At 40.3% G+C, this 72,089-nt stretch overlaps 1 protein-coding gene across 1 annotated transcript; it reads right to left on the bottom strand.

Moving 5' to 3' along the window:
- Window positions 1–44,980: 44,980 nt before the first annotated feature.
- DIRAS3 (DIRAS family GTPase 3) lies at window positions 44,981–71,078 on the bottom strand. Its single transcript, XM_061186462.1, is given in 3 exon segments — window positions 44,981–45,844; window positions 70,905–71,039; window positions 71,042–71,078. Coding segments are annotated over 3 exon segments (936 nt in total). The 3' UTR covers window positions 44,981–45,080.
- Window positions 71,079–72,089: the final 1,011 nt, after the last annotated feature.

Genomic DNA, 72,089 nt, shown 5'->3' with positions numbered 1-72,089 from the left:
GCTCATAAGGACAATACTGAGCTCATAAGGCTCATTAAGTCGTGAGTCCACCCTTGAATCTGTGACTGTGGCTAGATGGGTGGAAAGCATTGAACGGCTTAGCCCTGGAGCTAGAGAGATACCAGCTCAACCCAAGTTGTATGAAATGATAATGGAAAAAGAGTGGCTTCATAAAGGAATTTAACATACTAAAGACAACAACAACAAACACAGAAAGGGGAAAGGATGCTGGGCGGCCAAAAAATTAAAAGATGCCTTTTTCTGTTTAATTTCTTAGATGAGTATTTCCCTGTGAAAGAGATAGGATATTTTAAAGACTTTTGATACATTTTGCCTATCTCTTCAAAAAGTTTACACTAATCTGCTCCTTTGCTAACAGTATAAAAGATGAACCATTTTCTGGCACTATAGCTAACACTGGTGTTATCATAAGAAAATTATATTTCTCAATCTGACAGGCCAAAATTAAGTATATAATTTCAATTTGCATTTCTCTGCAAACTGAATTGCATATTATTAGTGTGTTATATTTTTATGTTTATTGACAATGTACATTTATTCTGCTGTAAAGTATGGCATTTCATTAACCCTGAGACACTACTGATTGTAAAACATAACATTATTTTATGTACCACCAAGAACATTTTCAAATATACCCCCTCTGCTGCTAAACTATATCACAAATACTTCTTGTTACCATTTGAAATAGCTACTCTGACTTCAGAGGTGTTAAAATATAGAAAACGTGCATCCTAGAATCAGTGAAATATGGTACCTACTAACGTTCTCCTCTTTTTCTATTACATAGTCTTCTTCTACTTATTGAATTCGTTGGTGATTTATTGTAGATATTTTTTCCTGTTTATCATTCCAATTATAATTTTAATTATAGTGTTTTAAAAAATATATTTAAGTTACTATTATTATGAATAGAATCTATCAACCTGGGCCTGGCTCAGGTCTCAGGTGAGGGCCTGCAAGAGACATCATCTTTTTAGAGTCACATTTTCTCACCTGTAAAATGATGACTTTAGACCAAATTATTCTAAAATTTCTTACTGTGTCAACATTCTGGGGGACTACTGATGAGTAATAAAATTAACTGATAGAGTTTATCCCCTTTTTGGTCTTGCCTATCCTTAGTCAGTAGAAAGAAACATTAAAAGGCAAGGACTAAGTGAAGGAGCCAGAGAAACATGTTGCCCATATAATCTTTAAACTCAGTAGTTAACCCTTGAGGGCATGAACGTCATGAAATAATACTGGACACAGTAACAGAGCCAGCAGCTGTTCTCAGGCAACAGGAAAAATCTAATTTAATGTTGGCCTCTCATTAGCAGCTCTTTTTACCCCAGATATTCAATTTGGTCCTGAGTAGGCACCTAAATGTAACTACTGCCTTGTAAGAAAAGAACCTGAAAGAAGGAACAGGGAACACCGTAGCAGCACAATAACTGTTGTTTATTCACCAAATAAATATTTATCAATCACATATTTTTTCAGCACTCAGTGTTCCAGACATTAGAATTGGACCTGTGTATAGCTCGGGCATCGACTTCCTTTCCAGGAGGGTGATATAGAAACAAACATTCATGCAATGAATTATTTAGGTACTGTGATAGTAATCTTAATTAGATATTGTGGGGATATGGGAGAACGCATTTAATTCTGCAAGGATACCCAAGAGAGGCATAGAATCGCTAAGCCTGGTTCCATATTGAAAGCAGAAGGTGGAAGAATATGCCCACAGAGGGAAGAGCAAGAACAGAGGTGCAGAGGCTTGACACAGCCTGGAGGGGCTGCAGGCCTAAAATGTTGGTGTGAGGGGGCAAGATGCAGGTCACAGAGGTGGTAGGCACACGAAAAATATTAAAGGTACTTTAAACCATGTTAAAAAATAGGTTGGCATTTACCCTGTGGTGAGGGCTGTGGGAAGGTTTAAAGCAGTGGGGTGGTGTGGGCAGATTTACATTTTAGTACGTTCATTCTATCAACTGTGTGCAACCTGGATGATGCGAGAGGCTTTGAGAGTGGATGCAAGGAGACTAGTCAGGAGACAGCTGCGGTGGTTCAGGGGAGAACTAAGTCAAAGTAGCCATAGGAAGGTGGAAAAAGTGACGCGTCTGTGAGATGGTGACTTTGTTTTCTATCGCTGTGGAACAAAATAGCACAACCTTAGCAGCCGGAAACAAAAGCACCGTTTTACTAGCTCACAATTCTGCCGGTCAGAAGTCTGGGCCTGATGTGGGTCTGTTCACTGGACAGGGTCACACGAAGCTGAAATCACGTGTCGGCCACAGCTGCAGTTCTCATCTGGGCCTCAGGGTCCGCCTCCATCCTCATTCAGGTTGTGGGCAGAATTTATTTCCTTGCATTTGTACGACTGAGGTTCTAGTTTTCCCGCTAGCTGTCCGATGGTAGCTACTGTTAGCTCCCCGAGAACATCCTTCTCCATCTGCAGCTCACAACACAGATGTTTGTTTTCTTTAAGTCATCTAGATTGCGTCTCTGACTTCCCTTTCTATGACCATCCTGAATAAATTCTGTTTTCAAATGACTTATGTGTTTGGATTGGGTACACCCAAACAACCTGATCTTCTTAATTAATTTTATTTATTTATTTATTTTTGGCTGTGTTGGGTCTTCGTTTCTGTGCGAGGGCTTTCTCCAGTTGCGGCAAGCGGGGGCCACTCTTCATCGCGGTGCGCGGGCCTCTCACTGTCGCAGCCTCTCTTGTTGCGGAGCGCAGGCTCCAGACGCGCAGGCTCAGTAATCGTGGCTCACAGGCCTAGTTGCTCCGCGGCATGTGGGATCCTCCCAGACCAGGGCTCGAACCCATGTCCCCTGCATTAGCAGGCAGACTCTCAACCACTGTGCCACCAGGGAAGCCCCAACCTGATCTTCTTAGTCAACTGTGCCATATTACTAACCATTGCCATTACTAATGGCAAGAGTAAAATTTATCATATTCACAGTCCCAGGGATTATGCATGATGCGTACATGGCAGGAAATCTTGGGACCGTCTTAGAATTCTGCCTACCACAGATTATACAAAACAACAACAGCAAAACCTAGACTAGATACAAATTGCTTCCCAATTGCATGGGGGAACTGGGAAGAGGAAAAGACTATGTGGTTTGTGTGACTGGGTGGTGTAGTTCACGAAGGTGGGGAGCACAAAAGGACAAAAAGGCCTAGGGTTCCACTTTGGACTTGCTGAGGTTGACGTGTCTGTAGGCTTTGCAGGTGGTGCAGGAGATTGTAGCGTATGAATTATGGGAGAGTAGTTGGAAGGAAATACAAGATTTTTAGTCATTAATAGAAGATGCCACGAAAGACATGAAACTGGATGAACTTTGTTTTATTTTAATTGTATCAACTTCTGTGAACTCCTAGATTATAAATTCTTTGAGGGCCAAGTCCATGTGTTTTCATTTCTGTATATTGGGTTCCTTCCATACAGTGTGTACTCAAAAATGTAATGGATGGATGAGACTACGCAGCATGCCAAGCACTATAGAGTTTATTGAATCCTCAAAACAATCCCACGGAATAAGTATTTTTCTTATATAGAAGAGGAAATTGGGGAGCAGAGAAATTTTTTAAAATCCTTGATCACACAAATGGTCAACAGGAGAGATGAACTATAAATCCTGGATATCTGACTTCAGAGTCTAAGGTCTTAAACACTAAAGGATACAGCTGTCTCCTTAACCTCCCCCCCACCCCATCTTGCTGAAGAGAAAGATCTCCTAACTGGCAGAAATAAAAAACCCAGTGGAAAAAAATGGCATTTGACCCTTCACACGTGAGCTGGACTTTGGCAGCAGAAATGGGGGAGCCTGGGTAGGGTTGCCAGATTTATCAAATGACAGTATAGGATGCACAATTAAATTTCAATTTCAGATAAAGAGCAACAATATTTTTTTAGTCTTCACTGTATAGTTTGCTCCAATTAGGCCAGGATTTTCATTCTCCCATGTAACTTTTTACCTACATACTTTCATAGCTCATGCTATTCATCTCTATGGGACACAGTACCCTTTCTTTCTGCCAACCTTAAAGGAAAAACCCATCCTTCAACGTTTATCCATATTAACCATCACTTGTTCAGCATTCTCCCACCTACAAAATGCATTTACATAGAGGACCTTGTTTAATTTACGAATTAGCCTTGCAAATAAGCAGGGTATGTGTTAGTATTAACCCCTTTGTGCAAATGAGAAAAATGAGGCTTAGATCCAAGTTACACACATCATTCAACCACATAACTGGGACTTCAGGGTCTTGTGACAGAGATTTTTATTCTTTTTTCACTAATGCCTACCGAGTCCAATCTCAGGCCTTCCATTTTGATTCTCTTTCTTCTTGGCCTCTCAATTTGGCTCCTGACTTAAAGTTTACTCTTATTGTTCAAAATGTGTAAGGCTCATTTTTCCAACAATGCTTAAATTCTCTTAAGACAGGAGTCTGCCTTGTATAACTTTGGCCTCTTCCCCTCTTCATAGATACCCCAGTCACACTGATGAACTTTCCCAAAATCCTGTGGCATGGTCTTAAAAAATGAGCAATCTGCAAACTTCTGTGAATTCTTGGCAGGGTGAGTTGCCAGTACTCGTGACTAAAATTATTTTCTGTTTTTCGTAGAAAGTCAGAAATTGCCTGCTTCCAAGATTTAGTCGAATATTCTTCCTTGATATCTCCAGGTTAATGGTTTCTTCCGGGTAGACATTCCCATTCACTAAAGTATGTCCAGGGCAAATAGCCAAGGACTAGACTGATTTCTCTAATAGTAATTCATCCTTCCATCGTTATTCAACAACACAGCACTTAATGACACCAGCAACGTGCTAGGCATTGTGTCAGGCAGTGGGGATGAAAGATGAGAGAGATATGGTCCTTCTGATCAAGGAATTCAGTCTATTAGAGGTGATTCAACTTCACACAAATGCCAGAATACAAAGCATAACAGATAAATGTTGTGGGAGTTCAGAGATGGGAGATATTTACCTCCAGCTTGAAAGAATAAGAAAGTATAACTTCAATTTTTAACCTTGATTCTGCTTTAAAATTCATAGAGCCAGTCGTGATATATTAATTATGCGGATTGTAGCCTCAGAATAATTACTGTGATTATCTCAAGAATTTTAAAAAGGACTAAATGTTAATGTGAAAAAAATGACAAACTCAACAAGAGGCATTAGAGGAAGCTGTTAAGTACAACGGGAAAGGTTAAGAGCACCCACTCCCTCCCATCTTTAGCTCCTTCTCTGCTCCTGTAAGAAGCAGCATGACTCACTTGCTCCCTTTTGTAATCATTATTCTTTTGCTCGTGGCAATCTTATGGAATTAATCTCTCTCCTTTTTCCTCTTCTCCCCCCACCTCCTCTCCTCCTAACCTTACAGGCATGTCTGTCTTCCGTGTCTTATTTATCCTAGTATCCTTTAGCAACCACCTTTCCTATTTCCTGGAACTTTTCCTTTGTATCATTCATTCACCATTCACAGCAGCTAGGATAAACTGGTATTTGTAATTATAATTTGGTAATTGGTGTTCAATGAATGAGTTTTGGATTGAATATGTAAGCTATACAATAATACGACTACCTTGCTTTGGAATATCACTTTCTTTTTTAATGGTTTCTTGTGTCTCATTTTTTCTAGTTTTGAGAAGTAATTGACATACAGCAAGTACTGTATAAGTTTAAGGTGTACAGCAAAATGATTTGAATTACATATACTGTGAAATGATTAGCACAACAATTTAGTTAATATCCATCATCTCATACAGATACAAAAAAGAAAGAAAAAATATTTTCCCTTATGATGAGAACTTTTAAGATTTACTCTTTTAACAACTTTCCTGTATACCATACAGCAGTGTTAACTGTAGTCATTATGTTGTACATTACATTCCTAGTACTTATTTATCTTACAACTGCCAGTCTATTGATTATCTCTTTTTAATACAGACTTAGAACTCAACCACCTCAAAATTAAAGAGATGTCCAGTGTTTCTCAAGATCCTTAAGTTAAATCTATTGAGATCCCTGACCTAGCTCCTCAAGTAGCCAGCTCAAACCTTCCCATGCCTGGCAGACAGACATAACCCTGACCTCCCCCCTCCTCCAATGGGTGTTGATGACATGGAGGATAGCCCATCCAACTGCCACTGTTCTTAATACACGTATCGTCAGTAATCAGACTGTTTCAGAGGAGAGTTGCCAATTATATTGGAAAATAGGCATTGTCCTACTTGGTCTTATTACAGATCTATTACTATTCCAAATACCCTGAAGGAAGAGATGCTCTAGCCATTCCTGAACAGGTTCCTTTACACTTAGACATCCTCCAACTGTTCTTACAAGGACCTTCTTGCATTTATTTTGCCTCATTATTGCATTAAATAGGCCAGGCCACCAGGCTCTAGACATATTAGAACTATTAACTGAACATAAATCTCTCCCGGATAACAAAGTGTACCCAACACAAGCAAAGAGTAGCCTCAGTAAAATTTATAATTATTACAATGATAATAAAAATAAAATAGGGGTCTCTCAAACAAGTCCCCATTAAGACCCCATTCCAAATGTTTGGTACAGGAGACTGAGGGATTTAGGATTCTCTAATCATCTGATTTGGGGAAAGTCCACCAGGGGCAAGCCTTACTCCAACAAGTCATTAAATCATTACTTGTTCCTAATGCCAATTCCAATATTGCTACTGCTCTTCCAGATACCATGCCAACCATTGCTTCACTCAAGGCCTTCTCTCCCCTCCATCAATGGAAGCCCTTTACCCCATTAGGGACCTCACAGTCCTTGGATACCATGACCATCCGCTGTGGACACATCCCATATGCTTCACTAGAGTTATATTGGTCTCCACATAATTTTCAATTTTTATAGCCCTCTTTGATACTGGACCCCAGGTCACCATACTGCTCGTTAACCCTTCAAATTTTAAAAAGGGGAAATCCTTAAGTATCAGCAGTGTCACTGGACATTGAGTCCATGGAGTTCAAATATCTCTCACCTTTACCACAGGCACCATTAAACTTGAAAACTCTGCAAAGTGGTTACCCCAATGAAATCACCCAATCCTACCATAGGTATAGATTCTCTAACTAAAAGAGATTCACATTGGTTTAGGCCCAAATCCATTGCCCTTACAATTGACCATACTAAGTGGACCCCAGTGGATCTACCACACTCTATTAAAATTGTAAACACCTTACAATATTACATTAAATAACATATGAAGGAATTAAGACCCATTGTTCATAATTTGGTTGCAGAAGAAGTCCTTATTCTCACCATTTCTCCCTTTACTAGCTCTATTTGGCCTGTCTGTAAGCCAAATAAAAATGAATGGTTGGCATGATATATCCAACATCCTTAAAGGAAAAAACCTACAACTTAAAGTAACCTACTAGATCATTTAGAATAGGAGAAATAAAGAATTTCTCAGACAAGCAAAAACTAAAAGAGTTCAGCAACATTAAACCTACCCTAAAAGAAATACTGAAAGATCTTCTCTAAATAGAAAAGAAGCAAGAATCTATAGGAAAGAGAAAATCACAATAGGAAAGGCAAATATATAAGAGGATTCAAGATCACTTAAATAAGCCAGTACATAGATTAAAAGACAAAAAAATTTTGTAAAAGCAGTTAAAACTACAATTAATAGCAAAATGATATGCATGAAGATGTAACTAGAGCATCGAAAATCACAAGATGTAGGGGAGGGAAGTATGAAAATGTAGATCTTTTAGAATGTGTTTGAACTTGTATGACTATCCACTTAAAGCAAGTAGGTATAGTTATGGGTCAACATACTTGAAATCCTGGTAGCCACAAAAGGAAAACCACAAAAGAAAAAGCAAAAAGTAGAAGAAATGAACAAAGAAGAACTATGAAAACAACTAGAAAACAAGGTTTAATATGGCAGTAAGTATTGATACAAACATATCAATAATTACTTTAAATGTCAATGGACTAAATGCTCCAATCAAAAGATACAGAGTGGCAGATAGGATAAAAAAAACAAGAACCTACAACATGCCACCTAAAAGAGACTCGCTTCAGGGCAAAAGACACACACAGACTAAAAGTAAGGGAATGAAAAAATGTATTTCATGCAGATGGGACTGACAAGAAAGTGAGGATAGCAATACTCATATCAGACAAAATAGACTTTAAAACCAAGCTCATAAAGACAGACAAAGATGGACATTATATAATGATAAAGGGATAAGTACAAGAAAAGGATATCACACTTGTTAACATATATGCACCCAACACAGGAACACCTAAATATATAAAACAAATACTAACAGACATAAAGGGAGAAATTGACAGGAATACAATAATAGCAGGAGACTTTAGCACCCCACTGAGATCATCCCAATAGAAAAATCAGTGAGGCAACAGAGGTCCTAAATGACACAATAAACCAGTTGGACTTAATTGATATCTACAGAACACTACATCCGAAAAACAAAAAACAAAACTGAGAATACATATTCTTTTCAAGTGTGCATGGAACACTCTGTAGGATAGACCACATACTAGGTCATAAAACAAGCCTCAATAAGTTTAAGAGGATAGAAATTATTTCAAGCATCTTTTCTGGCCACAATGGTATGAAACTAGAAATCAACCACAGAAAGAAAAACAGGAAAAGAATGAATACATGGAGACTCAACAACGTGCTACTAAAAAAACAATGGGTCAACAATGAAATCAAAGAAGAAATCAGAAAATACCTTGAGACAAATGAAAATAAAAAACACAACCTTACAAAATCTATGGGATGCAGCAAAAGCAGTTCTAAGAGCGAAGTTCACAGTGTACAGGCCTTCCACAAGAAACAGAAACAATCTCAAATGAACAACCTAACCTATCACCTAAAAGAATTAGAAAAAGAAGAACAAACAAAACCCAAAGTCAGCAGAAGGAAGGAAATAATAAATATCGGAGAGGAAATAAAATAGAGATTAAAAAAAAGACTAGAAAAGATCAATAAAACCAAGAGCTGGTATTTTGAAAAGGTAAACAAAATCTACAAACCTCTAGCTGGGCTCACCAAGAGGAAAAGAAAAAGGACCCAAATAAACAAAGTAAGAAATGAAAGAGGAGAAATAACAACTGACACCACAGAAACACAAAAAATCATAAGAGAATACTATAAACAGTTTTATGCTAATAAATTGGACAATGTAGAAGAAATGGACAAGTTTCTAGAAACACAGCCTGCCAAAACTGAGTCAAGAAGAAACAGATAATTTGGACAGCCCAATCACTAGAAGTGAAATAGAATCTGTAATTTTAAAAACTCCCTAATATTTGCAAATGAGGTGACTGACAAGGGATTAATTTCCAAAATATATGAACAGCTCATACAACTCAATAACAAAAAAAACCCAAACAAACAACCCAATCAAAAAATGGGCAGAAGACCTAAACATACACTTTTCAAAGAAGACATACAAATGGCCAAGAGGCACATGAAAAGATGTTCAACATCGCTAATTATTAGAGAAATGCAAATCAAAACCACAAGGAGGTATCACCTCACATCAGTCAGAATGGCCATCATCAAAAAGTCTACAAATAATAAATGCTAAAGATGGTGTGGAGAAAAGGGAACCCTCCTACACTGTTGGTGGGAATGTATACTGGTGCAGCCACTAGGAGAACAGTATGGAGGTTCCTTAAAAAACTAAAAATACAGCTACCACATGATCCGGCAATCCCACTCCCAAGCATGTATCTGGAAGACGAAAACTGTAATTCAAAAAGATACATGCACCTACTGTTCACAGCAGCACTATTTACAATAGTCAAGATATGGAAGCAACCTAAATGTCCATTGACAGATGATTGGCTTAAGAAGATGTGATTTTTGGGGAGGGGGAAGGGTAAACTGAGATGAAGTGAGAGAGTGGCATGGACTTATATATACTACCAAATGTAAAATAGATAGCTAGTGGGAAGCAGCTGCATAGCATAGGGAGATCAGCTCGGTGCTTTGTGACCACCTAGAGGGGTGGGATAGGGAGGGTGGGAGGGAGACGCAAGAGGGAGGAGATATGGGGATATATGTATATGTATAGCTGATTCACTTTGTTATAAAGCAGGAACTAACATACCATTGTAAAGCAATTATACTCCAATAAAGATGTTAAAAAAAATGTGATATATATATATATATATAATGCAATATTACTCAGCCATAAAAAAGAATGAAATAATGCTGTTTGCAGCAACATGGATGGACTTAGAGATTATCATACGAAGTGAAGTTAAGTCAGAGAAAGACAAATATCATATGATATCACTTATATGTGGAATCTAAAAAATGATACAAATTAACTTATTTACAAACAAGAAATAGACTCACAGACATAGAAAACAAACTTATGGTTACCAAGGGGGAAGGGGTGGGGAGGGATAAATTAGAAGTTTGGGATTAATAGATACACACTACTATTTATGAAATAGATAAGCAGCAAGGACCTACTATATAGCACAGGGAACTATATTCAATATCTTGTAATAACCTATAATGGAAAAGAATCTGAAAATATATACATATATATATATATAACTGAATCACTTTGCTGTACACCTGAAACTAACACAACATTGTAAATCAACTATACAGCAATAAAAAAAAAAAACTCCTTCCAGAAAAAGGAAGTCAAAATGGCTTAACAACTTAAATATAATACATGACACTATAAATCTCCTAGAAGAGAACATAGGCAAAACATTCTCTGACATAAATCGTAGTAATATTTTCTTAGGTCAGTCTCCCAAGGCAAAAGAAATAAAAGCAAAAATAGACAAATGAGATCTAATGAAACTTATAAGCTTTGCACAGCAAAGGAAACCATCAACAAAATGAAAAGACAACCTACAGAATGGGAGAAAATATTTGCAAACAATGCAACCGACAGGGGGTTAATATCCAAAATACCTAAACAGCTCACACAACTCAATATCGAAAAAAACGACCCAATCAAAAAATGGCAGAAGACCTTAACAGACATTTCTCCAAAGAAGACATACAAATGGCCAACAGGCACATGAAAGATGCTCAACATCGCTAATTATTAGAGAAATGCAAATCAAAACCACAATGAGGTATCACCTCACACCAGTCAGAATGGCCACCATCAAAATGTCTACAAATAATAAATGCTGGAGTGAGTGTGGAGAAAAGGGAACCCTCCTACACTGTTGGTGGGAATGTAAATTGGTGCAGCCACTGTGGAAAACAGCGTGGAGGTTCCTTAAAAAACTAAAAATAGAGCTACCATATGATCCAGTAATCCCCTCCTGGGTATGTCTGGAAAAGACGAAAACTCTAATTTGAAAATATACACGCACCTCAATGTTAACAGCAGCACTATTTACAGTAGCCAGGACATGGAAACAATCCAAGTGCCCATTAACAGATGATTGGCTTAAGAAGATATGTATGTATGTATATGTATGTATATACATGTATATATACACACACACACACATCACTGGAATATTACTCAGCCATAAAAAAAGAATGAAATAGTGCCATTTGCAGCAACATGGATGGACTTAGAGAATATTATACCTACTGAAGTAAGTCAGACAGAAAGATAAATATTATGTGCTATCACTTATATGTGGAATATTAAAAATAATACAAATGAATCTATATACAAAACTGAAAGAGACTCACAGACATAGAAAACAAACTTATGTTTACCAAAGGGAAAAGGGAAGAGGGGAGGAATAAATCAGGAGTATGAGATTAACAGATATGAGCTATGATGCATAAAATAGATAAGCAACAAGGATTTACTATATAGCACAGGGAGCTATTTTCAATATCTTGTAAAAACTTGTATTGGAAAATAATCTGGAAAAATATGTATACATATAACTGAATCACTATGCTGTATACCTGAAACGAATACAATATTGTAAATCAACTATACTTGAAAAAAACGAATGGTGCTCGCAGTCAACTATTGTCATCTACGTGATGGTGCCCCCTAATTAAGGACACTTTGCTAAATATTATTAAAATTACTGATTCCATTCACTCTGCCACAGGAACGTTCTTCATAGCTGTTGATCTAGATAATGTTTTATTTTGCCCCCATTTCTCCAACACCACAGCCACAATTTATAGTTACTTTTGAGGAGTCCCAATATACATTCACTAGTTTACCTATGGGATATGTTAATAGACCACCATTGCTCATAATTTATGCAGACAGAATCTTTAAGGTTTACTTTGTCCTCAGGCACTCTGCTATGGAATTACACTGACAAGTTCTACAGAGGGAAGAAATTCATGAAGTTATTACAAAAGACATTAGAACTGTTGTCTAGACTTTAACTACAACTGGATCATTGCACCTAAAAATGTCCGGGGGGGACTTCCCTGGTGGTCCAGTGGTAAAGAATCTGCCTTACAATGGAGGGGACACGGGTTCAATCCCTGGTCAGGGAACTAAGATCCCACATGCCGCGGGGCAACAAAGCCTGCGTGCTGCAAACTACAGAGCCCACGCGCTCTGGAGCCTATGTGCCACAACTAGAGAAGAGAAAACCCGCACGTCACAGCTATATAGAAGCCCACGCACCACAATGAAGAGCCCGTGCGCCGCAACGAAAGATCCCCCAACTAAGACCCGGCGCAGCCAAAAATAAATAAAATAAATAAGTAAATAATAAATAAATCTTTAAAAAAAAGATCCAGGGGTCCACCACCTCAAATTTCGGGGTATAACTTGGTCTGCGGAAGGTCAATTCATATTGCGAAATTGCATATTTGCAAACGATTTTTGGTTCTCTCCACTCCACTACTCTGAGGCCTAACACCTATTTGACATAATTGGCCTCTGGTAACAACATATTTCCCATTTACAAATTTTATTAAAACCTATTTATGCTCACTAGAAAATTAGTTCAATTCAAATGGGGCCACTCCAACAATAGGACCTTGAGGCTACCCAAAATGTCATCTGTGATATGTGGAATAATGGTCCCCCAAGGATGTCCATGTCCTAATCCCAAGAACCTGTGAATGTATTAGGTTATATGATAAAAGGGAATTATTGTTTGCAGATGTAATCAAGGTAGCAATTCAGCTGTCTTTAAAATAGAGAGATTAACTTTAATTACTCCAGTGGGCCCAATATAATCACAGAGGTCCTTAAAAGTGGAAGAGGGAGTCAGAAGATAGGGTCAGAAAAAGATGACAAAAACAGTACTATGTTGCTGGATTTGAAGATGTAGGATAGGAAGGAGGAAATAAACCAAACCACAAATTCCATTCTATTTCTACAGTCTCTGGACCACACATGATGTCACACGACTCCCTATGGACTTCTGGAGCAAATAGGTCCCCTCAACAGCCAAAAGATATTCCTCTTGAAATACAACTCTTAGTGGCCTACCGGGTCCTTCTTGGTCCAGAGCTACCATGGTCCTTGACTCTGTGATCCTTTGGAATCAACTGCTCATTCTACCTTGGGCCATGGAAATGACATCCCACAAGCTTAGTACAGCCCATCATAGCCTCCTTTTCACAATAGAAATGGCACTTGTAGGACAGGCCCTCAGACATACCCAAACTACAAGAGGATGTGGCTTCCCTTGCCACAGTCCATAGATCTAGGAGAGGGCACCCCTCTTCCAGCCCTGTTGACAACTTGGGGGCCCTCTAGAATAGACTGAGTTCAGCAAAAAGGGAGTCCATTAATTCATGAATGGCAGCACCACCATCACACGTAATAGAGCCAACATGATAGCTGCCATTTCCCATCCCCTTACTGGGGCATTCCTGTTATAGGATGGGGTCCAACTGTTGGCCCAACTCACAGATCTGATTATAATTACCTTGGATACTGGAGGATGCCCTCAATAAATATAAGCCCATTGTTCACATTTTTAAGGAATCCTGTGTAGTAATTAATGGTCTTGTTTTTTGGTTTAGTCAATAGGCTCAAACAGACTTGATATTCAGGATCCTGGGACTGGGATTCTATTACTCCAGCTCAGTGCCAAATGCCTTAGGCTTCCTTCTGCCCTTGCTGTCACCCCTACTTGTTTGGGGCAGTCAATCAGTCCACAGCTTCCCAATAACAAGTTACTCCATAACTCCTAGAGGGAAAGGAATACTGATCCTCAGTCATATTTGTAATAATTTCTCAAACGCAAAACTTTGCCTCAAGACTTTGGGGCTAGTCCAGGACCCACACCAGGAGCCTCCACACCAGCTACACTAGGGTTCTTACAGCTACTATCCACAATCAATCCCAGTCAACAGCACAATCACCTCGGGAACGACCACCTCAGCCCAGCAGACAATGCATCCTAGATGGTGACCTCAGCACAACCAATAATCCCAGGCTCAACACTGGTACTGCAAGGTATCCTGCTAACACAATTTCATGCTGAAACCTGCCAAATAAAGATTCTGCTCCCTGATCCTCTCTCTTGTCCCAAATCTAACCGTGGCTCTTCCACACACCTGTATCCCCTATAACTCCCCAACTTCCTTTTCTTTCTTGCTTTCTGACTGGCTCCTCAAATTTCAATCTATGCAATGCAGTCCTACCTAGATTAATCCTGTTCCCAACCTGACGGCCACCTCACCAGGCCTATTATGGACTGCTTAATAAAGATCACATCCATCCAAATTATGTAAGTCTCTACAACTCCATATCCTCTCCTGTACAATGTAAGGACACCGTGCAAGAAGCTAATGATTACTGCCAGGCCCTGCCCTGCCTAGACATACCCAAGCCCTGATGAATGGCACTATACAGGGACCTACCTTTGCCCTAACCCACTGCAACAAGGAACTCCCATTAGATTATTTAGATTTTGCTTGACGCACTCTTTTCCCTCTTTACGGAGTTGCTTCTTGGTGGAAGCTAGCACCCTGCAAATTAGCTGACCTACTGCACTGGTGCCCTACAATGTATCTCTCCCCTGAGATACTTAACACCTGAATTGGGATCCCAATCTCCACTATCCCTACACAAAAGCCTACAACTCTACTCCCTACCATGCTTAACAGTTGAGACCTGGCTACAATAACTACTCCTATGACCGGCCACACATCATTTCCCACCATGACCCCTACAACCACATAACAGCTCTGATTTCCTCTCATCCAACCACCCTCATTTCACTCTTCACTATTCCCTTGTCATCAGCTCCACTCCCTACTTTCCTGGACCTGATGGACAATATCTAGGTAACAGTATCAGAGCATGTCACCTGGAGCTAAACCTCCATCAATGTGAGGCCTGCTTTCAGGCACCCGAGCCTAGACAACCACTATACAACTAATTCCTGTCCTTTTATAGACCTGCAATATTCATCTTAGCTGCTTGTCATCCTCTCCAGTCACCCTCCAGCTCAGAACTCCCTCAGCCTCATCAGGTGCTTCTGTATTAACCTTCCCTCCATGGGCTCCTTACCTTTCTGCCTCCTTGACCAATCAGGATTACATACGGCTGTGTCTCCCCAACCCCCTGTTGGGATTATTTGGTCCTCACATGTCTGCTTTGATACAAATTTGCCCACCAGAATCTCCACCCTGTAAGACCCCTGGGCTACTAGTTCTCCTGTGGCACTATTCCTCCTCCACGGGGTCCTATACTCTACTCCTCCACCCCACCCCTTCCCAGCTAGGTGACTTGGCCTGTGTCCTACACACATACAGTACCCAGGTCACTCTATTTCCAACTAGAGAATTCACTTCTCTCATGGAGCCTTCCCTCAAAGGGGCCACCTTTTAGCTATTATATCGGACCTCATCCCAATCTTTGGTGTAACAGGCATAAATTTAGGTATTCTCAATTTTGTAACAGTCACAACTCAGAGAGGACACACAAATGCCACAACTCCTGGAAGACCACATATATCAAACAGCCCCAGCCCTAGATGCCATTAATGAGGGACAAAGCTCTCTGGTTGCTATGGTAGTTGGTAATAGATTCGCATTAGACTACCTACTGGCATCTCAAGGAGAGTGTGCCTTGAAGGGACGCTCCTATTTCATGTGGGTCAATAACACAGGAAAGAGCTACAGAAGAGTTCAACAAATAAAACAGCAAACCAAAATAGTCAATATTATTACTAAAATACTCGAAGAGATTCCCTGGACTCCACTGATTTCTTCTCCTGGCTATCTCCTTTTGCTGACTCCCCACTATCTTTCAAGGAGCTATCATAACAATTGCTGGCCTTATTATTTTGTGTTGGCTTTGTAAATTTAGTCTCTGCTGAGTACACGTTTATTTACAGGAAAACTAGGAGGTTGCTGTATTAATCCAAATATCTCAGATGAATTACAAAGAACATAGGAAAGAAACTTGGTCCCCCAATTGACATTTGATTTAGTGCCAGTAAACTCTAAGTCTCATCTCCTGTCTGTGTCTGTCAACTCCTGTCCAGTAAGGTTCACACTGTTCCACTCCCGCCCCTAAAGCTTGTGTGCTCTTACTGCCTCTTTCAAACTTCATGGCACTGAGTGGGCTCTCCTCCCACTGGCAGGACTTTCCTCTCTATAAAATGCTCATGCGCTCTACTTAATGCACTGTGGTGTCCTAAATGGGAAGGAAATCCAAAAGGGAGGGGATATATGTATAAGTATGGCTGATTCATTTTGCTGTGCAGTAGAAGCTAACTCAACATTGTAAAGCAACTATACTCCAATAAAAATTAATTTTAAAAAATGCTCATGTGCCCTCTACACTCTCACTTCTGGATCTTTTCCACCAGACCCATCCCCCTTGCTCCTCATCTTGGGGCTTTCCTATCTGTGTGAGTCATAACTCTTTCTTTCTCCGAACATACTCTTAAGGGATTTGACATCTGAAGCTGACCTTGGGAGGGGGGCTTCCCCATTCTATGATAGAGTTGCTATGACATATATTATTACAATTATTTTGCTGATGAGCAAACTGAGGAACTTTGAAGTCATTCTACATGATTAGACTCTACCCAAGAGTTAACACTAATATGATCATGTCGTTGAAGCCAAATTGTTTACCATAAACTTGAACCTACAAATCTTTTTAAAAAATGTATTTTATTGAAGTGTAGTTGATTTACAATGTTGTGTTAGTTTCTGCTGTACAGCAAAGTGATTCACTTATACATACATATATTTTCACATTTTTTTCCATTATGGTTTATTATAGGATATTGAATATAGTTCCCTGTGCTATACACTAGGACCTTGTTGTTTATCCATTCTATATATAATAGTTTGCATCTGCTAATCCAAAGCTCCCAATCCGTCCCTCCCCCCACTCCCCCTCAAGCCTACAAATCTTTTGGTGTGTGGTAGGATGGCAGCCAGAAGATTTCTCTACCTGGAAATGATATCTTATATTTGTGACAAAAATTAAGAGAGAAGCTTCTAAGCCACCTAGAAGTGGGGTGGGTAGGGCTGGGGCTCCTATGCTAGGAAGGAGAGGGCCTCCCAGGAAGTCATTCCTGTTCCTGCTCACTGTGTGGCCAGATTCCTGTGATCAATTTGTGTGACCATGTACCTCATGGGAGAAAATGCTTCGGCTTTCTTAATCCCCACCAATGATTTCTTGGGTGATCACAGTAAAACCACAGGCTCAGAAAACTCAGGCCATAATGATATCCTGGAATATATGGGTTACCAGACTTAGCAGAAGAACCATAGTGCTTAATATCTGCTGATGCAATATTCCCTAAAACGCATTAATCTGCTTTTCTTCCAAGAGAAGGTCAGTATGCTGAACATGATTGATAGTCTCTCTGTACAAAGAAACCATGGTACAGTTTTCTGCTTCAACTGTGATCTTAGAGGAGCCTAAGATGATAAATGGGGTGTATATGGGCCAGTATATACCATGAAATAGTAAAATAATAATGGATCTCCTGTCTTGAGTATGTGCCAGGTAATTTATACACATTATCTCATAATCCTTACAACATGTGTGTGAGGTAGTCACTATCGCCATCCCCATTTTACAGAAAAGGAAAGGGGCACATTTCAAGGTCACTGAGCTAGCAAAAGACAGAGCTACTTTTCAAGTCCATGTCACTCTCTATCTAAAATCATAACCACTGTCTCTCCTTCTTAAGATAGGCAAAATGATGCTCTCCCAGCCCCCCACCCCTGGCAAAAGGTGTCCACATCCTAACCTTTAGAACCTGTGAATATGTTACCTTACAAGGCAAAAGGGGTTTTGCAGATGTGGTCAAGGAAAGAATCTTGGGATGGGGAGATTAGTTTTAGGATTATCTGAATGTACCTAATGTAATCACAGGGGTCTTTGTAGGAGGGAGGCAGAGGATCAGAGTCAGAGAAGATGCAACTATGGAAGCAGAAGTTGGAGAGATAAGGCCATGAGTCAAGGAATTAGGGCAGCCTCTAGAGGCTGGAAGAGTCAAGGAATTGATTCTCCCCTAGAGCCTCCAGAAGAAACACAGCCCTGCTGACACCTTGATCTTAGCCCTGTAGACCCATTTCAAACTTCTGACCTCCAGAACTGTAAATAATAAATTGGTGTTGTTTTAAGCTCTTAGATTTCTGGTAATTTGTTACAGCAGCAATAGGAAACTAATACAAAGTCCCATTGTACTTTAACTATACTCTCTGATACCACTATTTACCATGCATTATATAAATACATATATATTCCCTACCAAAATAGTTCCTCTATACCTAACAAATCTTAAGTTTTTTCAGTGCCTATATTATACTAGGCACTTTAAAAATAAAGACATTTAATTTTCCTAACAACCTGTGGTAGCGATAGCTTTCTATACAAAATGTGTTTTCCTGCCATAGTGCCGAGTTGTTTCTAGAAATTGGTTGTCCAACCAGAGACTACATTTCCTATAATATTTCATATATCTAGGTATGGCCACATGACTAGTTTTTGCCAGTGAAATCTGAGCAGAGGTGATGTGGTTAGGAAGCATGTGTACCTTCCTCACTCTTCCTTTCCGTGCTACAGAGACCTGGAAAACTGTGTGTTAATAGGGGGACCATAAAGTAGAAGCAGCCTTGGTCCCTTTTCACCATTGCAATCTTTTAAGAGGAGGAAATAAACATCTAGTGTGTAATCCACTGAGAATTGGGGATTTATCTTTTACATCAGTTAGTGTTCCTTAAACCATACTGCACCCCTATTAAGTATACATAATTAACCTCATGCTTAATGGCAGTGAAATTAGGGCTCAGAATGATGAAATAATTTGACCAAGGTAACAAATTTGAAAGTGGCAGAGGAAGAGTTCTGACTCCAAAGACCATTGTATTTCCACAACACTACAAAGTGTCATATATAAAACTGTTGTTCAATTGTCCGTTGAACAAATGCGTTTTTAAAAAAAGTCTCTGAATCACAGATTTTAGGTCTAGAGGCACTTTAGAGATTATCTTCCTTAAATCTCTTACAGTACTTCAAAGATGAGAAAAAGGGGGCCTAAAGATGCAAGTGACTGGCCCATGTGAGGGACCAGAACCCAAGCCTCCTTTTCTTCACACAAATGGTCCTGTATGTCAACTTGCTTTTTAGTTAGAAATGGTTTTCAAACATTTTTATATAATATCACCCATGATCATTGAAGGTAGAGTTCCCTCTTGAGGATTAAAAAATATATATATACATTTTTAAAAACCTCTAAAGCTGTTGCACAGCATGATATATATTTTTAGAACGTATATATAATACTTTACATATGTGTATATATACATACACACACGCACACATTGTTGTAATTTTAGTCTCTTATTCTATTGAGACTAAGTTATCTTCATGCTATAAAAATAAAAGTGGCAGAGCACTGAACAGATGGAGAGTTAAAAGAATGAGTTGAGGATTCCACATCTTGGCAGTCTGAAAATATGTTCTACTATAGTAAACATATTTTTAGCAAACAAATAATGGCAACCCACATGTTGATCTCTCACTAGAACTCTCTAGTTTGGCTTATTTGTTCTCTAAGTATAGCTGAACTTCTTTGCAATAAATGACGACTTCCCCCACTTTTCAAGCCTGGGAATGAATTTAAGATTGCCAGAGAACAGGGTAAAATTGTAAAACTACAATTATGATTTTGCACTGGGTGAAATTTTTCTTGTGAGATCAAAACATGGGTACAAGATGGACCACTTTGATTTCTGCTACTGAAATGATTTTTAAATTTAACATGGAAATTCTAATATGGAGTGATTTCTCCAAAAAGCCATAATTTCTTTAATAATGACAGCTCTAGGAAAGGGAGGTCTCAAAGCCTAAATATACAATATGTCATGAGATAACAGCAGACCCACTGTATTTGTGGTTCTCCATGATAAATTTTGATTTCAACTCAGCATCTTAGCATCAAGGAATCTCAGTGCTGGAATAGAACTGAGCATAGAACTATTCCATAGTTCTAGGGCATAGAACAAAGGGTCTCTCCAACTTCTATTACCTGAAAATTACCTTAAAGCTGTATCTGCACACTAAATATGCTATTCGTTTCTTAGTAGCTTTTCTGTAATTAAACTTTCAAACTAAAAGTCAATTTAAAAAAATTATTAGCTTTCTTGAGGTGTAACCCACATAAAATTCACTCATGTAAATTCAGTAATTTTTAGTGAATTTACTGAGTTGTACAACCATAACCATGATGAAATTTTAGAACACTTCCATAACCTCAAAGGGATCCCTCCTGCCCACTCTCACTCCTGGCTCCCATTCTCAGCCCTAAACAAACAGTAGTCTACTTTCTGTCTCTTACAGATTTGCCTTTTCAGAACATGATATATAAATGGAATTCCACAATATGTGGTCTTCTGTATCTGGTTTCTTATGTTCCCTTGGAAGTCAGTCAGTCTGTCCAACTAAAACTTTGGCGCAGGTCACTCCTGGGACTCCCCGAGGGAGCTGGAAGGGCAAGCCACAGGTGACACCTCAGAACTTGATTCTTGATTGTGATCAGCTCGCCACACTGCATCAGATCCTTCTGCATAGTGCAGAGAAAGAAACAACAGATCTTGATCCTTCCCCATGTTCATTTATAGAAGCCTTGTTATGACTTCTTTTACAAAGTCAAATTCGACCATGTTCTCAGCGCTCCACCAGGGCCATGGCCATTGCAGAGGGGCTGATCCCCAGTGCTTTAACACCATACGGTCAGTAAGAGGGACTGACTGAATGTATGAGGGGCAGGGACTCAATGAAAGTTTATGACCTGCACTTACTGGGGACTCCTCCTTCAGGAGGAATAATTGCAGTTATGGATTGGGAACTGAGTTCAATGCATTACCCACACCTCTGACATATGTTAGGCGCACCCAGAGCTGGTCAGTATAGTTGGGGCATCCCTGGCCATCCAAAGGCATCACAGAGTTGATGATGGTCAATGTGAGGTGGCTGACCACTACTTGTCCCTGTAAGAAGCTGGGACACACTGGCTGCTCAGGGTCACATAACTAGTTAACGTGCCAGAATCCCCTTCCTTATCAGAATTAACCAGATGAATCGCTCCATCAACTTAGAATGTTCAGTGGGGAGCCATCAATCTTGTCTGTCTGGGCTGGCCAAGGATCCCCCTATTGAATCAAATTAAGTCACAGGTGCCACTGCTGGGGGTGCCCTTCTTCAATTCCCTTAAGTTTAAGCTTTGCAACCATACTGCCCCTACAACTCAGAGACTGGTTTCCCAGAAGATGCCCTAAGTGTCGTGGGAATTACATTGTCACATAGCCTAATTTGCATTGCTTTATCTCTACCTTGATCAAGGATGAAAGTTAAACATTCTTGATAAATAATTGTTTCTTCTGTCTGTACATGAATTTCACCTCTAGTAGTGCAATACAAATATCCCCCAGCTGTTCCTTGAACCATGGCTTCAGTTCTGAAGACCAACAAAACAGAACTCTGGAAACTGTGCCGCAATGAACATTGGGGTGCATAGAAGCAACCTAAATGTCCATTGACAGATGAATGGATAAAGATGATGTAGTACATATATACAATAGAATGTTACTCAGCCATTAAAAAGTGAAATAATGCCATTTGCAGCCACATGGATGGACATGGAGATTATCATACTAAGTGAGACAGAAAGACAAATATCATACGATATCGCTTATATGTGGAATCTAAAAAATAAAAATGATACAAATGAACTTATTTACAAAACAGAAACAGACTCAGTCTTAGAACAAACTTATGGTTACCAGGGGGGAAGGGCGGGGGGATAGATTGGGAGTTTGGGATTGACATGTACACACTGCTATATTTATAACAGATAACCAACAAGGACCTACTGTAAAAAAAAAAAAAAAAAAGAAAAAGAAATCACACACACACACACAGAGGGACGTCCCTGGTGGTCCAATGGTTAAGACTCTGTGCTTCAAATGCAGGGGGCACAGGATTCGATCCCTGATCGGGGAACTAGAATCCCACATGCTGTGTGCTGTGGCCAAAAAAACCCAAAACAAACAAACAAACAAAACCCCACATAGAACTGTGGTCCTATTTCCTTATTCATGGCTGCGGTCTCCAAGGGGCTTGGAATGGCTTTGAATACTTTGCTTTTTTTTTTAAACAATAAACACTCTGGGCCCGTGGGACACTCAGCTGAGCACATCAAGGGTGTTCCAAGAGGCAAGCGGCAGGGACAAGCAGCATGATGTTTGTGAGGTTCATCCATGGTGCAGCATGTATCAGTACTTCATTTTCATTGTATGTATGTACACAGTTTGATTATCCATTCACCAACAGGCATCTTGCTTATTCCTTCACTATTTGATGGGCATCAGGATTGTTTCCTCATTTTGGCTATTATGAATAAAGCTGCTATGAACATTCACGCGCAAGTCTGTGTGTATGTTTCATTTTTCTTGGATATATACCTGGAAGTGGAATTGCTGGGTCATATGGTAAATTTATGTTTAACATTTTAAAAAACTGCCAAACTTTTTTCCAGAGTGGTTGTGCCATTTAAAATTCCCACCATCAACGTATGCCAGTTTCTCCACATCTTCCCCCAGCATTTGGTGTTATCACCTTTTTAAATTTAGCAATTTTGGTAGGAGTGTGTGATATCTCATTATGGCTTCAATTTGTATTTCCCCAATGGCTAATGACGCAGAACATCTTTTCATGTGATTATTTGCCATCTGTAGATCTTCTTTGATAAGTGTCTGTTCGTGTCTTTTGCCCATTTTCTAATTGGAATTTTTTACATGTTGAGTTTTCAGAGTTTCTTATATATTCTTCATAGGAATACTTTGTCCAATAGGTGATTTACAATTATTTTCTTCCAGCCTGTATATCTGTCTCTTCATCTTTTTAATCGAGTTGTTCACAAAGCAAAAATTTTTAATTTTCATTTTCATGGTGATGAAAATATTTTAATTGTTCCTGTTATAGATCATGCATTTACTGTCAAGCCTAAGAACTCTTCACCTGGTCCTAGGTTCCAAAGATTTTCTCCTATGTTTCTCTCTGAAAGTTTCGTAGTTTTGTATTTTCCATTCAAGTCCATGATTCATTTTGCATTAATTTTTGCATGAGGTGTGGGGTTTAGGTTGTTTTTTTGCCTGTAGATGTATGTTAATCAGCTCAGGTTGCCATAACAAAATATCATAGAATGGGAGGCTTCAACAACAGAAATTTCTTTTCTCACGGTTCTGGAGGCTGGAAGCATGAGATCAGGATTGGGTTCTTGGTGAAGGCCCTCTCTCCCTGGCTTGCGGAGAGCTCCTTTCTTGCTGTGTTCTCACATAGAGGAGGGAGCGGGGAGAGAGGAAGAGACCCTGGATCTCTCCCTCTTCCTCTTCTAATATGGATTAGGACCCAACCCTTGTGATCTTATTTAACCTTAAATACCTCCTAAAAGCCCTATCTTCCAAATATAGTCACCTTGGGGTTAGAGCTTCAACATATGAATTTGTGGGAGAGTGGGACAGACACTATTCATTCACAACATCCTATCACTCCAGCACCATTTGTTGAAAAGGCTATTCTTGAATTGCTTGTGCACCTTCGTCAAAAATCAGTTGGGCGTTATGTTACAGGTCAGTTTCTGTGCTCTCTGTTCTGCCCCCTTGATCTGTGTGCCTCTCTCTGCCAATACCATACTGCCTTGATTACTGTAACTATGTATTAAGCCTTAACATTGAAAAGTCTTTATTCTTTATTCCTACTTTATTCCTCTTTTAAAAAATTATTTTGGCCATTCTAGCACATCTCCTTTTCCATATAAATTCTGGAATAAGCTTGTCTATGTCTACCAAACCATGCTAGTGTTTTTTATAGAAATTGCACTAAGTCTATAGATCAATTGACTCTTATGGACTGGCTAAATACATACACAGGCCTAGAGAGAACATAGAAGGGTGTGCAGAAGCAGTGCCAAAGGGGCAGGTGGCCTAGGATGGGTTAGTGTGCATTTATCAGTGGCAATTCTGCTTTTGGCTGAAGGCAACTGGAGCTCTGTCCCCACCCTTGTTTCTAGATCCTACTGTGGGTTCCTGCCAGAGTCCCCGACAAACCAATCACAAGGCTAGACAACTACCATTGACCTTAGGCTGCCAAGTTTCATGAAAGCAACACACAGAGAACAAGCCTGGGGAAACGGACCCTCTCTATTATTAGCAATGATTTAGACCTAGTCCCTCTGTGGAACCCTTGGTCCCAATGAACAGAGCTGGGAAAATGTTCAGGACTCTTCACCCCTTTAGCTTTAAGTCTACGCTAGGAACTGCCTCAGAGACAGAGGAAGCCTCCCTTTCCCTGAGCCGCTCTATTGGTGTCCTTGTGGCATCTACTTGACCTTCCCAGGGCACCGATACCCCTTCCTTAGCCCCACAGGAGAAGAGAGTTCCAAAGCCAAATCTAGAAGGCAAAAAGGGAAAAGTCAGAGACACCATGCATTTGGATTCCAGCATTGTTTCTTGTTTTGTTTTTTAATCGTTTTCCTTATCACCCTGGAAGCTCTGCCCCAGCCCTGTGGCTTTATGTTCCAGGGCCTTGACCCCAATCAGTGCTCCAGTGTTCCATGGAGGTGGAGCTGGGGCCATGGGGGGAGGGTAGCCTCGGTCTCTCCCTAGAGGCTGCCTTTCCCCAGGCTCTTCCTAACTGCACAGCTAAATCTGTTTGCCTGTATTGGTGGAGAAATTGAGTTTCATAAATCATCATGCAGTTCACGTGGGCGCTAACATCAGATAAACTGCCTGACAGCCTAGCTGTAACAGATCATTGCTTGTTGCTATGCTGCTCCTTAGAGCTCAGAGAGAAAGATTCCATGGTGCAATAACAACCGGTTATGTGTCCCAGGGGCAGCCAGAGCCGTGGCTTTCGCCTTTCAGTGCCTGTGCTCATGTTGCTGCCTTCGTTTCAGAGAGACTCCTCTATCCATCACCAAACCCAGCTCAGCCGCCTTCTGTGGAGTCTCCCTGCCCCCCCCCCCACTGCTCCCGCAGCAAAAGCGTCTGAATCATCCCCCTCCCGTTGCCCTAACAGTCCTCTTCTATTATTGTTCTTCTAGCATGATTGGTTTTGTTCCTTATTAGATAGTAAGCTGTGGGCAGTGGGGAGCCAGGGAATGTTTCTGAGCCGGGCAGAAACCTAACCAGATTTGTGCTTCAATCAGATGACTGCTGGTAATGGAGCATGAGATAGTTGGGAGAAAAATCCGAGGCTGAGTCACCGGGGAGGTAGTTCTGACAATGTGAGGGATGATGGGGGTGGATCCAGCGTGGGGGACAGTCAGAATAGAGAACATTGACTTTAATTCCAATGTGTTGGTACGTTTTACCTGAAACATGTGATTTAGATCTCTCAATCAGCAAAACACGGCAGGGACTGCTGCAGATAGATTATGGGAGATCAGGCATGTACCACACCTCGTCCGAAGCCTGGCACTTGATCAGTAGCTGTTGCCCCCCTCCTCCCACTGCAGCGGTCACTTCTGGGCTCTCATCTTTGGGGGGTGGGGGGGGGTGAAGCGTGATGTGGAAGCAAACCAGGGCAGAGGACTCATCAGTTACAGGTGAAAAAGACTGACCTACATGGAGGCAGATGGATGGATGGCCTACCCACTCTTGCAGCTCAGTGGTGTAATACATCTACTCATCCAAGATTTGAGTTTCAAACATGAACAAGAGTCCGAGTGTCTACACTAAAGAAGGTTGTTGAAATTCACAGAGCAGAGAAGCTCTTTAAGAGACAAGATTCATGACGGTCTTTTCACAAGGAAGCAGAAGATTTATTACAAGCACAGGTTCTAATGTACGTTGTGCCCGATGCCCTCCCTCCTTAGCACAGGGAAGAGGAGAGATGCCAAGGGCGTTCATCTGGGTGCTCCCCATAAGCACCTCCCGTGTCCCTTGTTCATGGCTGCTTGAAGACAGGAAAGGCTGGAATTAAGTCACACTGACCACCAGCCACTGGTTTATGCTCTCAGAATCTTTGCTTTTTTACATCTATAGTTTGGAAGTCACCATACTTTTTCGTGTCTACCCTACAGGGTTTTGTTAAGATTGAGGCAAGGGAAAGGGAGCTACGACCTGGTGTGATGTATCTACCCTAAGCCCATGCGTCGGCTACAGAGTTCTTTTAGAAACATTAACCTGAGTCTGTGGCTTAAGCCTTAAAACCGCCTCCTACTGCCCGAACAAAAGTCCACAGGCTTTAGCAGGTCCCAGGATGCTCTGGCCCTACTCACTTGCCACCTTCAGCTTGTACCATGCCCTCCTCTGTTCTTGGTACTCAGCTGCATTGGCCTTCTTTTCAGTTCCCTTAAAGATACCACACTCTTCCCAAAGTTCTAGGCCTTTGAACATACTGTCCCCCTGCCTGGAAAATTCTTGCTCCACATCTTCACTTGGTTAACTCTCATCCTTCTTTTAGGATTCATATTAAATGAACTTCAGTCATTCAAATCACAAATACACCCCTACATACGAACCTTCAATATGCAAACTTTCAAAGATACGAACTCGCGTTCCATCAGCGTCAGGCGTGAGTGAAATTGCAGCTTGCCCTCCGTCTCCTATCGCTGACGATCCTTCAGCTCTACCATCTCCCACCTCCTCTCCCTCCTCCAGTCAGTAACTCTTCTTGCCTGTTCACTTGATGCCAGCCCCTGTATGCCGGCTGTTGTACTGTACTACTGTACTTACTGTACTGTAAGATAAAAAACAAACACAAAAAATAAAACATTTTTAATGTATTATTTGTGTGAAAAGTATTATTAGCTTATTACAGTACAGTACTATATAGCTGATTGTGTTAGTTGGGTACCTAGGCTAACTTTGTTGGACTTATGAACAAATTGGGCTTATAAGCACTCTCTTAGAACGGAACTTGTTCGTATGTAGGGGACTTACTGTATTTGAGTACCTACTGTGTGCCAGGCCCTGTTTTAGATGATGGGGACAGTAGTGAATAGAAAGGCAGAGCCCTGGGTCCCATGAATCATATTCTAGCACTGGGGAGACAGAGTAAACAAGCAAGCAATGAATGAACAGGATGATTCTGATGGTTGCTAAAAGACAATAAAGGGATGGAGGAACTCCAGGTTCTCTGTATACACTGATTGGTTCACCTCTTAGTGACCTGAGCTGTGACACTGATAAGAAGGGTACACGAGAGAGGCAGCAGCAAGTGAAAAGGTCCTGAGGCAGGACAAGCTTTATAAAGTCAAGGGGGGGAAGGCTTGTTCCTAGGGCCAGTGATGGAGATTGAAAAGTATACCATAGGTCATAGAGGTAGGTGGGGCAGATCATCTAGGGCATTATGGGTACGGGGCTCAGATTTTAAGTATAAATGGAAGTCACTGGGGCATTTTAAATTATGTTTACATTTTTAAAAGATTACCCTGGATGCTATGGAGAATGAGTAGTAGAGATGAGAGAGAGAAGGCATGGAAGGAGAACCTTTGGAGAACCCTGCAGGAGGCAAGGTGGACATGTTAGTGGTTCAGACAACTAACTGGTGGAATTGGTGGAATTCAATAAAATTGGGGTTTATTTTAGAATAAGAGCCTGTAGATCTTGTTCATGGACTAGATGGTGGGGGTGAAGAAAACAGAAGTGACCATACAGAAAGTAAGGAGAAATACCCCTGGGGAGAAATGAAGATTTCAGTGTCTGCTACACTAAGTTACCTTCATACAGAAGACTTCCCTGATCTCCAGTCCTGGTTTGAGCCTTTTATTGGTTGCTCCTAGAGCAATGTATAGTTCTCATTGGTAACACTCCTAACTTTTATCATTTGTATTTGTTCAAAAAATTCCTCCACTAGACCTGAGGGGAGGAACCCACCTGTCTTATTTAACCTTGTTTCTCCAATGCTTTGCACAGTGCCTGGTAGTTTATAATGTAATGTATTGATATTAACAACACTTAAAGAGCAGTTTCACTGTGCCAGATACTATTCTGAGTACTTCACATGTATTAACTCATTTGATTTTCACAACAATCCGCTGAAATGGATACTATCACATCCATTTGACAGACAAGTAAACTGAGGCACAGAGAGAGTAAACTTGCCTAGGTCACACAGCTAGCAAATGCCAATAAATGAATAAAGTTATTATAAACAACACAGGATTTATGCTGCATGCCAGCACAGTGAGGTATGCTCGTGTTCCCTTCATCAGTTTGAGGCCAGTGAGACATACAGACCTGTTTACTGGGCCAATCATGGGAAGCAGAGTCAGCAGGGTTTGGACCATCTGGAGGCTAATTGAGGAAGGCTCTACTGTGGAGACAGCATAGTACAGTGGTTGAGAGCACTCACTTCGGGACCAGGCCAGCCTGGTTTGAAACACACCTCTACAACTTACTGTGTGACACCTGCGCTGAATTACTTACAGCCTCTGTGCCTCAATTCCCCCATCTGTAGACCCTGGCACCCTTAATAGTACCTGTCGTCATTTGGACCAGATGTGATAATATTTATAGAGCACTTAACATAGTGTAGCTGTTATGGGAAGGAACTATAGTTTGCCTATAGAAAATGTCAAAACACGAGGCTTCTCTGCTCCCCCAATCTTCCCCAATAGGGCATTCATCCTGGATTAAGATGTTAGGATCAAAGAATCATTGGGGTTAACGTTGACAATAACCTAATTAATCCCCTCTTTCTCATCATACAGATAAACAAACTGGGGCATGCTATGAGGATGAGTGGGATGAAATATGACAAAACCCTGGGAGTCCCTTGGAGAAATATGAGGCCTTCTGTATGTTAGAGGTTTAAAGAAGATTAGACATGTAATATGCAGAGCTAGAAATACCTGGCATCATTATGATTGGAAAAAAATTCTTCCCAATCATTTCTAAGACAACTTCTCAATTTTCTGTGATTTGAGGGTCAAAGAGCAGGGATTATTAGAGTGTTCACTTACATTCTAAGTTTATTCTCCCATCAATCAAAAAAAAAAAGCTTGGGCATCTTTGATTTTCTTTTCCTTTTACTCCTTCATTCAGTCCTCTGGTGGAGGTGTTAATGAAAAGTGAAATGGTCAAATCCCATCTCATCAGAAGGAGACAGAACAGGGCTAAAAATTCATGGTAATCAGGCCCTAAATCATCAGGACTGCCTACGTTAAAGCTGACTTAAAAGTAAGGTGTCTGAAAAGCCAATCCTCCCATTTCTTTAAAGAGCTTTATCCAAGTTGCATTCCTTTCTGTCAGGCAATGAGCTCAATGACATCAATTTCATTTCTACTCCCATGACATAAACAGTTCCTTGTCAAATGCCCGGGCCACTGCACAAACCTGGCTTCAAGAAAGAACTCTCCTGATCTGACACATGATCCAAGTCAAAATATTTGAAATCCAATTTAAAACTGTGGTCTGGCATAATTGACACAATTCAGGGCCAGATATTTTAAAAGCTGATGCAGAATGTACAATCCACTGGCAGAACATTTGCCCAGGGCTGGTGGATATGCAAATTGTTGCAGTCTTTCCAAAAAGCAATTTAGAAATACAGATCAAGAACCTTAAAAATGCTCAGACCCCTTAACCCAGTAATTTCACTCGTAGGAATTAAACCTGAGGAAATATTCAGAGACAAGGGGTAAGGTTAACGTACAAGGTTGTTCCCTGCAGTACTATTTGCAAGTACAAAAGCAAAATAGGAATCAAAGAAAATATCCAACAATAGCAAATTACTTAAATTATGCCATATTTCAATCAACCAAATACATGGTTGTTTAAAGAAATGTTTAATAGAAGGGGAAAAACATTTGCAATTTGACCATGGGGGTGGGGTGGGGGAAGGGAACCCCGGGATTCAAAACGACAAGCAATACGATTCCAATTTTGTCAATCAATTCTATCTATTTATCCATCCATCCATCATCTCTCAATCTACCTAGAGGATATATGCCTAGAAAAATGCCTGGAAGTAAATAAATATGTTAATGGTCATTACCTTGGAATACTAGTCTCATGGGTGTTTTTCATCTTTACACTTTTCTGTATGTTCTAAATTTCCTATAGTGAGCACGTGTTACTTTAAATGTGAAAGGGAGTTATAAGGAATATCAACTGCAGAAACAAGCTAACCCTATGTCTTCTTTCAAAGAAGAGGATCAAAGAATCACTGGGAATCACTGGGGTCCTAATTCCATATTCCCCTGCCTTCATTCTCCGTCTCCTTCAACTCTTCTGCTATACCTTCTGCCATGTCACTTTTTCTAAACCATTCTTTTTATTACATAATCCCTTGCTTTAAAGATTCTCTGGCTCTTCACTGCAAATATATATATATATAGTGTGTGTATATATACACAATAACTCCTAAACTTGGCCTTCCAGGTCTTCAGCAATCTCGTAACAGTATACTATCTGTGTACTTTTACTAGCACTCTTCCCCGATCAATTCCTCATCCAACAGATGTTTATGAAGCGCCAACTCTGTGCCAGGTGGGCTCCATGCCTCCCCCCCTCACCTCCCATTACGCTCCGTATATTGCCTCTGCCCCGGACCAGTCTCATATGCTCCCACCTGCAAGCTTCTGCTCCTCGGCACACTCCACTGTGGAAGACCCAGTGCACTTGCAAACATCCTCTTCTTATTGAACCAGGTTCGTTTCTCATTTCCCCGACGTGCAGCAAGTCAAACGCTGAGACGCTGAGGTTTGCAGCAGAGGAAGGGTTTATTCACGAGGCAGCCAAACAAGAAAACAGGACGACAACTCTCAAACCAGCCTCCCCTAAAAACGCGAGGCTGGGGGTATTTATGGGATAAAGCTGAGGCATGCAGAGCGTGGGGAAAGGTGATTGGAGCTAAAAAGGTGACGTAATCATCCTTCTGCGCAGGCGTAACTAAGCTACAACCTTCTTCATAGGATGCACGTTCATGAAATGGAGGCATTAGCACGTTCTGAAGGTGGAGTTTTGGGCCCTATGACGTCAAAAGGCCACGAGCAAACACCCGTGCAAGCCCAAGTTGGAGGGTTGGTGGTCCTAACAGTCTTAATTGGCTTGAGCTTAAATTGGACACAGCTGACTCCAAGTTCCTGAAAACAACTTGGGCAAACTTCTTTATTGTTTAGGCTACGTGACACTTGGAGGACATGCAAGTTTTTTGTAGCAACAATTAAAGTGAGCTTGCTCAGTGAAGACAGGTTACAGGTTTAATGGATCTAAGTGATGATTACCCTTGGTTTCACTCTCAGAGACTTTAACTTATCCCCCCAACGGGAGCACATGTTCTAGGGATTTAGGCAAGCGCCTTAATTCCGGCTTGCTTCAGCTTTCCCATTTGAATAACGAGAACTGTAGTAATAACATGTGCCCTATACATTTGTTGTGAAGATCAAAAGACCTAATACATGTCAAAGGCATAGAACAGTGCCGAGCATAATGTAAGAGTTCAAGAAATGTTCCTTATTCGTGATAGAGGCTGTAAATTCCTTAAAGGTAGGATCCTAATTTCATTCCACTTTGTAACTCCCACAGGACCTGCCATCTCGTTTTGACTCCTATTGGATACTCAATGAATATTTGTTGAGTGAATGTATGACTGAATGACAGTTATGTGAGCCTTTACTGACCATACCCCTCACCCTCTGGGCACCCTGTGACTATAAATCGTATCCACATCATTCATGCGGTCAGTATCAATGCCAACACAGGCAGAGCCTATGCAGTAGCTGTTTAACTCGGCACCGTATTTCTTCCGCTCCTAAAGCAATGGGGTGGGGTAAATGCCTTATACTCTACTCCCAGGTTTCTACACTACTCAGATTTTTCCATGGCAAGTTGCAGAATAGCTACCTAGTATTTTCCAATCTTACTAATTTTCCTGGCCACAGCTGAAGAAAATTGCATTAAGACTTTCGCTTTAAGCCCACACATTGTACTGTCGCAAATGAACGTCAGGAACTGTGAGTGGACTGCAGGGGGACCACCTACACAATTCATTTCCAAGTTAGAGAAAAATAAACAAATGAAGGCAAAATATAACCAATTTATTTGCATAACCATCGTGTACTAGGTACTGCGATAACATTTTCATGCAGTATCCTGCTGAAAAATTTTAAAGGCACTTAGAAGCTGTATGACCACAGTCAAATCAATTTGTCCCTCTAAGCCTTGGCTACTTTCCCCAGGCCACCTCTTTTCTGCCCAGATACCTCTCCTATCCTCTGACCCACCTGTCATCTGTCTACTAGAAAACTCTACTTTGCATGTGCAAAATGGAGTTAATTATTTCCTGCACCAAATCCACTCTTCCTCCCCACCACCCACTCAGCTGCCCAAGGCAGAAACCTGGGGGACACCCTCCCTACCTTCTTTTCCCCTCACATATAACTCATCGCAAAATTGTTGCAACTCTACCATGCTGCCCTTGTTCTCCAGATTTACTGCCACGACTTCAGTTCGGTCCACTTTCATGTCTCATCTGCTTTATGGCAACAACCTCCTGGCTGGGCCCTCACGCCATCCCCTCTCAGCCTTTCTAATCTAGTTTCCTCATTAGAGCCCATGATCTTTCCCAAATAAAAGTGACCTTGTCACTCTCTGGCTTTTAAGCCCTCAGTGGCTCTCCATGAACTCCATCAGATGCCATCTGGCCCCTGCTTCTCTCCCAAGCTTTATCTCCAATCCATCAGTTCCTCTACTGCATACTTTGGACTTTGTACATGACACAAGAGGTTCTCAAAACAAGATTTGAGGACCCATGGGGTCCCCAAGGCCCTTTCAAGGGGTCTGAGGTCAAAGCTATTTTCATAATAATGCTAAGACAATATTTGCTTTGTTCACTTTCATTCTCTCATGAGTATTCAGTGACGTTTTCCCAACGCTACATGATGGGCCATACTCCAACAGACTGAATGCAAAAGCAGGTACAAGGAGCCAGCTGTCTTCTATCAAGCCCAACAAGAGATTTGTAAAAATGTCATTATGTCAGCTTCTCGCTAAATTTTTTTTTCTTATCAAAATACTTTATTTCTACTGACCTTTTCACATATAAGGCATCTACTTCTTTTTTTTTTTGAATTTTTGAATTTTAGTTTATTTTTTTATACAGCATGTTCTTATTAGTTATCCATTTTATACATATTAGTGTATATATGTCAATCCCAATCTCCCAATTCATCACTAAAATTTTTGTTTTGGAAAATGCATTTAATATTCATAAAAGATAGGTTATTGATGTTAGTACCTAATCGGCTTATTATTATTATTTTAAGTTAATAAACACATTTAAAAATTTTTAGTTTTAACTCAGTGTTTTACAGTAAATATCCATAGATATGGCCCACATAAGAAAAATCTTTTGAGGGTCCCGAATAGTTTTTAACACTATAAAGGAGTCCCAACACCAGAAAGTTTGAGAACTACTGCGCTAGCCCAGTGGAACCACACAGAGTATTCGAAAGTGTCATGTTCTCTCTCTCCTTCTCCTTCAGGTTTCTTTTAATGACTCTCTTTGGCAGAGATACCTTCCCCAGTCACATAACTTTCCCCTGCCCCCCCTTGGCCTTCCGATACTTCTGCACATTTTAGTCCTCAGCTTGAGAGCCATACCTCAGGGAAAGACTCCTTTCAGCTCCCCAGAGCAGCTCCAGGGCTAACTTTTACTGAAGGCTTCTTATATGCCAAGCATAGTAATCATTGCTTTACCTGCATTTTCTCTTCCTCTGAGTTAGGCTGAGGCAGGGAAAAGAAAGCTCAGGGAGGGGGAAAATAAAATCAGTTCCAGTCTAGAGCTAAGGAAAGTTAGGCTCAGAGAGGTTTAGAAACCACTCGGGTCACACAGCGAGTGAGTGGCACGGTTGATTTGAATCCACTGTCTTCCCACTCTGTCAGTCGTTCTTGTACTTGAGGGTGGTAAATCTTCAACAGCTGGTTCTCCAGAGGGACCAAGCCCTGATCTGTAGCGTTTGGCAATTTCCAGGGTGTAAATACTCCTATGGTAGCCAATTTCCAGCTACCAACGTGACATCACTGAACCCAGGGTTGGGAAGGGCCATGCAGTAGCTCATGTCATAGAGTATTCCCACCGTACAAATATAGTCAACGTAAAAAACCCAAGAGCACAGATAATAGTAACCTGTAGTAAAATAATTAGGAATGATGGTGTTGAATTTGGGGTATTTTGAGTTTGAGTATATTTGTTTTAAATATGATTAAACATAATTTATTTAATTGTGGCTTTATATAATCTAATTTTTCACAATGGCCGTATTTAGCAACCAGCTCACAAAATTCCTGAATATTTAACGATTGGCTCTGGTACCTTAGAATTAACTGTTCAGCGTTTGACAATTTCAGATGCTCAGGCTCTACTCCACAATTACTAATTCCCCCGGGTGGGACCAGGCTTTTGCATTTTTACCAAGCCCCCCAGCTATCACCAAGCCCAGAGAGAGTCATTTGTACAATCTTCTTTTCATTCAAGTATTCAACCCACACATTGAATGCTGAAGGGCTTGTGTTGTGCCAGACACTGTTTCAAGGTGCCAGGAAGATCACACTGAATAAAACAAAATCTCTGCTACTGATGTTTAAGTGGAGGAGACTGCGCATAAACGCAGAAGCAGATGGACTGCTCTGGTGGTCCAGTGGTTAGGACTCGGCGCTTCCACTGCAGGGGGCACGGGTTCGATCCCTGGTCGGGGAACTGAGATCCTGCATGCTGCATGGCGCGGCCAAAAATAAAGTGAAATAAAATAACACAGAAGCAGAAATTATAGACTATATGTGAGGATAGCAATAACTCTTTGAAGAAAATAGGGTAGGAAATGGAAAGTAATGCAGGTGCAGTGAGTGGTGAAAGGTCTGAGGCAAGAGCAAGCGGGGTGGGCTTGAGGAACAGCAAGACGGGCAGGCTGGGTGGCACACCTGAGCAAGAGGTGAGTGAAAGGAGGTGAGATCCAAGGAAGGCAGGGCTGAGCACGGAGGGCCTCGGGTTGGGGGGTCAGGCTGAGGGGCTCCAGCCTTCACTAGAGCTCCCATCCCAGCACTTGCACCAGCCCCTTCAGCAGACCTAGTGTTCTCTCTGCTGTATTCTAAGTGCCTGCCCAGTTGTCCACATTCCTACCAGACTGCGTGCTCCTTTAGAGCATGGACAGTCTATTTCCCAGAGTTTGGTGCAGCGTCTCATACATCATGCAAACTTCACAGATATTTGTGCTAGAGAAAAAATAATAGCAACAAACCAGCATTTATCTGACTCAACTTTGACCAGCCCAAATCCCTGGGATTGAAAAACATCAGTGGCAAGACTGTAGGCTTTGGCATCAGATGGGCTTGAGTTTGACTCTAACTCTTGGACACAAGTTAATTTACTACTGTCCAGTTTCCTCCTCTGTAGGAAAACTGGTATGTACTGCAGAGGAGAAGCACGTGCAATCACGTTTTTTGTCCCGTGCTTAACAAAGTGTCCTGGCCATGTTATCTAAAAAACTCCTCTGACATTCTTGAAATCCTCATCCTGTGTTATTTTTCTTCATAACATTTATCACTGAGGTTATATTATATAATATTTATGTATCTGTTCATTGTCTCCTCCCTCTACTCTCCACCCCACTAGAATGTATGTTCCATCTGGGCCAGGGCTCAGTCTGCTGCATTCATCTCTATATCCTCAGCATCTAAAAAAGTCCCCAGTACCTAATAGGCCCCAAGTAAATATTTGATGGGTGGGGATTGATGGATGGATGGATAGGGATGGATGGAGATGGATGGGATGGATGGATGGATGAAGTTTGATGATTGGATAAATGGATGGATGGTTAGATAGATGGATGGAGAGCTCAATAAAAGTTGGTTGTTATTAATAACTTAATATTTTTTCAAATATCTCCCTTTGGATTAGGGGCCCCATTGGGTGACTCACTTGTACCTGCTTGGGTCTTGAACTTGCTTCCTTTTCATCCGTGGCACCTGCCATGGCCTCCTCAAGCTCCTGGCCTGTCATGATGTTATCAGTTCCAAGACATTGTGGTGACACCATCCTCCCCAATGTGTTCTGGGGAGGTAAGAAGTCTACTTGAGAATTTTATTTCTTATTCTGCCAGGAAAACTTTCGGTCTGTTACTAGGATCTGACATCCCAGAAGCTTCTCTACTTCATACCTGATGAAGCCAACCTCAGAATGACAAGTTTCCCGGCAACAATGGGGTAATTGCACTTCAAAGCATATATTTAGCTCTTGTTTTCGATCTGCACAGAAAAGTTGGTTGATGACTCTGACTTAAGAACAAAATCCTACCTTCAGATTTGTTTGACTTGTGCTCTCCCTTGGGAGAGTGAACTTGGGAATAGAACATGAGGCTATGCTCTTGGTTATGGTGGTTAGGAGATCAGGGCTTTTGGAATCGGGCAAATCTAGGCTTGAATCCTGGTTCTGCCCCTTACTAGCTCTGTGCCTTGGGAAGATACTTAACCTCTCTAAGCCTCAATTTCCTTTATAAAATGTGACTTCCTCCATTAATATGTATTTATTCAGCACCTATTAAGTTCCAGGCATTGTGCTAGACTTTAGAGGTACACCAGTGAGCAAAAGCCACTCATGGCCTCATGCTCATAGTCTTATCCTCTATCTGCTTGCAAAACCATTAAACAAGTAGCAATGCAAAGGGGAAAGACAAGGTGTGATGGGAACTTACAATGGGGAAATAACCCAGCCTGGACAATCAGAGAAGGTTTAACTGAGGCAGTGAGGGTTAAACTGAGTTAGGCAAAGAAGGGATGTGGGTGAGTGGGCTGCAAGGAAAGAGGAAAAAGTTTGATGTTGAGCTACGGTTTAGGATTAGAGATGAAGATTCTGTTTTCATAAGAGGTTTGGTAAGATTCTAGGAATAAGTCATGCTACTTTTGGGGACCAGGTGACAAAGTACACAGAATCTGAGACAAGGCAATTATCCCAACTTCTGCATGAAATCCTGACATTTTCGAGCATTGGGAACAGCATCATGTGAACTTGGCTTTGGACCTTGCTATTGGGAGACTGAGTAGCTCTGGAAGAACATGGTAGATGCCAAGTGGGACTGCAGTTAGTTGAACAATTTGTATATAATTGTAACTCAAGGGGCTCTCAGAAATTCTTGGTGGGAATGGAGGTGGTGAGTGCTATATAACCAAGTGAGGGTGAGAATACAATCTTTTATATAAGGTGTTTTCTCATGAGTTTGAGATAATTAAAGAGGGAACACATGTCACTAGTACAGTCATAAACAGAAGCAAAAATTCTAGCACCTCAACTAGTATTTGATAATAAACTGGTCATCCAGAATATGAATATGTTAACACTTTTATTTATTTATTTAAATTTCATTGAAGTAGAGTTGATGTACAGTAGTATATAAATTACAGGTATACAATATGATTCACAGTTTTTAAAGGTTATACTCCATTTATAGTTATTACAAAATATTGGCAATATTCCCCATGTTGTACAATATATCCTTGTACCTTATTTTATACCTAATAGTTTGTACCTCTTAACCCCCTACCCCTATACTGCCCCTTCCCCCTTCCCTCTCCCTGCTGGCAATCACTAATTTGTTCTCTATATCTGTGAGTCTGCTTCTTTTTTTGTTATATTCACTAATTTGTTGATTTTTTAGATTCCACATATAAGTGATATCATACAGTATATGTCGTTCTCTGTCTTACTTATTTCACTTAGCATAATGCCCTCCAAGCCCATCCATGTTGCTGCAAATGGCAAAATTTCTTTTCTTTTTTTGGCCATGCCAAGCAGCTTGTGGGATCTTAGTTTCCTGACGAGGGACTGAACCCGGGCCATGGCAGTGAAAGTGCTGAGTCCTAACCACTGGACTGCCAGGGAACTCCCCATATTTTCATTCTTTTTATGTCTAAGTAATATTCCATTATGTTTATATGTATATATATCACCTCTTCTTTATCCATTCATCTGTTGATGGACACTTAGGTTGCTTCCATACCTTGGCTATTGTAAATAATAATGCTATTAATATTGGGGTGCGTATATCTTTTCCAATTAGTGTTTTCATTTTCTTCAGATATATACCTAGGAATAGAATTGCTGGATCATATGGTAGTTCTATTTTTAGTACTTTGAAGAACCTCCATACTGTTCTTCATAGTGGCTGCACCAATTTACATTCCTACCAACAGTGTATTAGGGTCCCCTTTTCTCCACATCCACTCCAACATTTGTTATTTGCAGATTTTTTCTTTTTTGATGATAGCCATTCTGACAGAAGTGAGGTGATATCTCATTATGCTTTTGACTTGCGTTTCTCTGATGATTAGCGATGCTGAGCATCTTTTCATGTGCCTGTTGGCTATCTGCATGCCTTCTTTGGAAAAATGTCTTATTCAGTTCTTCTGCCCATTTTTACTTGGATTTTTTTGATATTGAGGTGTATGAGCTGTTTACATATTTTGGACATTAACCCCTTATTGGACATATCATTTGCAAGTACATTCTTCCATTCAGTAGGTTGTCTTTTTGTTTTATTGATGGTTTGCTTTGCTGTGCAAAAACTTTAAGTTTAATTAGCTCTCATTTGTTTGTTTTTGCTTTTGTTTCCTTTGCCTAAGGAGACAGAGTCAAAAAAATATTGCTGCAATTTATATCAAAGAGTGTTCAGCCTATCTTTTCTTCTAGGAGTTTTATGGTTTCTGGTCTTACATTTAGGTCTTTAATCAATTTTGAGTTTATTTTTTATATAGTATGAAAAAATGTTCTAATTTCATTCTTTTACATGTAGCTGTCCACTTTTCCCTGCACCCCTTATTAAAGAGACAGCCTTTTCTCCCTTGTATATTCTTGCCTCCTTTGTCGTAGATTAGTTGACCACAGTGCATGAGTTTATTTCTGGGCTCTCTATAGATTTGTTCCATTGATCTATGTGTCTGTTTTTATGCCAACAATTTCTAATTAATTGTCATTGTTTAAAAATTGTGAGATTCCCCAAAAAATCAGAAAAAATTTGTAACACTGGGTCCACATCTCCCAGTAGAACTGAGTAGAGGTAGCTCCCTATAGATGGGCATAATCTTCCCGCATACCATCAACTAGAATCCCTACTTGCCCGCTGTGGACCTTCAGTATGAGATCCTCTCATTTCCAAGATGAAAAGAACTGCAGTCCACAGAAGTTTCCAGAGGCTGCCAGCTAGTTAAGAATAGCAGAGCTGATATCATAGTTAGTATCTTAAGGAGTCCTTCTACCAGCAGGATAGGAGGCATTTTTCACTCAGGTGGGCATTTTCAAGCAATAATTCCAAACATGTGATAAACTGCCTTGTCCTCAAACAGCCTGGCCTGATAGCACTGCTTAATTCACATTTAAATTACACTGGGAACAAATACATTTCACAATGTTCAGCTCCAGGTTGCAGAGAAAAACACACTAATAGAGCTCTGCAATTACGAGTAATTTTTCTCTGAATCCCTCTCTTTCTCTCCCACTCTGGATTAATGACTGCCTTCACAAAGGGTCCACATGAGCTTTCAGAGCCAAAGGAGTAAACAGGAGGACATGCATTAACGTGGAGGGCTGGTTACCTCCCACGCCTGAGTATAGAGCTTTTAGAAATGGAATTTTTTAGATGATGTGCGTCTCCTACAAATATCAGGTGAACATAATCTCTGAGGCAGTGGATGTTGGGTAGAACAACATTCGCATTAGTCATGGAATAAATATCCAGAAGTAAAGAGGGAAAGAAACAACAATCCAATTCAACCGAGCAGTGGAGCACTTACTATGTGCCCGGCATTTGTGTACAATGCTTTCACAGGTTTTAGTTTATTCCCTTTGCACAACTCACAAGGCTGTGAGCAGCAAAAAATAAAAAATAAAAAATAAAAATAATAAGGAAGGAAAGACAGTATTGAACCCACGTTTTTTGATTCTGGGTTCATCTTGGTGATGTCAGGAGGATCTGGGGAAGAATCCCAGCTCCAGTGATCCCAGTGTGTGACCTTAGGTTAATTATTTAACCGTTCTGAGCTTCATCTGTTCCTTGTCTGTTAAATGCCATATGCTATGTGCACAATACACTTATAGTTTTTTTTTTCCTTTCAATTAGACTATGTGGTTCCTCACTGGGGTTACTAATATTGAATATAATTTAAAAAGCACTGGGGGTTGGTGTTAGAAAATTTTGATTCTAGATCCCACTCTTTCCTTTCCTGCTGAGACTCATAAGGAAATTATCTGGATTTTTCAATAATTAGAAAAACAACATTGCACATGGCAATATAATTCAAACTGTATTAAAGGTTATAAAATGAAAAGTGGGTCTTCCCTCCCCATTAAACAGCCAGTGCCTTCCTCAGAGGCGATGCCTATTAACATTTACTTGAATATCCTTCGAGAAGAGTTTTCTATTATGCATATACAACCACATACACACACACTCTAACCCTCAAATGGGAACAAATTTAAAATAAGACTTGGAGATATGGTGTGTTGGCCCATATCACCTCATTATTTTAATGTAGCTAGGCCCATACTGATAGTCAGGTAGGTAATTTCCAGTCTTCTGTTGATAATAGCGATAGCTAATATTTATGGATTGCTTGGAATGTGCCAGGCACTATTCTAAGTACTTTATATGTATTAACTCATTTAATACAACCGTCCTGGATAGAAACTATTATTATCATCCATTTCACATCTGAGGAAAACGATGCTCAGAGGACTTGCCCCACAGACACACAACAAGTGGGAGAGGTAGAATGAACAATGCTGTAGCACATCTTTGCATAGTTTTGTGCACATTTGTCAGCATATCTGGCAAATTATGGCTCTTAAGAACAGCAGCAGTGTAATCAATTTGCATTTTTGAAAGTTCAATATAATAGCAGGGTGGAGAATGGACTCGTTTTATAACACCTGTCATACTCTGCTGTGCATTTTTTCCCGTCTCCCTTGTTAGATTATGAGCTTCTTGAAGGCGGGGTCTCTGAACCCCAGGGCTTAGCACTGGGCCAGGATATTGCTGACCCTTAATAACATTTGTGAATAATTAGTATTGAAAAATAAGGAAGCCTTCAGTGGGACTGGTATTTGGTATTTGGGCTGGGTTTTAAAGGGTGAATAAAATTTTGATAGGCAGAAAATGAAAGAAAATGTTTCTTCTTTGTGTGAAGAAACAACAAAGGAATGACTACATAGGATGTTTGAGGGAACAGAAAACTGTCCAGGCTGTTTGGGGAAAGGGTACATGGTGTGATGTGCTCACAGAGGAGACTGGAGAGGAAATTTGGAAGCAGACATGGGGGATTCTAATGCTATGCTAAGTTTGTGAGATCTTTTCTAGGCCATGTCCATTACCCTGAAGGACAAAACAGATGAGCATCTATGAATGCACCCACATAGACCCACAATACTGGTGTCAAATAGTTACATTTTCTGAATCTCAGTTTATAAAATTGTATTTAGCTCCATACCAGGTTTCTTTCCTCCACTTTTTCACTTCGCGACATCAAACGGATGGCAGGTTTGTCAGCATCAGTAGCCTGAAAAAACATCATATCAGTGCAGTGGGCATATTTTCAGTTTTCATTTATTTTAATCCTCACCAACTCCCTGAATTCACTCTCTTACATATTTATTTTTCCAAGTTCTGGGCCTGTGGGTCCAGGTTTATAGATGTAGCTTATAGATGTACTATTCACATTCATTTATATGCAGACATACCTCTCAGTGGATTTTGTTACATTTCTGTTAATCTTGAATTTCATGAAGTTACATAGACATCTGACAACATATATTATTTTAAATACATGCTAAAGTTTTTCGGCACTTGATTGTTGATCCTAGCAAATGTATGTAATAAAATTCAAATTAGAAATTAGTTCTGCTAGCCACTCTTACTATGTATCAGCACTGCCCAACAGAAATATAATGTGAGCCAAAGATGAGCCACAAATACAATTTTAAAATTTCCGGTAGCCACATTTAAAAAAGTAAAAAGAAATACCAAATTAGTATGTTTCATTTAACCCACTATGTCTAAAATATTATCTCAACATGTAATAAATATTAAAAATTATGAGATATTCTACCTTTGTTCTTTTTGTAATAATGTGTGATATATTTACAATACATCTCACTTTGGTCTAGCCATATTTCAAGTGCAGAAGTTACGTAAGGCTAGAGGCTACTGTACTGTATAGCGCAAAAATAGAAGCTATAGGTTCCAGCTCCTTTGAATAACACTGTTAGCTCGAAGAATGGTTAGAATGGCTTATATCTTCCCTGCTCCAAGCAGTAATAATGTAAAGCTTCTTTCTTGCTTGTAATTATTTTTGGGAGAGCCCTACTAAGTCTCTAGGCATAAAAGATCCCAACCATGTAATCCCTTCAGGGAAAAATTTTCCAACACCCCATATAAAATGCTCTCTTCCCTGTTTCTAAACTACCCTGTGCATTTTGTAATTGTCAATTTGCTTCTTTGCCTACCTTCTGGATTCTAGGGAGGCTCTGAGAAAGCTTCCTTTTCCACATCTGTATAGCACAAATAGAGAACAGAAAAGTCAATGCGCTTGTCCTTGGACTAGTCATCTTAGAAAGGAAGTACATCATGGTAGTTAAGAGCACCAACTCTGGAGCAGTACACCTGGCTTTAAATGTTGGCTCTGTCACTTACTGGTTTTGTAACATTTATCTGTCTGCAAAATGGGCATAACAGTATCTACTTCATTGAATTGTTGTGAGGATTAAATAATATAATGTAGAACATTGACGTGTAGAAAGATTATATAAATATTTGCTCTAATGTAATCTAGAAACATTGGCATGTAGATAGACTGTATATATACTTGCTATAATTTAAAATATTTTTTACTAAGCATTACTTGCAACATTAAATCTCCTCCTTCCCCTTTCTAAAGGGTAGTATTTGCCACTTAGTAATCCCTTTGCTCATCTACAAAGAACAACAATGAATGCATATATTTTTTCAAGGAAAATTCACCTGGAAAATAGCCAAGATAGAGTGTTTTCTTTTAGAAATGGAATTACTCCACTTGGGATGTTAGCTAAGAAATATTTTTTAAAAATAGACTACATTAAAAAGCAATATGGAAGAACTACTTAGGTATTTTCTAGTGGTTGAGAATAATTGCTTTGAAAGTGAATAGGAAAAATTTTAAATAACTATTTAAAAGGATCCACTGAATGAATTTTCTGAGCTCAAAACTCTGACTCTACTACTATGAGACAGATGTTTATGATTCCTTCTCAACGATGTACTTCTCCCCTAAAAATCAAGTTATAAGAAGCCATTTTTAAAAAACACATTTAAGTTGTTCAATAAATACTTATCCAATAAGCGATATTTTATGGGGAAAAAAACCCACCAGACTAAAAGCCTCCCCCCTTCCCCTGAACTGAAAAAAAAAAAAAAACACTTGAAAACAAGAACATGTATAGATATGGATTCCCTCACTCAAAAAATTATGTTCAAATATAAAATGAGTCTTTAAAAAAACTCTCTCAAGGAGAAGTTTCTCAGATTTCAAATCCCACCTGTTTCTCCCCTTACCTTCCATCCCACTCCCCATTCCCTGTGTCCAATACTTGTTGAGGAAAGACTTTTGAGGCAGCCAAAGGCTGAGGTTTGCTTTTCACCACCTACCTCCAAGACAGCCGCAGAATGGGCAAGCAGCCTCTTCAAAGATGCCTGGAGTTCTTCTGGATGTCAGTCCAGGAAAGGTGATGGATACAGACCAGCTCTGCATTGCAGGGACCCATGAACCAGCCCCCTCCCCCACCACTGGCTAATTTCAAGAGGGCAGGGGCATCAGTGTGAAAAATTCTTATTAGAAATCTTCACCAGATGTGACTGGCAATGGGTAATGGGTAATGCAATGGGTGATTTTTGTTGTTGTTCAGTGAAAAAGAAATTATTACAGCTGATTGCATGCAGGAAAAGCTTTATTAAGTCACGGAACTGTTAACAATTTTTTTTAAACTGCAGTGTAGAATACTCAAACATTTTTAAATGACTTAGGAAACAATTGGCATATATTTAGTAAGCAAGTTCCACTATCACAATTTTCTCTGCTCCCACCCTCAGTGCTCAACTATGGAACATTCATTTATTTATCATGTTTAGTATCTCTGTCTCACAGTCATCTGTCAGAGATTTTGTTGCAAAAACATGTCTCTTAACAATTAAATACACAATGGGAAGATATGATCAGACATTTACAGGACTTGAAATGTTTAAGAATAATACACAATAATAGGATTACAAGAAGGGCAGTGACATCTTTCAATTCATTTTGCTATTTCCATTCTCTTTTTTAAACATTAATCTCTAAAGTCCGTCCAAGTCCCATCCTTTAAAATGCATCCTGTTCCTTTTTCCTCTCCTCCTCCAATGTCCATATTTTAACAATTCGAGTTCTCTTGCCTGGGGAAAAGAAAAGTTACTAACTCACAAGGGACATTTATTGACATTTAATTGTTACAACCCAAACCACAGCACAAAAGTCAGTCATGTACAGGTGACAGAGCACAATGGGGTCGGTCCATGTTTTCGGCACACTGAAGGAGAAGAGGGTCGGGCTCCTTAAGGCTCAGGGTTCACATGATGATGCACTTGCCCAGCAGCTTCTCGGCGGTCTTGGGGATCTGGGATTTCTTCTGGGGAGGCTGGGCGGCGGCGGCGGCGGCGGCGGCGGGCTTCTTCTCGAAGTTTATCAGCATCTGGAACAGCTCCTGCACATTGATATTCATCTTGGCGGAGGTCTCCAAGAAGGCGCAATTCCACTCCGACGCGTAGGCAGCACCTTCCTTCTCGCTCACCTCCCGGTGGCTCTCATCGCACTTGTTGCCCACCAGGATGATGGGGCACTTTTGCGGGTTGTTGCCTTTCAGTTGACGGATCAGCTCATAGAGGGGCTTCAGCTCCTCCAGGGTTTGCTTCTTGGTGACGGAGTAGACCAGGATGAAGGCGTGACCCCTGGCAATGGCGAGGCGCTGCAGGCCCCGGTAGCGGCGGCCGCCGGTGGTGTCGGTGATGTGCAGCGCGCCCGCCTTGTGGCTACAGCCCAGCGCCTGGCGGTAGGTATCTTCGATGGTCGGCAGATACGCCTCACGGAAGTTGCCGCGCACCCACCTCTGCACCAGCGCGCTCTTGCCCACGCCGGCCGAGCCGAGCACCACCACGCGGAAATCTCTGCTCCTCCTCTGGGGCAGGCAGGTACGGATGACGATCACGGTAGGCAGAGGCCGCAGCCGCTTCATCAGCCGTTCCTTGAGGCCAAAGCAGGAGTTGCCCATGGTTGGGTATTGGCGGGGAGATGCGTGCACACCTTCTCTGGCACTTGGCCAGCAGTGAGGGACGCCTAGGCAGGAAGAGAGAAAGAGAGGAAGAGTGAGCGATGGGAGTCTAACCCGGAATGGTGTCTTGTCGCAGCGCCTGCCTGGCCCGCCGCTCCCTGGGGACTGGGGGCGGGGGAGGTGGGAGGGGTGTCTGCCTCATCTCGCTCCCTAACCCCACCCTCCTCCCCCTTCCCTCCTCCCTCCTCTGCGGCGAGCCCGCCACCCACCCCACGCACCTACGGAAGGCAATGCTGGCGGGGAGGAGGGCAGGCTCGCCCCGCACCTCTTCCAATGATACCTTACTGTTACTTTCGCGGTGGCTACGCACCCATTTTTATTTCATTTTTATTTTTCACGCCACACTACTCCACTCTAGAGAATGCCGCAATAATGGACAGCTTGCCAACCCTTAAAACACGCACGTCTGAGCGATGTTACCAAACATTTTTTCCCCAAATAAGCCCTTGTTGTCTTCTCTCCTTCGGTATGAAAAACTGTGCGCGTCTCTGACACGGATCGATCACTGCGGGCAAGGTTAGGTTGCTGCAGACATCGCGATCCAGGGTGTGGTCACGGGGGCAGCGAGGGGCACCCAGGGAGCCCACAGAGTCCAGGATTCGTGACGTTAACAGAGACCCCTTACCTGCAGCAACTGTCCCCAGGTACCCGCTTCCCTGACAACGCACCCACCGGTTTCCACCCCACGATAACCCAGGCTGGTTCGCCCGCTACGCCGCGCGTTCATGTGCCCGAAAAAAAAGGCGGAAGATAGCTTTTACCTCTTTCCGAGGCGGGAACCTCGCGGCAAATTCACTCCTTGCCGGGGTGGGCTTTGGCCGCGGTCGCAGCCGCGGCAAGTAATTGCGTAACCAAGCTCCGAGCTGCAGCTGGCAACCAGCGCGCTCGGAGGCTCGGGGCGAAATGCTCCAACGGGGGGACTGAGGCTGGTTAGCCAGAGCCAGGGGGCGCAGGCTGGGAGACTCCACTTGCATGGCTCACGGAGGGGGGATTGGGCTATGAGGGGCTGACCGAGCCCAGACGCGCCCCCCACGCAGTCCCCCCGGCGTCCCCCACACGGGTACCCACAGCCCGGGCGGGGGCGGGGGTGGGAGGCGGTCCTGCGTTCACAGGCGCCCGCCCATTGAGGGGGCTCTGCTTACAGCGCTGGCGATGCAGGCATTTCTCACCTACTGCATTCCTCACCACTTCTGTGCTTTTGCCCCCTGCGGGGTTAGCCTTTCCCAAGCCTCGCCACCTTCTTTTCACTGCGGAATGGCCAATTAGAATTCTTCCCACTACTGGTGCCAGACACTTCACCGCATCTCATCCACTTCACTTAGTAAACATTTGTCCAGCGCAAAACCCAGTTTCTGTCTTTGTAGGGGAAGACCAACAGAAGTCTCTTCTGTTACAAGAGACTTCGGAACCTGCCCCCTGGTAGGATTTCCTGTTGTATAGACATGTGCTGTGTTTAAGGGTTGAGGGGTATCCTCTACACCCAGCGACATTAAGCAGCTATCACATCCATCATCACTATGTGTACAATACGTCTCATTTAGTCATCATCACAAAAACCTCATAAGAGAATCGAGACTGGAATGTGGGCAGCCTTCTAGGAGCAGAGAGCGACCCCTGGCTGACAGCCAAAAAGAAAACATGGACCGCAGCGCTAGCAACCGGATTTTCCCAACAACCTAAATGAACTTGAAAGCAGATTCTTCTCTACAAACTGCGCATAAGATCAGACCGCCAACGCTTTGATTTTAGCCTTAATTAAGCAGAGAATCCAGTTGAGCCCATCCAGACTTCCGACTTAAAGAATTGTGGGTTCTGCGGTTGGGAGTCGTTTTAAGCCACAAAATTTGTGGTAGTTTGTTACACAGCAAAAGAAAACTAATGCAGCAGGTAAAATTACTTGTTCAAGGCTACAGGGCTCATAAATGATGAACCTAGGCCCAAACCTAGTTCTCTTCACTCCAAGTCATGGTTTTTTTTCTGGTATTATCATTCTGTGTCATTAAGCTGATACACTATATTTTACTCACTAGTGAAAACATGTTTATAGCTTTTCTTTCTTACCCAAAAGCTCATGCGTGTTAGGTAGAGATCAAGAGCACACGTTTTAGAGGCAGAAAACTAGGTTTAGAATGTTTGTGGGTTTTTTCCCTTTTCCTTCTTTTGAGTACATCTTAATATGCCTTTGAGCTGTGGGGTCCTGGAGAAATTACTTTTCTGTAGAAGGGGAACTGATACCTGTGAGAAAGAATTGTGGGGAGGATTCAAGGAGCTACTGCCTGAAGACTAATTAGAAGGCATATAGAATGCAATAGGTAACATAAATGACAGCTATTGACCTTCACATAGTAATACAGAAGTCTGTATACACATAATCCTGTAGTCTTTGAGCATTTTAAGAGTGACTTTTTTGGAAGTGGCAATGATCTTTTTAGTTAATCCAAAGAAGAGCAGATTTCAGTCTGGAAAACATAGCAGGTTTGGGGGTAAATAAGTTGATAGAAGAACTTGGGTCAGGGAGGAAGTAGGGTGAGAATTCTAAGCATTAATGAAATCTTTGCACATTCCTCCTAAACCACAAGCATCACTCTGTCTGTTGAAATTAGGGCAACTAAAAAGTCTTTAGAAATGAGAAAGACTAGAAAAGAGGCTCTGGAAACTGAAACTGACAGCCATCGGTTTATCCCAGAGCAGGCTACTTGGTGCTTGACAAGTTGTCCTCTATATTGGGGGGTAGTTCTAATTATTAGTGAAGTTTTCTTAGTTTACCTGTCACTCCACCCACTGATTCTAGTTTCATCTTCTGGAGTCTGGAACTGCATTGATCAATCTGCTCCCTTGGATAACTTTATATCCTTTCAGCCATTTGAAGACAGCCATGTCCCATCACTAGGTCATTCATAACATTGGAAGTGGCCTGAGGACCATCTAGCCAAGCCCTTCGTTTTGGTGATGAAGAAACTAAACCTCAGAGGTTGTGTCATGCCCCGACTCCTGACCAAGCTTACTCTTCTCTCCCTCAGCCTTGTCTTCTGTTTGAAAACAACTGTTCCTTGGGGGGTATGGGTGTCTTTTTCTCCACTGCTTTTTAGATTTTTCCAATTTTTATAATGCACATTTGTTTTTTACAGTAAAAAAAAAAACCCAAAAAACTAAAAATACATGTTTTAAACATAAAAAAACAAAAGAAAAGAGGCTCCTGAAAACACTGATATGGAAGATGAATGAAGATGCCTCTGGAAGCAAGACATTTAAAACAAAGAAACACCCAAAAAGAAGATGAGAAGCAGAAGGTGGAGGTGGAGGAGGAGGGGGAGGGGGAGAGGAGGAGGAAGAAGAAGAAGGAAAAAAGCCAGGGGGTGTGGAAATATATATTCCAAAGCTAAAGCCTTCACATGCCAGAGAGATGAAATTAAGAGATTATAAATAGAATTCACAAGGAATGATGAAAATTTGAAACCATAGCTTCTACATCCAAACCGAGCCTTGCACCTCAAAAGCCAGTATAAAATATCTCACCTTAAGAGCCCTAGCCCAGGAAACCAGCACTGTGGTGGGCCAGAAGTGTCAAAGGAATGGGCCATTGAGTAGAGTTCCCTGTGCTTTACAGTAGGTTCTCATTAGTTATCTATTTTATATATAGTAGTGGATATATGTCAATCTCAATCTTCCAGTACATTCCACCCCCCCTTCCCCCTTGCTACATGTATAACTGATGCACTTTGCCATACAGCAGAAACTAACACTACATTGTAAAGCAACTGTACTCCAATAAAAATAAATTAAAAAAAAAAAAAGGAATGGGCCAGACCAGAGTTCTGGAGCAAATATTGGCTAGTTAGGATTCTCAGTTTGGAGATATATCAGGGAGAAAAGACAATTAATTGAAACTAACACTGAGATGAAACAGATGTTGGAATTATCTGACAAAGACTTTAAAGCAGCCTTCATAAGAATACTTCAACAGGCACTTACAAATTTTCTTGAAACAAATAAAAAAATAAAAAATTCAGCAAAGACCTAAATAGACGTTTCTCCAAAGAAGACTTACAGATGGCCAAGGGGCACATGAAAAGATGCTCAACATCGCTAATTATTAGAGAAATGCAAATCAAAACTACAATGAGATATCACCTCACACCAGTCAGATTGGCCATCATCAAAAAGTCTACAAACAGTAAATGGTGGAGAGGGTGTGGAGAAAAGGGAACCCTCCTACACTGTTGGTGGGAATGTAAATTGGTACAGCCACTGTGGAGAACAGCATGGAGGTTCCTTAAGAAACTAAAAATAGAGCTAGCGTATGATCCAGCAATCCGACTCCTGGGCTTATATCTGGAGAAAAACATAGTTTGAAAGGATACATGCACTCCAGTGTTCATTGCAGCACTGTTTACAGTAGCCAAGACATGGAAGTACCCTAAATGTCCATCAACAGGTGAATGGATAAGGAAGATATGCTACATATATACAATGGAATATTACTCAGCCATTAAAAAGAAAGAAAGAATGCCATTTGCAGCAACATGGATGGACCTGGAGATTATCATACTAAGTGAAGTAAGTCAGACAGAGAAAGACAAATATCATATGATATCGCTTATATGTGGAATCTTAAAAAAAATGATACTAAATGAACTTATTTACAAAACAGAAACAGACTCACAGACTTAGAGAATGAACTTATGGTTACCGAGGGGAAGGGTGGGGTGGGGAGGGATAGACTGGGAGTTTGGGATTGACATGTACACACTGCTATATTTAAAATAGACAACCAGGGGGGCTTCCCTGGTGGTGCAGTGGTTGAGAATCTGCCTGCCAATGCAGCGGACACGGGTTCGAGCCCTGGTCTGGGAAGATCCCACATGCCGCGGAGCAACTGGGCCCGTGAGCCACAATTACTGAGCCTGCGCGTCTGGAGCCTGTGCTCTGCAACAAGAGAGGCCGCGATAGTGAGAGGCCCGCGCACCGCGATGAAGAGTGGCCCCCACTTGCCGCAACTAGAGAAAGCCCTCGCACAGAAACGAAGACCCAACACAGCCAAAATAAATAAATAAATTAAAAAAATAAAAAAATAAAAAAAAATAAAATAAAATAGACAACCAGGGACTTCCCTGGTGGCACAGTGGTTAAGAATCCATCTGCCAACGCAGGGGACATGGGTTCGATCCCTGGTCCGGGAAGATCCCACTTACGTGGAACAACTAAGCCTGTGTGCCACAACTACTGAGCCTGCACTCTAGAGCCCATGAGCCACAACTACTGAGCCTGCATGCCACAACTACTGAAGCCCGTGCACCTAGTGCCTGCACTCCACAACAAGAGAAGCCATTGCAATGAGAAGCCCGCACACCGCAACAAAGAGTAGCCCCTGCTTTCTGCAACTAGAGAAAGCCCGCATGCAGCAATGGAGACCCAACACAGCCTAAAACAAATAAATAAATAAATATTTTTAAAAATAAAAAATAAAATAGATAACCAATAAGGACCTACTGTATAGCATAGGGAACTCTGCTCAATACTCTGTAATAACCTAAATGGGAAAAGAATTTGAAAAAGAATAGATACATGTATATGTATAATTGAGTCACTTTGCTGTAAACCTGAAACTATCACAACATTGTTAATCAACTATACTCCAATATAAAATAAAATTTTTAAAAAGTTCAGCAAAGAAATAAAATGTATAAAAAGGATCTAAATGGAAATTATGGAACTGAAAAATACAGTAATAGAAATTTTTAAAACTTTCTGAATGGTCTTGATAGTATAATGGAGATGACATTGGATGAATCAGTGAACTTGAGGGAGGATAAAGAAATAAAATTTACTCAATATAAACAATAGAGAGAAAATAGACTGGGGAAAAAAATGAACAGAGTCTCAAGGACCTGTGGTACAGTAACCAAAATCCCAACATTTGTATCATCAGAGTCCCAGAAGGAGAGGAAAAATTGTCTAAATGAGTATGGGAAGAAATTATGGCTGAAAATCTCCCAAATTTGGTGAAAGACACAAACTTACAGTTCCAAGAAGCTGAGCAAACCCCACCAGGATAATTCCAAGGAAATCCATGCCAAGACACATAATTGAATTCTGAAAACTGAACACAAAGAAAAATTCTTGAAAGCAGCTAGAAATAAACAATATATTACCTGTCAGAGGAACATTATTTCAGACGATGGCAGATATCTCATCTGAAACCACAGATGCCAAAGGAAATGGCATGACATTTTTCAAGTGCTGAAAGAAAAGAACTGTCAACTGCAAATTCTATATCCAACAAAATGGTCCTTCATGAAAAAAGACATGTTCAGATGAAGAAAAACTAAGAGAATTTGTTGCTAACAAACGTACCCTTAAAGAGTGGCTAAAGGAAGTTTTATAAACAGAAAGGAAAAGATAATTTGGAACTTCATAAAGGAAAGTAGAATATCAAGATAGGTAAAAGAAAAAGTAGGGGTAAATATGATAGACAATCCTTCTTCTCATAAGTTTTTACAATCATGATGATCAAAACAAAAATTATAACACCTGATACTCAAGGCAATGATATTAAAAATTGGGGAAGGCAAAGAGACCTGAATAGAAGTAAGGTTTTCATACTTCACTCAAATGGTAATAGATTATGATGTCATATATGCATATTATAATACCCAAAGCAATAACTTTCTATACAAAGAGATATACTCAAACACACTAAAAATAAATCAAAACAGAATCCTATAAAACATTACAGTAACCCACAGGAAGGTGGGTGAGAAAAGAGAAACAGAGGAAAACCAGGAAACAAATAATAAAATTGCATACTTAAGTTCATATATATCAAGAATCACCTTAAATGTAAATGGTGTAAATACACCAATTAAAAAGGCAGATTGGCAGAGTGGATAAAACAAACAAACAAACAAAAGAAACACAAGCCAACTGTATGGTGTTTGAAGTAAGAAGAAATTCACTTCACATTCAATGACATAGGTAGGTTGAAAATAGAAGGATGATTTTAAATAGTAAAACAGAATATATGGAAACCAGAATTAAAAAAAACACAGTATTATTTACAATCACTCTATAGAAAAGTTAATACTTTGTGTATAATTTACAAAACCCATAAATAGTCTGAATGCTGAAAATTATAAAATGCTAATAAAAGAAATCAAAGAAGACCTAAATAGATGGAGAGACACAGTGTGTTCATGGATTAGGAGACAACTTAGTAAAGATGTCAATTCTCTCCAAACTGATCTATAGGTTTAATGAAATTCTTGTCAAAATCCCAGCAAGGATTTTGTAGGCATAAACAAGTTTATCCTAAAATTTATATGAAAAGGCATAGTATCTAGAATAGCTAAAACACTCTTGAAAAAGAGGAATAAAGTGAAAAGAATCACTCTTCTTGATATTAAGGCTTACAATATAGCTACAATAATCATGGAAGTGTCATATTGGTGGAGGGATAGACATATAGATCAATGGAACAGAACAGAGAACCCAGGAGTAGGTCTACACAAATAAAACCAACTGATTTTCGATAAAGGTGCAAAAGCAATTCAATGCAGGAAGGATTGTTGTTGTCCTTTCAACAAATGGTGCTAGAGCAATTGGATATCCATAGACAAAAACAAACAAGCAAACAAAAAAGTCAACTTAAATCTCACACCTTATATAAAAATTATCTTAAAATGGATAATGGACTTAAACATAACATGTAAAAATACAGAATTGTTTTTTTGAAAAGAATATCTTCAGGATTTAAGTCTAAGGAAAGAGTTCTTAGACTTGATGCCATTAGCACAGTCCATAAAAGGAAAGTTTGATAAATAAAAGGAAAATTAAAAACCTTTATTCTGTGAAAGACCTTGTAAAACTAATGGAAAGAGAAGGAATACACTGGGAGCTATATTTGCAGGCCACATTTCTGGCAAACGACTAGTATGCCAGAAATATAGAACTCTCAAAACTCAATAATACAAAGTCCAATTAGAAAATGGGCAAAAGACATGAATAGACCTTTCACTGAAGAAGACATACAAAGAACAAATAACCATATGAAAAGTTTTTTAACATCATAAGCCACTAGAGGAATGCAAATTAAAAGCACAATGAGACAGTGGAATATTATTCAGCCATTAAAAAGAATGAAATAATGCCATTTGCAGCAACCTGGATGGACCTGGAGATTATCATACTAAGTGAAGTAAGCCAGACAGAGAAAGACAAATATCGTATGATATCGCTTATACATGGAATCTTAAAAAAAATGATACAGATGTATTTATTTACAAAACAGAAATAGACTCACAGACATAGAAAACAAACTTATGGCTTCCAAAGAGGGAAGGGGAGGGAGGGATAAATTGGGAATTTGGAATTAACAGGTACACACTACTACATATAAAGTAGATAAACAACAAGGACATACTGTATAGCACAGGGATCTATATTCAATATCTTGTAATAACCTATAATAGAAAAGAATCTGAAAAAGAATATATATGATATATATACATTAGTTATATATATATATTCATTTGTTATAAAATTAATGATACAACTAAACATACAACCCAGCATACATACCTACTACTACTAAACATACATACCCAGAGCTCTTGGGTATTTATCCCAGAGAAATGAACTTATGTTCACACAAAATGCACACAACTTTATGTGTGAATTTTGTACACAAATATTTATAGCAGCTTAAATCATAGTAGTAAAATACTGAAAACAACCCAGCCATCCTTTAGCAGGTGAATGGTTAAACTATGGTACATCCATATCATGGAATACTACTCCAAAAAAAAAAAAAAAAAGAGAGCAAGAGAGAGAATTATTGATACAGGCTACAATTTGAATGAATCTCAAGAGAATTATGGTGAGTGAAAAAAAAGCCAGTCACCAAAGGTTGTATACTCTATGATTCCATTTATGAAACATTCTTGAAATAAAATTACAGAAACGGTGCTAGTAATAGGGCTTAGAGATGAGGGAAGGGGCATGGAAGGAAGGTGGGTATGCTTGTAAAAGGGCAACAGGAGAGATTCTCATGGTGATGGAACTGTCCTGTATCTTGACTGTTGTAGATATGCAAACCTATACATTTGATAAAATTCCATAGCATTAAATGCATACACAGATGAGTACAAGTAAAACAGGGGAAATCTGAATAAGAGCAGTGGATTGTATCAATGTTAACATCCTGGTTGTGATATTGACTACAGTTTTGCAAGATATTACCATCGAGGGAGACTAAGTTACTCAGGCTCTCTCTGTATTATTGCTTACAATTGCATGTCAGTCTTCAGTTATCTCAAAGTAAAATCATTAATTTTAAGAGGCATTTGTTACAGTGGAGGATTACTGGACTGAATGTCAGTATTATGACATAGTATGAGTGTGTTTCGTGTTTGGTAATTGCAATCATTGTTGCTTTTGTTGTGGTCATCCATGTACAATGCTTGGTGTCAGTCTATTTATCTCTTGTAAAAATAAAATACAGTGTGTGTGTGTGAAAAAAACAAAAACAAAAAACAAACAAACAAAAAAAACTGAAGTCCAGCTAAATTTAGTAACTTACCTATAAGAAAACTTAACTTTACATTAGTGTGATTTTATTACAAATCATTAAATTACAAATATACCAAAAAAAAAATGAGGCATTTGCAAAAAAGCCAAAAACAATACATCTCTTGTGGCTCCCTGTTGCCTACAGAATTAAAGTTCAAACTATTTATCTTCAGATTTCCAGCTCCCTGCAAACAGATCCCAGATTCCCTTTCAAATCTTACCTTCCACAAGTCTGCACACACTGGCTTAATAACTGGATATTCTTGGGAGTTCCTGTGTCTGCTTCTCCACTCAGTTCATCCTCCAACCCCATCCCCTCATCCACATGCCCCAATCCTGCCCTCCTTCTAGGTTCACCTCCAAATGGCACATCCAGCTGGAGGGAATTCCTCCTGCTGAGTTCCCACGCACCTTTTCACCTTGTATTATAGCTTTGTATATACTTGTTTTATACTCTCCACAAAGCTATGAGCCTTTCTCAGATGGAACTGAGATTCATTTATCTCTGATTCCCTCACAGATGTCAGTAAGCACCGGCATGTAGCTCTCAGAGGTGACCAGGATGGTGTGGGGTAATGTAGATTCCATCAAGAGGGGGTAGAAGTCACTGTAGGAGTTTCCAGCTCTGGAGTCAGCTGGCTTCTCTCCAGCTGTGGTTCCACCACCTGTTTATAATTTGGCCTTTAATTCTATCCTTAATATCCTCAACTGATAATAGAGAAATACATGGCAAGTGCTGACATGTTAAAAGCACCTTCCTCAATACCTGGCAACAAGCAGACACTCAAAATGCAGCTGGAGTTTGGAGACCTGGTCTCCAGTTCCTGTTTGCTCACATACCACTTTTTTGGACTTAGACAAATAACTTGTTTTCCTTTTATATTCAGTTTCTTCATCTGTAAAAAGGGGTCAAAAGTACCCCTGTTTGAAGTAAGATTAATTGACTTATGTGTGTAAAATTCAAGCAGGGTATTGCTTGTGGAATGTGAATAAGCTAACATCCATTTGAGTCTTTGCTATGAGCCTAATATATTACATGTGTTTATTCATTTGGAACTTATATTATGAGTCCATGAAGTGGAACTAATACTGTCTCCATTTTACAAATGAGGAGACTAGGCATAGAGAGATTAACTGCATGGTAGAGGCTAGGAATTCTGGCTACCTCTCGGACTTGTGTATTTCACACCATGCTGCCTCTCTAGCAGAGACAGGTGGTGATGTTTAGGACCCTCACAATCATAATTTGGGGAATCTGTTTTCTTTCCATTTCTTTCTGGGTTCTTCCCCTCTTTTAAGCTCTGTAGACAACTAATGGCAGTTGTGTTCCCCATCCTTCACCAGAAAATAGTATCTTCTTTACAGTTTTGATTTCCAAGATCAATGTTGCTTCAGACTCTCTTCCTTTATCCCTGCAAGGATCTTCTCCCATTCCTATGCCTTCTATTCCCAGCCTGACTGCTTTTTCCTAGCACCCTGATGCTATAAACAGCTCCTTGTTCATAGAGACATTAGCTCCTACCTCATAAAGAAAGGAGGACACCAGATAAAACTCCAGCAGCCCCTAGCTCACTCATATCCTGCAGCATTTTCTCCTTCCTCCATCCAAGGCTGATGCCTTCATCTGAGCCCTGGAGTGCTTTTCAACCTGTGGTCCTAGGATCACCTGAATTGGCATCAACTGGGATGCCTGTTAAAAATACTCAACCCAACTTACACGACGCTACCTGTCAAATTTTTTCAATTAAAAAAATACACAACCCACATCTACCGAATGAGAATCTATGAGTGATACCTGGGGGTCTGCATTTTAACAAGGCCCTCAGGTGATTCTGATACAGAAGAAAGCTTGAAACTACTTCTTTAGCACCTTGCTTGATCCATCATCCCATCTCTAACCTAACAGAATGAGTGAAGGGGGGTCAAAAGGTAAAAAGGAAGAAGAGACAACAACAAGAAAAAAGAAACACAAGAGGAAAAGCAAAACTGGAGGAGAAAATTTTGAGTATGATTTTGAATATGTTGAATTAGAGATGCCTGTGGGACACACAGGAGACTATTTCTAGTACTCAATTGGAACTATTGAATAGAACTCCAGGGAAAGATGGATATAAATCCACTATATTTAAAATGGATTTCTTGTAAATATATATATATTAGAGTTTTGAAATATATATATATATATATATGGTTGGATCTTCTTTGAAATATATATATGGTTGGATCTTCTTTATCTACTCTGTCTCTGTATTTTGATATATTTAGACAATTCATATTTAATATGATTATCAGTGGTTAGACACATTTCATGATTATATTTCCTGAAACAAGAACTGGAAACCATGGTTTGCAATGGATTTCTGTGCTTCTCCCAGATTCAAGAGAGAACATTTTAATACCAAAGTGTCGACATTCTTGGGATATTTCAGTGTTTTAGGCAATTTTCTTAACTTCTCTATCCTCAGTCTCCTCATCTGTAACATTGGGATAATAGTAGTATCCTACTCTACAGAGTTCTTGTGAGAAAATAATGAGTATTTCATGAGTAAATAAATACAAAATGCTTGGGACAGTGTCTGGACATAGTAATCACTCAGTAAATGTTAGCTATTCCCACTTATGGGGACAATAGGGCTAAATATTTAAAAAAATAAAAGGTGTACAGGTTGGAAAGGAAGAAATAAAACTGTCTTTGTTTGAGGGTTACATGATTGTCTATGTACAAAATCCCAAAGAATTGACAAAATAAAAAACCCACCTGAAATGGGTAAATGACTACAGCAAGGTCACAAGATACAAGGTAAATGTACAAAATCAACTGCTTTCCTTCATACCAACAATGAACACTGGAATTTGAAATTATTAACACAGTACCGTTTACATTAGCATCAAAAACCTTGAAATACTTAGGTATAAATCTATCTAAATATATATAAGATCTATATGCATAGAAATAAAAAACTCTAATGAAAAAAAGTCAAAAAAGATCTAAATAAATGAAGAGATATTCTGTGTTCGTGGATTAGAAGACTCAATATTGTTAAGTTGTCAATTCTGCCCAACTTGATTTATAGATGCAATATGATCCAAATTAAAATCTGAGCAGCCATTTTGCGGATATCAAACAAACTAAAGATTATATGGAAAGGCAAAACAAACAAACAAACAAAAAACAAAACTAAATAGCCAACACAATACTGAAGAAGAAAAACAAAGTTGAAGGACTGCAATTACCCAACTTCAAGACTTACTGTAAAGCTATAGTGATCAACATGGCATGGTATCTGTGTATTCTGCTATTGTTGGATAAAGTATTTTATAAATGTCAATTAAATCTAGTTGATTAATGGTGCTGTGTCAGTTCAACTGTGTTATTACTCAGTTTTTGCCTGCTGGATCTATTAATTACTGAAGGGGTATTCAAGTCTCCAAATCCGTAATAATGGATTTGTCTATTTCTCCTTGCTGTTCTATTAGTTTTTGCATCGTGTGTTTTGATGTTCTGTTGTTAGGTACATACACATTAAGGATTGTTATGTTTTCTTGGAGAATTGACTCCTTTATCATTATGTAATGACCCTCTTTATCCCTGATGATTTCCCTTGTTCTGCAGTCTAATTTGTCTGAAATTAATATAGTTATTTCAGCTTTCTCTTGATTAGTGTTACTATAGAATATCTTTCTCCATCCCTTTACTTTTAACCTATCTGTGTCTTTATATTTAAAATGGATTTCTTGTAAATATATATATAAAGAGAGAGAGAGAGACAGTTGGATCTTTTTCTTTATCTACTCTAACAGTCTCTGTATTTTAATTGGTATATTTAGACAATTCATATTTAATGTGATTATCAGTATATTTGGTTTAATATCTACCATGTTTGTAGCTGTTTTATATTCATTGTACTTGTTCTTTGTTTATTTTTTCCCTCTTTTTCTGCCTTCTCTGGTTTTAACTGAGCATTTTATATAATTCCATTTTCTTTCCTCTTAGCATATCAATTTATAATATACATTTATAACAAATTTAAGTCCACTTTCAAATAACACTTCAGATGAAAGGCAGGTGACCTATAATATTCCCAATTAATCCCTCTCATCCCTTATAAATTTATTTCATTCATTTCACTCATCCATATGCTATAATCACCTAATGCATTGTTACTATTATCACTTTGAAGTTATCTATTAGATCAATTAATAAAAAAAATAAAAAATTTTATTTTACTTTTATTTATTCCATCTCTAATGCTCTTCTAGTCTTTATTTAAAACTGAAATCTGAGGAAAAGCTTTAGAGAACATGCTGTCTGGAGAGAACCTTGAAGGGAGAAGAGGCTATTGGGGAAAAGATGGACAGAAGAATGATGCCAAAAGGGCACAGAGCCAAGAAATCATCTATGGGTGAAATAGTAGTTGAATTGGAATCCCTCCTAGAAATCATCTGTGGTTTAGTTACCTCATTTCCTGGGTGAGTAATCTGCCCAAGTTTACACAGCTAGAAAGTTGCAGAACTGGGATTCAAACCCAGGAAGAGTGACTTCAGCACCTATTCTAACCACAGAAGGACGTAAGGACCTGCTCAAGGTGTCTCAGCCAATCAGACACAGCCAGGACAAGATCTTGGTCCCTGTCTCCCAGACCCTCACCTTCCATTCTCCCACAGGTAGGCATCCTGAAACACAATTAATACTCAGAAATACTATGGGGATTTTAGAGAGTTAACATAGTTTTCTGGGGTCAAGGTTAACACAGTTTTCTGGGGTCAAGGTTAAAAAAGGAATCAGAAATGACATATCCTCAGGAGGCAGAGAGGATTTGTAGAGTTTCACTCATTACAGCTTTGAATAAGCTGCCAACATAGTCTTCTTTTTTTTTTTTTACTTTCTTTTTTTATTTTTTAACATCTTTATTGGAGTATAATTGCTTTACATTATTGTGTTAGTTTCTACTGTATAACAAAGTGAATCAGCTATACATATACATATATCCCCATATCCCCTCCCTCTAGCATCTCCCTCCCACCCTCCCTATCCCACCCCTTCAGGTGGTCACAAAGCAGTCTTCTTAATGAAACGAGCCAGAATCCTTCTTTGGAAACTTTCCTAGACAATCAGGTCTATGTAAGTGAATACTTATACCCTAGACCCAAGGGAATGCACCAACAAAATGAAGGCTCCTTGAGGAGGGGGTTGGTGGGAGGAGAGTGTCAGACACCACAATGGGACTGGCAGAGGAGGTCTTTCCTTCTTTCTTGAAGTATTACAGGTAAAAGATTATGTATTCACATAACAACAAGGATGGGTGTTAAAAACATAGTGCTCACTGTAAAAAAGTAAGAAAGTGGGATTACATAATTATATAAATTAAAGACATATGCCCACAAAACAATATTATACATTTTGCAGGAACACACACATACAAGATACATATTAACACATTAGAATAGCTGCATATGGGAGGCAAGGAAAGACAGTGAGCTATACAGGACATATATATCTATACATACACATATATATATTACATATTTACATTTCTTATACATACTTGATTTATATAAGGATATATATAATTTTATCTCCTTATATAAATTGTGTGTGCATGTGTATATTACAACCCTGAACAATGATAAGGTGCTTGAGGGCAGCATCTGTAAATGACTCATTTTAGAAACCCTCACACTTCCTGGTTTATAGTAGGCAAACAAATATTTCTGAATGAATGGCTTCATTTTCAACTTCCCCAATGTTCTGAGCAGTACCTGCCAGACAGAGCAAAGACCTTTCTTCCCAACACCTCCCTTGTCCCTGCTCCCAGTTCTCTCTGTGCCACTAAGTTCTATTAAAGTAGCAGGAAAGAGCTGCCCACAAAGAGAGGACTAATTATTAAAGAATGAAAATAATTATCCCCATTAAAAACAAGAAGCACATTTTATGCCCCTTTTAAGTAAAAAAGTTTAGTTTTGCAGCCTATTCCCCTTTGAGTTTTTCCATGTGCACAGTGTTTCCACTGTAAAATACTCATTGCCTAAACAAAAGCATTCTTTGTACAAGTCAATAAAGAGAAATAAGTTTTCACCCCCATTGTGTTATTTCAGCAGGACTCTGAATGCTGTTTTTTGGGGGGAACACAATGGTATATACTCCTTGTTTCACTGTTTTCAATCAAAATCATATTTCTGCCAGTTAAATTGAATTTGGCAAGACTGAATTTTTAAAAGGATTTTAAAATATAACAGTTTTAGATTCACAGAATTATCGCAAAGATAGTAAAGAGAGTTCCCATATACCCCACAGCCAGTTTCCCCTATTATTAACATCTTACATTTGTATGGTACATTTGTCACAATAAATGAACTGCTATTGATACATGATTATTAACTCAAGTTCATTCTTTATTAAGTTAGCCTCATTTTCTTTCCTAATGTCCTTTCTGTGTCTCAGGATCCCAGCCAGTTTACCACATTATATTTAGTTGTCTCAGGATCCCAGCCAGTTTACCACATTATATTTAGTTATCTCCTTAGTTTCCTCTTGGTTGTGAGTTTCTCAGACTTCCCCTGTTTTTGATGACCTTGATAGTTTTGAGGATTATTGGTCAGATATTTTGAAGACAGTCTCTCAACTGGGGCTTGTCTGATGTTTTTCTCATAACTAGACTGGGGTAATGTTTTGGGAGGAGGACCACAGAGGTACAGTATCATTCCCATCATACCACATCAAGGGATACACCATCAACATGACTCATCACTGTTGACATTATCCTTGATCACCTGGTTGAGGTGGTGTTTGTCAGGTTTATTCACTGTAAAGTTATTCTTCTTTTTCTCCCTTTCCATCCTATACTTACAAGCCTGCTTTTAAATGTTAAGACTAATTAATGAAATTCCAGAGGCTGGTCTTAAAAATGAAGTCTTTACAATTAGCAAAAGGATTCTTAGAAAAGAGGGAGAAGACGTTTCCCTTCCCCTGTACCAACTGTGGGAGAGCTGTTTCCTTCTGACTCATGAAGATTGCATGAAGAATCTGATTTGATAAAGCTTTAAATTGACAAGACTCACAAGAATGTTACTTTTGTTTTCCTGTACAATATGGAGATGTGAATATGTGTAACTTTCCAATTGGTTCTGCTCTTTGCTAATGTACATTTGTCCTTGGCCACATAATGTGAGAATACTGTAACATATCATAGAAATAACGTAGGAATCAAATGCAGAGATTAACAAAGGACTATGAGAATATTGGAAAAAAGAACAATTTCAACCAGGCAACTTGAGGACAGTTTCATGAAGGGTAGGACATGTGAGTATGGTTTTAAGAGATAGAGGAGGGGGCTTCCCTGGTGGCGCAGTGGTTGAGAATCTGCCTGCCAATGCAGGGGACATGGGTTCGAGCCCTGGTCTGGGAAGATCCCACATGCCGCGGAGCAACTGGGCCCGTGAGCCACAATTACTGAGCCTGCGTGTCTGCAGTCTGTGCTCTGCAACAAGAGAGGCTGCGATAATGAGAGGCCCGCGCACCGCGATGAAGAGTGGCCCCCACTTGCCACAACTAGAGAAAGCCCTTGTGCAGAAACGAAGACCCAATACAGCCATAAATAAATAAATATTTTTTTAAAAAATCTTGCACTTCAAAAAAAAAAAAAAGATAGAGGAGGCTGAAGGAACATCACATGCACTAACACGGAAAAGGAAAGGACAAGGCATAAGAAATGGAGAGCTCTAATATGTGAGCACACAGGATGGGCAGAACTTTTATACTAGGCTAAAGAGTTTGCACTTTATTCTATGAGCATAGGTGTGGGGGACATTGAGATTTTGGGGTAAGGAGAGTAATATGATCATGTCTGAGTTTTAGAAAAGTAACTGGCAACTGTTTAAAGGAAATTGGAAGAATAAAAACTTAGAGAAAAACAGGAGTTATAAGGGCTTCCCTGGTTGCGCAGTGGTTAAGAATCCGCCTGCCAATGCAGGGGAGACGGGTTCAAGCCCTGGTCCGGGAAGATTCCCCATGCCATGGAGCAACTAAGCCCGTGAGCCACAACTACTGAGCCTGTGCTCTAGAGCCTGTGAGCCACAACTACTGAAGCCTGCACACCTAGAGTCCATGCTCCACAACAAGAGAAGCCACCGCAATGAGAAGCCCATGTACCGCAACGAAGAGTAGCCCCTGCTCGCCGCAACTAGAGAAAGCCCATGCACAGCAGCAAAGACCCAATGCAGACAAAAAAAAATAAACTAATTAATTTTTTTTAAAAAAAGGAGAGGAGCTTCAAGATGGCGGAAGAGTAAGATGTGGAGATCACCTTCCTCCCCACAAATACATCAGAAATACATCTACATGTGGAACAACTCCTACAGAACACCTACTGAACGCTGGCAGAAGATCTCAGATTTCCCAAAAGGCAAGAAACTCCCCCACGTACCTGGGTAGGGCAAAAGAAAAAAGAAAAAACAGAGACAAAAGAATAGGGACGGGACCTGCACCAGTGAGAGGGAGCTGTGAAGGAGGAAATGTTTCCACGCACAAGGAAGGCCCTTCGCGGGTGGAGACGGGGGAAGTTTCGGGGCCACGGAGGATCGCGCAGCAACAGGGGTGCGGAGGGCAAAGCAGAGAGATTCCCGCACAGAGGGTCGGTGCCGACCAGCACTCACCAGCCCGAGAGGCTTGTCTGCTCACCCGCCGGGGTGGGCGGGGGCTGGGAGCTGAGGCTCGGGCTTCGGTCGGATCGCAGGGAGAGGACTGGGGTTGGCGGCGTGAACACAGCCTGAAGGGGTTAGCGCACCACAGCTGGCCAGGAGGGAGCCTGGGAAAAACTCTGGAGCTGCCGAAGAGGCAGGAGACTTTTTCTTGCCTTTGTTTCCTGGTGCGCGAGGAGAGGGGATTCAGAGCGCCGCTTAAAGGAGCTCCAGAGACGGGCGCGAGCCGCGGCTATCAGCGCGGACCCCAGAGACGGGCAGGAGACGCTAAGGCTGCTGCTGCCGCCACCAAGAACCTGTGTGCAAGCACAGGTCACTATCCACACCTCCCCTCCCGGGAGCCTGTGCAGCCCGCCACTGCCAGGGTCGCGTGATCCAGGCACAACTTCCCCGGGAGAACGCACGGCGCGCCTCAGGCTGGTGCAACGTCACGCCGGCCTCTGCCGCCGCAGGCTCGCCCCACATCCGTACCCCTCCCTCCCCCCGGCCTGAGTGAGCCAGAGCCCCCGAATCCGCTGCTCCTTTAACCCCGTCCTGTCTGGGCGGGGAACAGATGCCCTCAGGCGACCTACATGCAGAGGCGGGTCCAAATCCAAAGCTGAACCCCGGCAGCTGTGCAAACAAAGAAGAGAAAGGGAAATCTCTCCCAGCAGCCTCAGGAGCAGCGGATTAAATCTCCACAATCAACTTGATGTACCCTGAATCTGTGGAATACCTGAATAGACAACAAATCATCCCAAATTGAGGAGGTGGACTTTGGGAGGAAAGATATATATATATTTTTTTCCCTTTTTCTCTTTTTGTGAGTGTGTATGTGTATGCTTCTGTGTGTGATTTTGTCTGTATAGCTTTGCTTTTATCATTTTCCCTAGGGTTCTGCCTGTCTGTTTTTTGGGGTTTTTTTTAATACTTTAAAAAAATTTTTCTTAATAATTATTTTTTATTTTAATAACTTCATTTTATTTTATTTTATTTTATCTTCTCCTTTCTTTCTTTCTTTCTTTTTTTCTCCCTTTTATTCTAAGCCATGTGGATGAAAGGGTCTTGGTGCTCCAGCCAGGCATCAGGGCTGTGCCTCTGAGGTGGGAGAGCCAAGTTCAGGACACTGGTCCACAGAAGACCTCCCAGCTCCATGTAATATCAAACGGTGAAAATCTCCCAGAGATCTCCATCTCAACGCCAAGACCCAGCTCCACTCAAGGACCAGCAAGCTACAGTGCAGGACACCCTATGCCAAACAACTAGCAAGACAAGAACACAACCCCACCCATTAGCCCAGAGGCTGCCTAAAATCATAATAAGGCCAAAGACACCCCAAAACACACCATCAGATGTGGACCTGCCCACCAGAAAGACAAGATCCAGCCTCATCCACCAGAACACAGGCACTAGTCTCCTCCACCAGGAAACCTACACAACCCACTGAACCAACCATAGCCACTGGGGACAGATACCAAAAACAACAGGAACTACAAACCTGCAGCCTGCGAAAAGGAGACCCCAAACACAGTAAGTTAAACAAAATGAGAAGACAGAGAAACACACAGCAGATGAAGGAGCAAGTCAAAAACCCACCAGACCTAACAAATGAAGAGGAAATAGGAGTCTACCTGAAAAAGAATTCAGAATAATGATAGTAAAGATGATCCAAAATCTTGGAAATAGAATGGAGAAAATACAAGAAACGTTTAACAAGGACCGAGAAGAACTAAAGAGCAAACAAACAGTGATGAACAACACAGTAAATGAAATTAAAAATTCTCTAGAAGGGATCAATAGCAGAATAACTGAGGCAGAAGAACGGATAAGTAACCTGGAAGATAAAATAGTGGAAATTACTGCAGAGCAGAATAAAGAAAAAAGATTGAAAAGAATTGAGGACAGTCTCAGAGACTTCTGGGACAACATTAAACACACCAACATTCGAATTACAGCGGTCCCAGAAGAAGAAGAGAAAAAGAAAGGGACTGAGAAAATATTTGAAGAGATTATAGTTGAAAACTTCCCTAATATGGGAAAGGAAATAGTTAATCAAGTCCAGGAAGCACAGAGAGTCCCATACAGGATAAGTCCAAGGAGAAACACGCCAAGACACATATTAATCAAACTATCAAAAATTAAATACAAAGAAAAAATATTAAAAGCAGCAAAAGAAAAACAACAAATAACACACAAGGGAATCCCCATCAGGTTAACAGCTGATCTTTCAGCAGAAACTCTGCAAGCCAGAAGGGAGTGGCAGGACATATTTAAAGTGATGAAGGAGAAAAACCTACAACCAAGATTACTCTACCCAGCAAGGATCTCATTCAGATTTGACGGAGAAGTTAAAAGTTCTACAGACAAGCAAAAGCTAAGAGAATTCAGCACCACCAAACCAGCTTTAGAACAAATGCTAAAGGAACTTCTCTAGGCAGGAAACACAAGAGAAGGAAAAGATCTAAAATAACAAACCCAAAACAATTAAGAAAATGGTAATAGGAACATACATATCGATAAATACCTTAAATGTAAATGGATTAAATGCTCCAACCAAAAGACATAGACTGGCTGAATGCATACAAAAACAAGACCCATATATATGCTGTCTACAAGAGACCCACTTCAGACCTAGGGACACATAAAGACTGAAAGTGAGGGGATGGAAAAAGATATTCCATGCAAATGGAAATCACAAGAAAGCTGGAGTAGCAATTCTCATATCAGACAAAATAGACTGTAAAATAAAGACTATTACAAGAGACAAAGAAGGACACTACATAATGATCAAGGGATCAATCCAAGAAGAAGATATAACAATTGTAAATATTTATGCACCCAACATAGGAGCACCTCAACACATAAGGCAAATACTAACAGCCATAAAAGGGGAAATTGACAGTAACACAATCATAGTAGGGGACTTTAACACCCCACTTTCACCAATGGACAGATCATCCAAAAGGAAAATAAATAAGGAAATACAAGCTTTAAATGATACATTAAACAAGATGGACTTAATTGATATTTATAGGACATTCCATCCAAAAACAACAGAATACACATTCTTCTCAAGTGCTCATGGAACATTCTCCAGGATAGATCATATCTTGGGTCACAAATCAAGCCTTGGTAAATTTAAGAAAATTGAAATCATATCAAGTATCTTTTCTGACCACAACACTATGAGACTAGATATCAATTACAGGAAAAATTCTGTAAAAAATACAAACACATGGAGGCTAAACAATACACTACTTAATAACCAAGAGATTACTGAAGAAATCAAAGAGGAAATCAAAAAATACCTAGAAACAAATGACAATGAAAACACGACGACCCAAAACTTATGGGATGCAGCAAAAGCAGTTCTAAGAGGGAAGTTTATAGCAATACAATCCTACCTTAAGAAACAAGAAACATCTCAAATAAACAACCTAACCTTACACCTAAAGCAATTAGAGAAAGAAGAACCAAAAAACCCCAAAGGTAGCAGAAGAAAAGAAATCATAAAGATCAGATCAGAAAAAAATGAAAAAGAAATGAAGGAAATGATAGCAAAGATCAATAAAACTAAAAGCTGGTTCTTTGAGAAGATAAACAAACAGATAAACCATTAACCAGACTCATCAAGAAAAAAAGGGAGAAGACTCAAATCAGTAGATCTAGAAATGAAAAAGGAGAAGTAACAATTGACACTGAAGAAATACAAAGGATCATGAGAGATTACTACAAGCAACTCTATGCTAATAAAATGGACAACCTGGAAGAAATGGACAAATTCTTAGAAATGCACAACCTGCCGAGACTGAACCAGGAAGAAATAGAAAATATGAACAGACCAATCACAAGCACTGAAATTGAAACTGTGATTAAAAATCTTCCAGCAAACAAAAGCCCAGGACCAGACGGCTTCACAGGCGAATTCTATCAAACATTTAGAGAAGTGCTAACACCTATCCTTTTCAAACTTCCAAAATGTAGCAGAGAGAGGAACACTCCCAAACTCATTCTATGAGGCCACCATCACCCTGATACCAAAACCAGACAAAGATGTCACAAAAAAAGAAAACTACAGGCCAGTATCACTGATGAACATAGATGCAAAAATCCTCAACAAAATACTAGCAAAGAGAATCCAACAGCACATTAAAAGGATCATACACCATGATCAAGTGGGGTTTATCCCAGGAATGCAAGGATTCTTCAATATACACAAATCAATCAATGTGATACACCATATTAAGAAATTTAAGGAGAAAAACCATATGATCATCTCAATAGATGCAGAGAAAGCTTTCAACAAAATTCAACACCCACTTATGATAAAAACCCTCCAGAAGGTAGGCATAGAGGGAACTTTCCTCAACATAATAAAGGCCACATATGACAAACCCACAGCCAACATCGTCCTCAATGGTGAAAAAATGAAACCATTTCCACTAAGATCAGGAACAAGACAAGGTTGCCCACTCTCACCACTATTATTCAACATAGTTTTGGAAGTTTTAGCCACAACAATCAGAGAAGAAAAAGAAAAAAAAGGAATCCAAATGGGAAAAGAAGAAGTAAAGCTGTCACTGTTTGCAGATGACATGATACTATACATAGAGAATCCTAAAGATGCTACCAGAAAACTACTAGAGCTAATCAATGAATTAGGTAAAGCAGCAGGATACAAAATTAATGCACAGAAATCTCTTGCACTCCTATACACTAATGATGAAAAATCTGAAAGTGAAATTAAGAAAACACTCCCATTTACCACTGCAACAAAAAGAATAAAATATCTAGGAATAAACCTACCTAAGGAGACAAAAGACCTGTATGCAGAAAACTAGAAGACACTGATGAAAGAAATTAAAGATGATAGAAATAGATGGAGAGATATACCATGTTCTTGGATTGGAAGAATCAACATTGTGAAAATGAATCTACTACCCAAAGCAATCTACAGATTCAATGCAATCCCTATCAGACTACCACTGGCATTTTTCACAGAACTAGAACAAAAAATTTCACAAGTTGTATGGAAACACAAAAGACCCCGAATAGCCAAAGCAATCTTGAGAAAGAAAAATGGAGCTGGAGGAATCAGGCTCCCTGACTTCAGACTCTACTACAAAGCTACAGTAATCAAGACAGTATGGTACTGGCACAAAAACAGAAATATAGATCAATGGAACAGGATAGAAAGCCCAGAGATAAACCCATGCACATACGGTCACCTTATCTTTGATAAAGGAGGCAAGAATATACAGTGGAGAAAAGACAGCCTCTTCAATAAGCAGTGCTGGGAAAATGGAACAGCTACATGTAAAAGAATGAAATTAAAACACTCCATAACACCATATACAAAAATAAACTCAAAATGGATTAAAGATCTAAATGTAAGGCCAGACACCATCAAACTCTTAGAGGAAAACATAGGCAGAACACTCTATGACATAAATCACAGCAAGATCCTTTTTGACACACCTCCTAGAGAAATGGAAATAAAAACACAAATAAACAAATGGGACCTAATGAAACTTAAAAGCTTTTGCACAGCAAAGGAAACCATAAACAAGACCAAAAGACAACCCTCAGAATGGGAGAAAATATTTGCAAATGAAGCAACTGACAAAGGATTAATCTCCAAAATTTACAAGCAGCTCATGCAGCTCAATATCAAAAAACAAACAACCCAATCGAAAAATGGGCAGAAGACCTAAATAGTCATTTCTCCAAAGAATATATACAGATTGCCAACAAACACATGAAAGAATGCTCAACATCATTAATCATTAGAGAAATGCAAATCAAAACTACAATGAGATATCATCTCACACTGGTCAGAATGGCCATCATCAAAAAATCTACAAACAATAAATGCTGGAGAGGGTGTGGAGAAAAGGGAACACTCTTGCACTGTTGGTGGGAATGTAAATTGATACAGCCACTATGGAGAACAGTATGGAGGTTCCTTAAAAAACTAAAAATAGAACTTCCATACGACCTAGCAATCCCACTACTGGGCATATACCCGAGAAAACCATAATTCAAAAAGAGTCATGTAGCAAAATGTTCATTGCAGCTCTATTTACAATAGCCAGGACATGGAAGCAACCTAAGTGTCCATCAACAGATGAATGGATAAAGAAGATGTCGCACATATGTACAGTGGAATATTACTCAGCCATGAAAAGAAACGAAATTGAGTTATTTGTAGTGAGGTGGATGGACCTAGAGGCTGTCATACAGAGTGAAGTAAGTCAGAAAGAGAAAAACAAATACTGTATGCTAACACATATATACGGAATCTAAAAAAAAAAAGAAAAAAAATGGTCATGAAGAACCTAGGGGTAAGACGGGAATAAAGATACAGACCTACTAGAGAATGGACTTGAGGACACGGCGAGGGGGAAGGGTAAGCTGGGACGAAGTGGGACAGTGGCATGGACATATATACCCTACCAAACGTAAAATAGATAGCTAGTGGGAAGCAGCCGCATAGCACAGGGAGATCAGCTCAGTGCTTTGTGACCACCTAGAGGGGTGGGATAGGGAGGGTGGGAAGGAGGGAGGGAGACACAAGAGGGAAGAGATATGAGGACATATGTATATGTATAACTGATTCACTTGGTTATAAAGCAGAAACTAACACACCACTGTAAAGCAATTATACTCCAATAAAGATGTTTAAAAAAAAATAGTAGGAGGAAAAAATTTTTAAAAAAAAGGAGTTATAAGATTTAGGATAGAAATTTTAAAATGTGATACTGTAAATAGAGAAAAGTGGAAAACTTTTGGAGACAGAATAGACAGGATTTGGACCAATACCATAGTTAACAGTAGCAGAGATGGGCAGGATGCTTACCAAAGCCATCTCTTCTTCCTAGGCACACAGCTGGACTCCATTCCCGGCCTCCATTCTATTAGCTGGCATCATGTGACTGAGTTCCAGGTGGACAGAAGGTTACGGATGAAAGTCAGGGATGACACTTCCAGGCCCATCTCACTCTCTCTCTTTCTCTTTTTCCTTCCCCATCATACTGGAATGGAGTGAACTCCCACGTTCCCAACTCTGAGAGCCATGCATTGTAGATGGTAGAACCACCGGGTAGACGGAGCTGTGTTTCCTGAATCACTGCTTCGAAAGGAATGATCCAACTTGCTAGACCTTGAGACAAGTGAGAAGTAAACTGCTTTCCTGTTGAGCCATGACATGCTTCGGCCTGTCTGCAATCATAGCATTGCTTAGACTACCCTAACCAAATTAGAAATTGGTACTTTGAAGTGCGTGCTCCCATAACAGAAGACTAAAGCATGTGACACTGACTGTGTGAGGAAACAGGTACTGGAGACGGGCAGGCTGGGGAGTCCTGTTTTGCTATGGCAAAATATTTGATAAAACTGTTGCCTGAGTCACCGTGCAAGGGATTGCGGTGTGCACTGGTGAACCTTCACAGGAAGCCTGCAGGCATCAGTGGCTCCTGAACCCCTGATTTAAGGGGCTAAGGGGCAGTCCTTGGGTTGGAGTGAAGCCTGAACTGCATACGTACAGTACTTTATATCAGATGTTGAAAATGCCAATTGTCTTCATCCAAGAATGGGGTGCAGAAGGCGGCAGAATTATGAGGGCCTAAAGCCCTCCCTGCTGCCCACATGCCTGTGGAGGTGGTCTTCTCGGCTTTCCCCCCTCACAGAGCTAACCTCAGAAATGCCTCACCTGGACCTTACCTTCAAGGGCAACTTGCCCACGAGTTGGGAGGTGGCAGATGGGTGCTGAAAGAGGAAAACAGTCCCGCTTCTAACACTCCATAGGTCTGGGGGACCCAGAAACACTTTTCAGCTAGGAGGTGTGCACTATTCTGTTTGGGGTCCTAGAATAGTTAAGCAGGAGTGATGGCTGGAGACATCAAGTAACCTATTCAGGGTCATTTAGCTGCTTCTCCATTTAAATGGTTTGCCAGCATGATGCAGCAAATTAGAAGCAGAGTTTAGACTTTCCTAGAACTCACGAAA

The sequence above is a fragment of the Eubalaena glacialis genome, chromosome 3 (genome assembly GCF_028564815.1).
Source record: "Eubalaena glacialis isolate mEubGla1 chromosome 3, mEubGla1.1.hap2.+ XY, whole genome shotgun sequence".
NCBI classification, from domain to species: domain Eukaryota; kingdom Metazoa; phylum Chordata; class Mammalia; order Artiodactyla; family Balaenidae; genus Eubalaena; species Eubalaena glacialis.
This window is presented reverse-complemented; position numbering and strand designations above follow the sequence as displayed.